Genomic DNA, 61202 nt, shown 5'->3' with positions numbered 1-61202 from the left:
AAGAAAGTAAACTGGTTCGTGTATCGAAGAGTGATGGAGGACCATCTAGAAGGGTCCCAGGGTTCATCTGTGTTGCTAATGCTTGCTGACTCTGAACTAGCAAAGGAAACAGGAGTGACTATATTCTCCTTTCATGTGGCTCCCACAGACTGACATCACCCTGAAAAATTAGCCCAGGCATAGCTCTTTGTTGTATTTACTAGCATAATTCCCATCCGTTTTTATAAAACCATTTTATGTGAATGTGTAGGGCTGGGTGTAAGTGGGGATGGAGGTTGTTAATGTGAGATTCTTATGTAACAGTGAATCCTACTATTCATTCAGCAAATATTTATCCAGTGCCTACCACTCTTAAGGCATTGTTAGCCATTATGGGGCATAAAATTTGCACATACATAAAGCTGTAGTTCAGAGTATGTTTCCTTAGCCACCTAGTAGGTGACCAGCATCAGTGGTAGCCTTGGAACCTCTGAAACCTTTTAAAGAGTTCCCAAGAGCCAATATAGAAGGAAACTTTTGGGACCAAGGACCTTGTCCACCACCCTCAGTTTTCAGATTGGGAAACTGAGGCTCACAGAGGTGAATTGTCTCGACCACAGGCAATAAGAAGAAAAACCAGGATCCCAACCAACATCCTCTGACTCTAAATCCACCACTCTTTCCCATATACTGTGGAGTTTGATAAACACTCAATTTTATAAATACAGAGCACTTCCTATATGCAAGGCACTGTATGGGATGCTGTAGATATAAAGATGAAACTGAAAACATTTTCAGCTTCTACTTCAATTTAGCCTAAAGGATTTAATTATGACACTTTTCTTTGTCTGCTGTTGACAAATTTGGTGGGCAGGGATGCTAACACCGACCATCATAGTCCAGCAGCCTTTGCTAGTCTGGGTTCATGTCCTGATAGGACTGACCTCTTTAGCATTTAGCCCACTTTCCTTTAGGCCCAGTGTAACCACCCATGCTGCAACCGTCTCTGGTTCCTTCCTCCTTTCTCTTCCTTTCCTTCAGGTGACTGGGCAGAATCAGTCCCTTTTGCTTCTTATGGAGTGGGTGGAAGAAGGTAGTGTTAGTGTAGTCACTGCAGCTTTTGGGCATCCCTACTGTCAACTCAATGGGACTGGCCTCTAACCTGTGGGTGGCCCAAGCTTAACAAAGCAGACTAATGACAGGAGAGTCAGGAATCAAACAGCAGTTTAATTTCAAAGTCAGGAAAATGGCTTGCAAGCAAGGACACATATGTCAGAGCCCTGCCCCTGGTGGGAGGCTCAAGGGAGTGTGGGGAGATCTCAATACTTATACCACAGTGAGCTGTAACCTTGACAATGAGGGGTAGCAGCAACAATGAGACAAATTTGATTCATAGTAGGGCTTTATGACCAGAAACAATTCTGGGATTTTGTTGTGGCTGAGATCATCCAGAGGATGGGCTCAAAAGATTGTTGTAATGTCAATCTCAGGACACAGCCTGCTGGGCCTTAGCTCTGGAAAACAGGATGTTCTCTAATATTATGACACTACCCTAGGGTTAGGTCTTTCACAAGCTCATGAACTTTCTTGTGATCTTGTACCTGCTGCATGGAGGTTGGTGGGAGAGGGACACTGAGTACTCTAAGTATCAGAATTCTCTGGCATTAATTCATGAAGGATTTTACTTTGTTAGGGATTCTATCTAGAATAGTTTGAAATTATGACATAATTTGTTTGCTTTTGTGGCATCTCCTTCCTCTTCCGTGTTTTGTGTTTGAAAAAAAAATGAAAGTGAGTGAAGATAATTAAAAAATTTTATTTTATTTTGTTTTTTAGGATTTAACACCATTCACCAAGATAATTGGAACTACCTGAGGAAGTTAGGCCATAGCATGGGAGGTAATAAGAACTACAGTGAAATTCTGAATGTCTAGAGAAATGAACATAGAAACTTCTGGGAATAAAGTAGGCACATTTGGACTCACCACTAATTCTCTGGAAAAAGGTTGCTCTTCACTGGTTGCTGCATTCCTTATGTTGTTGCATTTGGATTTTCAGTTATTTGTGAGCCATCTTAGGTACAGTCTGGACTTTATCTGTCTCCTCTCTACCTTGGAAAGTGTCCATACAATTGAAAACTCCAAGGAAATCACCAAGGACCAGACTCATTTTTGCAGATATCATACTAGGGAAAGCAGAGAAATAATATTGTTTACAATAGCAATTAAGAGTTCTTTATTATTATTGTGAGAAAAATCTATTATCAACAATAATATTCCTAGATATTAATTTGGGTCATAATAAGATCATAGATCTGAAGCTGGAAGGGATGTTAGAGGCCATTAAATTGAGTCGTAGGATGGTTCAGTGACTTGCCCAATGTCACACAGGTAGTAAGCCTCAGAGATGGGATTGAAATCAGGTCCTTTGATTCTAGAGACAGTGTGCTTTCTCACCAAGCCCAACCACTTTACAAACAGTACAAAATTGATTGTATGCTCATATAGGGGCAGCTAGGTGGTGAAGTGTATAGAGTTTGGGGCCTGGAATCAGGAAGACTCATCTTTCTGAGTTCAAATCTGGCCTCAGACACTTACTAGCTATAGGACCATTTGCAAGTCACTTCATCCTGTTTTCCTCAGTTTCCTCATCTATAAAATCAGCTGGAGAAGGAAATGGCAAACTCATCCACTATCTGCCAAGAAAACCCCAAATGGGTCATGAAGGGTCAGACATGACTGAAAAAATGACTGAATGACAACAAATACTCATATAACTGAAACTGGAATAATTTATAAAGTTTTCTCCATCAAATAAAAAGCTACTTCCTAAGAAATATTTAAAGAAACTGTGATTTTATTGATGTGAATTCCTCTTCTACTAATACAAATTGGAACTACCTCTGTGCTGTAGTACATGGTTTCATGAGTTGCTACAACAAAAACCAAACCAAACCAAACCAAACCAAAACCGAGGTCATCTAGTGGCCGGTTTTCTGATGACAAATCTTTCTGTGTCTAGCCAGGCTTATCCACATTTTCTTTTCTTTTTTGGTGAGGTGATTGGGGTTAAGTGACTTGCCCAGAGTCACACAGCTAATGAGTGTTATGTGTCTGAGGCCCCATTTGAAGGTCCTCTTGACCCCAGGGTCAGTGCTCTATCCACTGTGCCACCTAGCTGCCCCTTATCCACATTTTTCGGGACCTGCCAGACCTTGGATTTGACTGGTATAGTTTTGAGAACCCAAGGTTCTGTTCACATCACCACAAGTCCTTGGAGCAGGTCCTAAGTAGAAGACTTCACAACTAAGAAATGGTAGTTATTTTGTTGACAGGTAACCAGGGCTAGAGAAAGATTAAGAAATGTACAGTAACTTACTGTTTTAACAGCACTGCAAAGTATGCCATTTTAGGAGTTATCAGATAAACCTGATCCTCCAGAATAGCATTCACAATTTTATCAACTATGTATTCGGGTTCCAGGACAGGTAATATGGCTGGATACCTGGAAACAAAGTAAAACCCAAAAACCGCAGTCTCAGTCTCAATGGTTATTTCAGACATGCTAATAACACATACTGCTTTAGATAGTGATGCACATTAAAAGAAGAGGAAAGTGGGGGCCAACTTACTTCCACCAGTGTCGGTCTCATGACTGCATGCCTCACTTTCTTATAATACATTTCCTACCTTGGTTTATGGTTTCTGATTATGAAGCTGCTGAGGTCAGTGGAAGAAACATTCCCTGTTGGTTGTGTTGCATTTTCTTGCATGCCCAGCAAACAGTCTCAATAAATAATCCTTTCTCAAAGCATAAAAGTCATGTTCCAGAGAGAAAGGTCTCTCTGGGGACCCATGTTAAGCATGACTTCATTTCACATCATGCATTCACATAGCACTGGGAGTATTGAGAAGAACTAAGATGGTAATGAAATGAGTTCAATCAAATCAGGAGAACTTGAACCCTGGTGAGATTGTAAACAAAGTGCTACTAAAGTACCAAAGCAAAGTCTCTTGTTTTCCTGCTTATGCTTCCCTATTACTTGTCTACTTTCTATAACCGCTTGTATTATCTCTTAGCATCTAATTCTCTATCATGTCATCAATATTTCAAATATCCTGATTTCCTCAAGCTGAGAGAGAGAGAGAGAGAGAGAGAGAGAGAGAGAAGAGAGAGAGAGAGAGAGAGAGAGAGAGTGTGTTGATGAACCTCTGGAAACTTAGTAAGATTGGTATTTGGACAGTAGAAATTAAGCATGTCATTTCTTGAAGCCTCTCAGCTTGGTTCAAAATATTTCTTTTTTTAAAAATTGAAAAATTTATTCATTGAAACTGAACAAACTCCTGGATAAGTGAGAAACTTAATGAAAAACCTTGTTCCCCTGTACATTTCTTGCTTCTCTAGGTTTTTAGGATTATCTGTCTCTTCTTTCTAGAAATTCTTTTCCAGGTGCCTTTAGGGTTGTGTGTGTGTATGTATGTGTGTGTATGTGTGTGTGTGTGTGTGTGTGTGTGTGTGTGTGTGTGTTCCTAAATTTACTGAAGCCACCATTCTTCCTTTCATTCCATGTCTTTACGCCTTTGTAGGCTGTACTCCTGACTTTCTGGATTTTCTCTATCACACCACACATAGCTTTGATCCTGGAAGTTTGCACACACCTCTAGACTTTTCACACTGAATTTACTTATTGCTCCTGTAACTTCTCCCTGAGATTGGCTGATTCCTCCCAGAATCTCTATTTTAAGGGGGTTGCTTTAGTCATCATGCCTCTTCAGGCTGTAACCCTGGCTTTTAGATTTTCTCTACCGTGCTCTTGTGGGTACCTCTTCATTCCTCTCTCTTCCTCTATTTTCCCCCTTCCCACCCCAGCTTGTCAACTTCCTTTTTGATATGCTGAATTACCCCATTAGAATGTAAGCTCCTGAAGGCAGAAATTGTCTTTCTGTTTTTGTACATATTCCCAGTGCTCAACATGGTGGCTGGTATTTAGTAAGTGCTTAATAAATACTTGTTTATTTGATTTGACTTGTAAAGAGCTTCACTCCACCTCCCCCAAAGCATTATACAAATATAGTTGTTATAATTATATCTTCTCCTGTTGGTTGGGGAGATAGAGAAAAAAGAGCAGAATCAAAGAATCTCAGCGTATGAAAGGTCCTCGTTTCAAGGTTCTGTCTCTGAAGGACATTACTGATAGATAATGAGATTGAATTAACTTCTCCTCAGTCTCACTCAGATCCTACCTAACTTTACAAGGAATTTAATCTAAGGTGGGGAAGCCCATTGTGCTCTACACAGGTATAGTGGGGATAAATTCTTTGATTAGATTGCCCAAAGCTGGGCAATTCAGAAGTAAATGACTTAATCAAAGTTATGTTCCCCAGCCCTTCATAAGAATAGGCCCACATCTCATTGTAATATTTATTCTCTCATTAATTGTTAACCAATCAGAGTTGATTGTCATCCTCAGAAACATTCACTCTTCCAAGGGCATGTAAACCATGAGTCTACCTCCATGGTCTTTGGCATTTGAATGTCACTGACCCTTTTATTAATAAAATGCTAGGGGGCAGTTAGGTGGTACACTGGATAGAACACTGGTCCTGGAGTCAGTAGGGCCCAAGTTCAAATTTAGTCTTAGACACTTACCAGCTGTGTGACCCTGGGCAAGTCACTTAACCCCAATTGCCTCAAAAAAAAAAGAAACCAAAACAAAAAATATAAAATGCTAGCATTACTATAAAATAATTACACAAAACTATGTCTTTTGAACTTTTTAAATGTCACTGTACAGTACCCTCTTCCCTACATTCTGTGATTCAGCCAAGCTGGCCATCTCTTTCTTCCTTACCCAGGATTCTCTAGATCCCATCTCTGTACTTTTTCATTGGCCATCTCAGAACTAGAATGCATTTCTCCTCATCTCTACTTCATACAATCCCTTTCTTTCTTCAGGATGAAACTTAAGCACCATCTTTTTTTTTCTTTTTTTTTTTTAGGCAATTGGGGTTAAGTGACTTGCCCAGGGTCACACAGCTAGTAAGCATCAAGTGTTTGGTATGAGGCCGGATTTGAACTCAGGTCCCCCTGACTTCAGGGCCGATGTTCTATCCACTGAGCCACCTAGCTGCCCCAAGCACCATCTTCAACATGAAGATGTAATACTTCTTCATCTAGAACTGTCTAGTATCTCTCTACATCTAGTACCTACCTATATCTACTACTAGTTATTTTAGTATTCTCTTTCCCAAGCTCCTTTGTATTTATTTGTAATTACTCTCTTTCTATTTATTCTGTCTATACTTATATGTGTATTCCTCTCACCTCACCCCCTTAGAATGTAATTTTTTTTAAAGTAGGGGAAAAAAAGAGAATTGTCAAACATGTTGTATGTTTTGAGGTCAGTTCCGTGCGTTTTGTGCTATCGAGTCAAATTTGTTTATAGAAAACAAAAATTAATAAAGGAGGACCTTATATTCTAAAAAAAGTTAGGGAATACTTACTTTTTTTATATTTATATCCTTAGGTCCTAGCACAGTGTCTGACACACAGCAGGCATTTAATGAATGCTTACTGATTACTTGATTTGCTATCAATTCCTCTGCTATTGCTCTCTTAATACAGCCTAAAACTACATTAGTTTTTTAAGCTGGCATGACCTATTTTGTTAACTCAAATTGAGTGTGTGATCTCCTAAAGCCTTCAAACCTTTTTGCTTTGAAGATCTGATATCTAACCATGCCTCTCCTGTGTTTTTCTCGTGTAGTCAAATTTTGAACTCAAGTATAGTACTTTACATTTATAGCTATTAAACTTCATATTAAATTTGGTCCAATCCTCAAGAGCTCTGCTGGATCCTCTGTCAAGCATTGTTAACGATCCTTCCTAACTTTGTATCATTTGCAAGTTTGATAGTGCAAGCCATTGAAACCTGACTGGCCGTTCCCTAAACATAACGTTCCATTTCCTTCCTTTGTGCTTTTGGATGAGTGGTTCCTCATGTCTTAGAATGTACTTTCTTCTCACCTTGACCTCTATTTTCCTTCCAAGCACAGGTCAGATGCCGCCTTCTGCATTTGGCCTTACCTGTTCCTCTTGAGATTTCTCTGTATTGTCTCATCAAAACATTGTATTTACTTATGGACATGTTGTATCCTTCAGTATAATAATGCAACTATAACCACCCTGGAGGGGAGGAGGTGCTTTGTTTTGGCTTATGTATCCCAAGTGGCACAGTGGATAGAGTGCTGGGTTTGGAATCAGGAAAACCTAAGTTTAAATCTGACCTCAGATGCTTACTAGCTGTGTGAACCTGAGCGTGTCAGTTAACCCTGTTACCTCAGTTTCCTCATCTGTAAAATAAGCTGGAAAAGGAAATAACAAACCAATGTAGTATCTTTGTGAAGAAATCTCCCCCCTACTCCCCCTGCAAAAAAAAAAAAGGTCACCAAGAGTTGGACACAACTGAAAACAACTGAACTAAAAATACCAAGCACCTTGCCCAGTGTCTTACACAGGTAGGTATTTAAAAAAAATATTGGTTTACTATGATTGAATTGAATTGAGAAGATTGTTAAATAGCACCTGCTGTGTCCATTTTATCACCATTAAATAGATCCTTTGTTGACCTCAGGATTCTGGGTTCTTTCTTGCAACTTCCCTGCCACTAAGCATGTTCCTGCTATTGATGAATGGCTCTTGGGACTTTTTGTTGTCATTCACAGAGATACCTGCTACCCTCCAAGTAGATCCCAAGTCTTTATTTATAGCCCTGCCCTTTGCTTTAGGCTCCAGGCACCAATTTCCAACTGCTTGTTGGATACACATGGACATCTGATTGATGTCTCAAACTCAACATGTCCAAAATGGTCACCTAGATGCTTAAAACTTTGGAGTCACCCTTGATTTCTCCCTCTTTCTCACTCATCATAGCCAATTAGTTGCTAAGCCATGCCATTTCAATCTTTGCAGTCTCCGTCATTGTTCCTTTCCACTCTGCCACTCATTGCCCTAGTTCATTTCTCAACTAGTTTATTGCCATAACTGGCTAGCTGGTCACTCTGCTGCCTTTCTTTAAGCACGAATATAGGTATTGCAGTACTGGATTCAGGGTCAGGAAGACCTGACTTTAAATCCTGCCTCAAACACATGGTTGTTTGGTCCTGGACAAGTCACTTAACCTCTCTCAGTCTTAGTTTCCTTATCTGTAAAATTGGGATAATAGCATCTACCTCATAGCTTTGTTATGAGGATCAACTGATCCTCATACAAAATGCTTTATGACACTTAAAACATAAATAAGAATTATTAAATTATTATTTATTAGTATTAATTTTGTGTAGTTTAGATAGTTTGTCTTTTGCATAGTTGTCATTTGTATAGTTGTCCTTTTTCCAATAGAATGTAAGCTACTCCAGAACAAGAACTATTTCATTTTTTCTTTCCCTTTCAATAAATCCTTGTTGACTTATTGATTGGTCCTATTTCTTAGACTGTAAAGTTCTTGAATGAAAGGGGCTATGTCTTGTTTCTCAACCTAGTGTCTTTGGCTGACAGCTCCATGATATTCCAGGCTTTTGACAGTAAAGTGTTTTGGGCTAGAGGAATTCAAATCAGGTTTTACAGGGTGGCCACTTGGTGAAGAGCTTTAGAGGATGGTGGATTTACTATAAAGGAGTGAGAGAAATATTTACTGGGGGAGATGTCAGGAGATGACAGGTGATAGCAGGTCTTGGCCGTTGAGTTTTCTCTCTCTGAATAGTTCTTTATCATAGCAGAGGTCTTCTCAGTATGATTTCAATCTGGCTTCTCCCTCATGAGCCTCTCCTTGCCCTTATCCTCACCCCCGTACAGTGTAGAACAGCTGTGATACATTTAAAATCTAAGATTACTTCTCTGATTACCTGAATTGCATCACCTGATCTTGTTCCCAATGACAGCCCCTGACGTAGAGGAGTCATTGAGCAACCTACACTTGTTATTGCAATATTTGTCATTACCCTGTGTGTCTCCATGTGCACTTAAGTATCATAAAAAACATTCATTTTCTTCAGTTGGGCAAAGCTTTTCAGAGATGAATTTTGCTTTTAATGCCCAAGTATTTAAATGTTCCATTTGGAATTTTAGATCCCAGGTAATGTTTTAGCCATAAAATTCAGGGCATATTAAAAAAAAGTCATTAGATTATTAGCACAATATGATTGGGAATTTCCCAACCTTCCACTTATTTTTATTAATATTGCCTCACTGACACCTGCATCTAAGTCTTACTCTGATGGCTTATCTTGTCATCCAACTGACTCAGTCCTCAAATGCTGTTCTGGCAGAGGGCTATTTCTGACAGGTCCTTGAAAGATAGAAAGGCTTTTGGTGTTAGAATGTAGATGATAGAATGTAGATCAATTGTCTAAGGAGGAACTGGGTTCAAATTACGGTAATGCCCCCTAGTGTCTATGTCACTTTGGGCAAAGTCATTTAAACTCCCTGGTCCTCAGTTTTCTCTCTTATAAAACGAGTGGGTTGGACTGTATAACCCTTAAGGTCCCTTCTAGTTCTCGGTCTATGATCCTATGATTAATTCTGAGGTGACTGAGCCTGGTAAAGTGCATCTGCAGGAGGTCAGCGAATAGATGACATTTTCTCCCCAAGTTGTAATTCATGAAGGATAAGACATGGAGGGGTTGTAATCTGTAATAATGGAAGGAATGTCCACTCTGATGAAATCATGGATACCTGAAGTATTAAAAGGAGTCTAGATGACTGTTTTTCCTCAAGAATCCTAGATCTGGAAGAAACCTTAGAGATCATTTGGTCTAACACTTTTACAATTGAAGAAACTGAGGTCTATAGAGGTGAAGTGACTTGTCTAGGTGCACTCAGCTAATTAGTGGAAGACTAGGGGCTCTAATTTAGGCTGTCTATTCATCCAGTGTCCTTTGGAACTTCCCTCAGCCATAGTAGTATCTGGAATATGCAAAGATTCTTACAAAAATAAAATCATTCTCTTACTTGGTTGAACAACCTTTAAACATTCCAGTTTTGATGAAATATGGGCAGACAATGGTGGTTTTAATTCCATGTTTCTTTAGTTTTCTCAATTCCAAATGATGCAAATTTACTTGCACAATAATCTGAAATATAGAAGAGATGACAACAATATTATTAATAGAACTCAAAGATTATCTTAGGTAGCAGATCTTCTTTAAGCCTATGACATAATAACCTTGGAGTTAAGAATTACAGAATGTCATAGATGGGAGGAGCCTCAAAGATCCTCTTGTACAAGCTGGTTACACAGTTTGTATCCCCTCTACAATAACACTAACAAGGGCTATCAAATCTCTTTTTGAAGATTTCCTGGAATTGAAATCTACTACCTCCAGAAGTATCATTATTCTAGTTTCAGATCTAACTGTTTGAAAGTTTTCTTTTATATCAAGCTGAAAGCTGCCTCTCAGTGACTTTCACCCATTGCTCCACAAAGACACCCAATTCAAGAAAACTCCAACAAACTCCTCTTAATAAGATGTTCCATAGACATCTTAAACTCAACTGGAATCATCTTTCTCCCCAAACCCTCCCCTCTTCCTAACTTTGCTGTTACTATTGAGGCACCACTATTCCCCCAGTCACCTAGGCTCACAACTTAGATGTCATTCTTGACCCTTCACTTTTTCTTCTCTCTGTTCCTCTTCCCATATGTAATCCGTTGCCAATTTTTGTCAATTCTATCTTCATAACATCTGTCATGTATGCCTCCTTTTTTCCCTCTAATACTACCACTACTCTGGTCCAGGTCTTCCTCATTTCACTCCTGGACTATGTACAACAGCCTTCTGTTTGGTCTCCCTGCCTAGTCTCCCCCCACTCCAGTCATTTAGCTATCAAATTAATCTTCCAAGAGCATCAGTCTGATCATGTCACCATCCTATTCAATAACTATGGCCTCTAGAATGAAATATAAAAAAAATCTCTTTTTTTGCTTTTAAAACCCATCATAACCTAGCCTTTTTCTACCTTTCCAGTTATTTTATACTTTACTTCTCCATTCCCTGCCATGTATTCTGTAATTCAGTGACACTGGCCTCCGTGGTGCTTTTCAAACAAGATACTCCTGATCTCTTGACTCTGGGCATTTTCATTGACTGTCCTCCATGCCTAGAATTCTTTCCCTCTTTATCCCCATCTCCTGTACTCCTTGGCTTCCTTCAAAGCCTAAAATCTTACCTTCTACAAGAAACCTTTCCCAATCACCCCTTCTTTCTGTTCATTATCTCCAATTTATCCTGTATCTTGTTTGCACATAGTTGTTTACATGTTGTCTTCTCCATTAGACTGTGAGCCTCATGGGAGTAAGGACTGTTTTTTGCCTTTCTTTGTATCCCTGGCACATAGTAGGTGCTTAATAAATGTTTGTTAATGAGTCTTCCAGATTATAGCTTATTTAAAGGTATCTAACATGTCCCCTTTAAGTCCTCCTCTTCTCCAGGATACATATCCCCAGTTTTTTCTACCATTCTTCATAGAGTATGCTCTCCTATCATTTGCCACCATGATCATTCTCTTCTGGATATTCTTCCATTCTCATATTGAGTTTCTGGTCCACTAAGCTTCCCAGATCTTTTTTCATGTAAACTATGGTCAAGCCATGCTTTCTCTTTCTTGTGCTTGCCATCAAATCTCCTATATATTGTCATATACTTGTCATACAAGTCCTATACTTGTCAATGACTAGATGTCACTAATTTTTGAACCCAAGTATAGAACTTTACATTTATCCCTATTAAATTCAACCTTACAGCAGTTAATTACTGTGGCCTATAGATATATTTTTATATACTAATTTTGTTTCCCAATATCTTAACTTTGTACCACCTACAAATTTGATATGGATGTTATTGATGCCATAATTTAATTCACTGATAAAAACGTTATACAGGAAAACATTGTGCTAGATTCCTAGGGCACTCTACTAGAGACTTCATTCCAGTGTGACATCAAGCCCTTAATGACTACTTTTTTTCCCCTGTTATTTGGCTATCATTTGGTCATTCCACCAGTCTTTGAAATTTTAATTTATGAACAATCAGTTCCACAAGCATTTGAGTTTTAAATTTTTCTCCCCCTCCTTTCCCTCCTCCCTCCCCAAGATAGTGTGCAGTCTAATGTAGGCTATGCATACACATTTGTATTATGCATACTTTCACATGAGTGATGTTGTAAGGAAGAATTAGAACCAATAGGAGGAACCACAAGAAAGAGAAAACAAAACAAAACAGAAGAAAAATAACAAATAGTATGTTCTGATCTGCAGTCAAACTCCATAGTTCTTATAAACTTGATTTTTTTTTGAGGCAATCAGGGTTAAATGACTTGCCCAAGGTCACACAGGTAGTAAGTATCTGAAGGCTGGATTTGAACTCAGACCCTCCTGACTGTACATTTCTCCAGTTTTTGATAGTTTTAGCTGTATTGTTATCTTGCCTGTATCTCTCCAGTTTATTTTCAGATATCATAGATATTTTTTCAAATGCCTTGTCAAAAATAAACTATATCTATGAAATGCCTCTGATTAGACATCAATATTATACTATTTTCACAAAAGGAAATTTAGTTTAATTCAAGGTACTGTATTAGCTACTGGAAGTACACAGGAAAAAAATAATGAAACTGCTCTTGCCCTGAAGGAGTTTATATTCTACTGGATAATGTTAGTCTGATATACCCTATACTTGATGAAGCTAACTCTTGGAGATCATCATTTCTCTTTCCAAATGTTCAGTCCTTTAACAATGTATAGATAAGTCTTTCCAGAACTTGTGCTCCACTGACTTGCCTTTTAAAACCTCAAAGCCCTCTCCATACTATGATGAGGCTTTGGAGCAGGACATCAACAGATATTTCATTATTTATATTCAATAATTATTGTTACAAAAAGGTTAAAATAGCAGTTGATGGGATTGAATAATACTAGGTTTACACACACATGTAGGTTTATATTATCCAAATTTCCACTCAATTCAGGGTTCTCATGTAAAATATCCTTGACAAGTGGCACTCAACCTTGACCTAAATTAATTCTTTTAATTCTTACCACTAATATTGAAACATTATATTGATGGTGCTTTAGGTAGGATAGATGAAATAAAGGATGCTTCTTTAAGACCAAAATTTGACTTGGCAACCTTAAGCTTGCCCCTATTCTGAGCCTTCTTCCCTAACTCATACCACAGTGCTTCTTACCTTTTATATTCCCCCAAAAGTACCATTAGTCCATCTTAGAATAGAACACACTTTAAATTTATTAAAAAAAATAAAGCAGTCTTTGTACCCTAGAATTTATAATATTGAAGAAATATTAAAAACCAAACAACCAAATATTTACCTAAAGTTTGAACACAATTTTTTTATAAAACCAAGCATGTAAGTTAATCTTTCTTTTTAAGCAACCCCATGTTAACATTGACAAGAGACAGAGAGGACTTAGTTTATATTGAATATAGACTAATTCAAATTCATTAAGGAGATTTTCTCATAAATTTAGGCAGGATGTATACTGCAGGGTTCATTTCACCCGGGACCAGGTCAAGCAATATAAAATACTCACCTCCTAGTCCATTCACGCCAACTAGTCCAGCTGCACTTGAAATACAGACCAGGTGACCATGGTTGCCAGCTATCATGGCAGGAAGGAAAGCTTTGTAAGTCTAAGAGACATAAATGGACAACCCAAACATTTTATGAATTCATTCCACTAATGTTATTGAATTCCTACTGTGTGCTAAGATCTATGCTAGGCACTATGGCAGATACAAAGAAATATAAGATATGGACCCTGCCTTCAAAAAGCTTTCAGTCTAGTCAAATGTTCATTAAATAAGTGCAAATTAATAATAAAAATGAAGTTTTTACTAATTGAATCAATGGAACATTTTAGATTTGTAATTTTAGTATAGAATGTGACCATTAATTTTCTAATCTGCTAAAATCTTTGGACTTCAGATATTCTTGTGACAATTTAATATCCCTCCCCCCTCCCCAAATCTGAACAAAAACAAAGACACCATGAAAATAGATAGCTAAATGGGCAAAATGAGGGAAAACACTTTTGAGGAAGGTAACTTTCATTGAGAAAAAAATGACTCTTTGCAATTTGGTCAAGTGAGTTGGAATAATTGGAAAATATTTCAGCTATTTTAATAGAATTCATTCATTAATTCATTGAAAATCATAGTGATACCTTTCCATCTTTGCGAATGGAGTATTTATTCTTTGTTTTCACTATTTCTATTACCTACAAAAGGGCATTATGAGTATAACATACACACACATATATCATATATGTATGTGTATATACACTTCCTCTTTTGTGTTGTCATAGACTTTCTGACTAGCATTTATGTCCCTGTCATTCAGATATTTTCAGATACATCTCTCAGATGACTTTTTTTTATACAATATCTGTTATAAATGCAATCCATATTTTTAGCCAGTCTAAAAAGTCATGACTTAATTAGAGTGAGTTGGGAAAGGGGATCATATTTGGGACCAGACCAAAAGAGCTTTGTAGTAAGAAGATGAAATAAAGTAAGTCTACAGGAACCAGATGAAACTGAATAAGGATGAGGCCAAACCAGATCACTAATAATTGGTCTGTCAATCCAACTGTATTTCTATTAGATTTTTCATAAGTGAATGGATATAAACAGATATTTAGAGAAATGCAATTAACTATATAATCATTACATTTAAAAAGAAAATAGTTTACCTATATATGAGCAAAGGTGTTGATAAGAAAAGACTTTTCCACATGGTCATCTGAAGGCTCAAGGAATGGTTTTCCTGTTACAAGTCCAGCATTGTGAGGATGGTAACATTACTAACTTCTTTTTTAACCTGAATAGGAGAAAACCCCCAAATAACTTATATAACCTGTGATCTTTGAATTTTATTGTTCCCAGGCTTTGTCATCTTGCTACACAGTTGCCATATATATCAGGATTAATATGCAGAACTCATAATCTCTCTCCCCCAAGACTCCCTTCTACTAAACTCCCCAATATACCATGCCTTTGAGCCATCCCTCCAATTCATAGCTGTAGGGCAGAAGTCCTAAGGTTTGGCTACCCCTAGGTTCAAGGTACTTTTTACCTTTCATAGATAGCCAGTAAACAAAATTAATACATACCAAAGGTGTTAACTGAGATGATGTTTTGAAAGCAATAGGAACCAAACAATTTCAGTGTAATCCTGAGTCGCATTCTCTCCCAACTTACCGTAGTATCAGGTGAGAGAAGGAACTCACATTGAGTATGTTATCTAGACTATCATAGGTTTTGTGACTGGTGTCTGGCTCCCTGTCTGACTTTTCCATCATGCCTCTGAACCAGGCACCTTCTTTTCTGCCCTGCTCCCATCTTTTGTCAGGGACTATATTTCTTTTTTATATTTCTGTCCCTAATGCAAAGCATAGAACCTGGCTTAGTAGGTGCTTAATAAATAGTTTAGGTGCTTAATAGATAGTTTAGGTGCTTAATAGTTGAGTAAAACAAAGAATAAATAGTAAGTTTTTAACAAGTGCTTATTGACTGACTGACTTAATCAGCTACATGAAGGGCAATGAATTAATCAGGGGTCTCTTGATCAACTCTCCTTCCCCCTGATACATCTATTTCTATTGAAAGTATTACAGGTCTTCCAGTCTCCCAGATTTGTAATTTTAATGTTATCCCAATTCCTTATTCTTCTTCACCCCCATATGTCTAAACAATTGGTAAGACTTGCTATGTCTATCTACACAGATATTCTGTCACATATTATTTCTTCCCCCTATTCACACAGCTGCCACCTTAGTTCATGTCCACCTGGACTATTGCAATGACTTATTTTTTTTAAAATGTATCACTTTATTTCCAAATCATAACATATAGTGTGCACTTAATGAATGTATGTTGAAATAAATAAGATTGAATTACCCATACGTACAGTAGGTGAGAATGTCACCGTCTAACTAGCACAATAACTTCATAATTTGTCTGCTAGCCTCATGCCCCTTGTCACTTCAATCCATCCTCCACAGAGCTGCCAAAGTGAGTTATTTTAATGCAGGTCAGGGCCAACCCTACTTGCCTACACAATAAAATCCATTAACTCTTTATTTTCTGTATGATCCAATATGAACTCACTTGTCAGCTTTTTAAAAGTCTTTATAATCTGGCCCTAACCTATCTTTTCAAATGCAATATACATTATTCATCTTCTTTCATAAACTGGCATCTTCTCTCTTTCTCATACATGATAATCCGTATCCTATTTTGTTGTTTTTCAGTCATTTTTTGGTCATATCCTACTCTTTGTGACTCCATTTTGGGGTTTTCTTGGCAAAGATACTAGGGTGGTTTGCCATTTCCTTCTCTAGCTCATTTTTACAGGTGACAAAACTGAAGCAAACAGGGTTAGGTGACTTGTCCAGGGTTCTACAGCTAGTAAGTATCTAAGGCTAGATTTGTACTCAGATCCTCCTGACTCTAGGACTGGCATTCTATCCATTGTGCCACCTAGCTGCCCTGGGTAGGGACTATTTTTTTTTTCTTTTTCTTTGAATTCTCAGTGCTTAGCACAGTTCTTGGCAGGTAATGAGAGCTTAATAAATGCTTATTGATTTATTGATTCCCTCCACTTGCTAGTGCCCTTGCTTCCTAAATACCTTGTATTTACTTTATACTTTTTTTCTATATATATTACTTAGTGTGTACACACATATTTGTTATTTTCCTCAAAAGAATGTAAGCTCCTTGAGAGCAGGGATTACTTCTTTTTTTGGTCTTTGTGTCTCCAGCCCCTAATTGATTCCTGGCACAAGTGCTAATTAACTAGTTCAATCAGAAAATGAAGATTTCGTTGTCTATCTAAGATGTAACAGTTTAGCGATTTGTAATCATACTTAGAAATAATATATTATGTATTAAGATATACTATCTCTTATATATCTGTGCAATAAGCTATGTGGCATAGTGGATAGAGTATGAGGCTTGGAGTCAGGAAAACTCATTTTTCCATGTTCAAATTTGGCCTCTAACACTTAACTAGCTATGTGACTTTGGGCAAGTCACTTAACCCTGTTTGGATCAGTTTCTTCATCTCTAAAATGAGCTGGAGAAGAAAATGACAAACTATTCCAGTGTCTTTGTTAACAAAACCCCAAATGGGGTCATAAAAAGTTGGACCTGGTTGATAAATGCCTGTACAACAAATTAAGAAGATCTGGGTTCAAGTCTTGCCTCTGACACCTAGCTAATGTCTATGTGATTTTGGCAGGCCACTTATCTTCTCAGCATTCTAGGAAACTCTAGGATTAAAAATTTCAGAGCATGGACAGATCTGCATTGATAAGTCATTTTCCTCATTGGAAGTTCCCTATACTAGTGAAATCACAAGTCTAATAAAACACACACACACACACAACCAATTTTATATAACTAAATTGTTAGTAAACAAAGCAAAAATGTCCTACTTGTGTTTTCTTAGGAAATTAACTAGCATGATAGATTTTTTTTCTCTCACAAAATGACACATCCAACATTTATTTGTCACTTTCTCCTTCAATCATTTTAGCTAATCTATAGGTGTGAAATGATATTCAAGGTTATTTTAATTTGCATTTCTTTAATCAATAATGATTTAGAACATATCTTCACATGACTATAAATTGTTTTGATATCTTCATTGGAAAACTGCTTGTTCATATCCTTTGCCCACTTATCAATTGGACAATGACTTGTATTCTTACAGATTTGACAAAGTTCATTATATATTTGAGTTATGAGATCTTTAACTGAAAAAATGTCTACAAATCCCCCCCCCAATTTTTTTTTTGCTTTCCTTCTGGTATTGGCTACATTTGTTTTGTTTGTACAAAACCTTTTAACTTCAATGTAATGGAAATTACCTATTTTACACTTCACTTTGCTTTCTATCTCTTGCGTATTCATGAATTGTTCACCTATCCTTACTATTATTGTTCATCATTAAGGCCCTCAGAGGCATTGCTAAAGGCTATTACCAGACAGGCAATCCTTTCTTTCTATCAGGAACCCTGTCACTGTCTGATGCTGATCATCTGCCTCTTTTGGTCTCAGGTTATAGAACTCTATTGTCCTAAAATATTCACACCAAATCTATTGTTTTGTCAGGTCAATCTGCTGTTAAGCTCTTAGAATATCAGAGCAGGAAGGAACCTTGGAGGTTATCTGGTCTTGGAGTTCTTATCTTGGGGTCAGTGTACTTTTTTATTTTACTTTTTAAAAATATTTTGATGACTACTTCAATATGATAGGTTTTAATTGTGGTCCTATGCATTTTATTTTATCCACTTAAAACCATTATTCTGAAAAGACCATAGTATTCACCAACCTGCCAAAAGGGTCTGTGACATATAAAAGGTTAAGAACCCCTACCATTCTATCTGCTGATGTTTTCCCATAGTAAATCTTACCTAATATATAGCTCTCTATTTATGGGACAGCATAACTACAACTTGTGACTCATGGGAAAAATAAAATGAAAAGAAGCAGCTTGTTATATGAGATATCATAGGGATTACTTAGAGAGATTATTCCAGCTGCCTGTCAAGGAAGAAGGCCTGGAATTTAAGGACAATACAGTTTTATAGGGTTGCACAGCCAAGATATAAAAGTTGCCATACTGACACAAAATTATTGTTATGGATAAAAATACTTTGTGGGGGGGTGACTTTGGATTAGATGACATCTAAATGTCCCTTCTAATGACCTATGACTGTGCTACTTTATAAATGTTAAGAGTTAGACTTAGTTGAGAATAAAAGCAAACCTGAAACTTGGTTGACTGTAGGGTTTCTTTATTGTAGCTTGGTAAGTGACCAGAAGTTTCTTCAGGTATATTAGCCCATAATTTGTGCATATATCCATTCAGAATACCACTTCTTCCTGTTTAGTAGCTCCTGATTATCTCAAGGATATTAAATAATGCCTTCTTTGCCAGCATTAAAGTACTACACAAGCATTAACATGGTTATTATTGGGCAGCTAGGTGGCACAGTGGATAGAGCACTGGGCCATGTAATTAGGATGACCTGAGCTCAAATCCGGACTCAGACACTTACTAACTATGTGACCCAAGGTAAGTCACTTAACCTTTGCCTCAGTTCCTCCTCTGTAATATGAACTGGAGAAGGAAATGGTAAACTGCTCCAGTACCTTTGCCAAGAAAACTCCAAATGAGGTCATGAAGAGTTGGACATAACTGAAAATGACTGAACCACACATGGTTATTATTGTTACTGATATTTTGGAACCATATAGGAAAATCTCAATGAGGGAGTTTTCTATACCAATGTAGATTAGCATCTGCCCTGTAATTTATAACCAGAGAGTTACCTGGAGCACTAAGAGGTTAAGTGACTTGCACATGGTCACACAGTCTGAATGTGTTAAAAATGGGATTTGAACCAAGGTCTTCCTTCTGCTAGGCTCAGCTTGCTAACTCCTATATCACTCTAATTCTTATATTGTTATTGTTATTATGGAGATGTCAATGGTTTCTTTGATTTTTGATCGAGATATCTTTGAGTTCCAGGTTCATTGTGACTTGAAGGAATTTGAGGTAAGGAAGAAAGAAGGTAGATAAAAATGATGAGTGATTTGATTTTGGAAAAGTGATAGATTTTAGGTTGTCTACCAGAGGTTTACCTGTGGGGTAGGGGGCCAAGAAGAAAAGACATTAGGAGATATAGTGTTAGGTACTAACATTTGTATTTTTTGTCAGGTTGCCTTCAACCGGGTTTAGCCTGTCTGCTGAGATGATTTCACCAGGGTGTGGCCACTGAGTATGCTACAGCTTCTTAGAGCTTCTTGGAGTTAGAGTTGCATGCAAGATGGACACCAAAGGTGGAGGAGCAGCCCTGAAAAGAGCTTAGCAAGCCCTCACACCAGAGATACTAGTCCTTTCCAAACACCCCAACCCCAAGTAATAGGGGCACAAATGTCGCAGCAGAAAGAGAAGCGTGGTATTTTGGGCTGCATTAAGAGAAGCAAAGCATTAGGAGATTATAGTCCTGCTATAGGAAGCCCTTGCTAAACCATGTCTATATTATGGTGTTTGGTTCTAGAGGCTACATTTTAGGAGAGACCATAAGCTGGAGAATGTTTAGAGAAGGGTAGCTAGGGATGGTCCATGTTATGTGAAGATCAGTTGAATAAAAAAAGGATATTTAGCCTACAGAACAGAAGAATTATTGAGGAAGGAATATCAAATGGGAAGAGAGATTAGAATTGTGTTTAAAGAATATGTGTTGTAAAGGACAGAAGCAGGAATGATAGGTGTAAGCTGAAAAAAAAAAAGAAAAAGAATATAAAGAACTTTACAACAATTAGAATTTCACCAAAGTAGAATCTTTCCTTTTACTTGAAGTATCCAAATAAAGCTTGAATGACCACTTTTGGGGTATGCCATGAAGGGAATTCTTTTTTTTTTTCCCTTAGCAATGGGTTGGATAAGATGGCTGCTGAGGTCTCCTCTGACTCTGAGATTCTGAAATTTTATGATTTTCTGAATTGGGAATTTATTTCACTTAAAAGCATTTTTTTAAATAAAGAAAAGCATCCTTTTATGGCAGCAAACTTGCTATACACATTCTTCATTAAGCTGGAAGCAGTGCCCTGACATCTTCTCTTAGGATGCCCTCCTGAAGCTCAAAGCTGTGGCTTAATGTAATAACACTGGTAGAAGGCTTCTACCAACACTGAGGCATCCAGATTGTTACCATGTTTTCTTCTTTGGATATATAGCCCCAAGTACTGTCTACTAGGTGTATTGGGTACATAGTCCCAGGTTCCATCTACTAGGTGCTGAAGGGAGCACTTTTGCCTCTGTGACTCTAGGCTCTCTTGGCTTATATATTCCTCTTGCCCATCTGTAGTTAGAGCATATGGAGTGTGGTGGAGGGTGGAGAGGGTGAGAATTAAGTAGATATATTTCTTATTTCAGGGTGAGTCTGTTGCAACAAAGAATAATGGAAAAATATAGTAGATTCTTAGTGAGGTAGGCCATGGTAGTTCACAGTCCACAGGCATATTACCTGATTGAGAATCATTATACATTTGTAAATGTATCTATCATTCATCTGGAAGATTAATATTCATTATTTAATCTTTTGGTTTTCTGGTTTTGGGTGACCCAATCTTCTACTTGTGGGTACTTGCCAGGGATACAACTTAACCTAGCTTGTCATTTATATATAGCTTTGGCTGACCAGATAATGATCTGCCCTGGGCAGCGTTCAACTCATTTCATTAGGTATCTGCCACTGGGAGTCATTGTGCAAGAGGACAGTGATAAGAAAGAACTGGGATTTGAGATCATAGTTTGTGTAAAGGATTATATTTGGGGGCAAGGGGTTGAGTACATTTAGTAATTGTTGCACATTGACAAGTAAGAGCAGGTCAGAAACCTGGACCCACAGATTAAGACATGCTGAAGGCATTTGGAGTAGAAAAAGTTTAAGAAGTTCTAAAGGAAGCATAGTGATCATGCAATACAATGATCAGCTGAAGGATGTTAAACCTAGAGAAGAAAAGATTTAAGGGAAGAAGTGACAGATATCTTCAAATGTTTGAAATGCTGTGATGTGGAACAGGGTTTAAATTTGTTTTGCTTGGTCCCAAAGGGAAAAATAGGAGCAGTGGGTGGAGATTGCAAAGTGTCAGATTTTGAAGGAAATGTTAAAAAAGTAGAATAAGCTGCTTCAGGAGGTCATGGGTTCTTCATCAGTGGAAATCTTTATATAGAAACTGGATGACTTATATGAGCTGAGGCAAAGTGAGGCAAGTAGAACCAGGAGAACAATTTATGCAATAACAACAACACAATAAAGACAAACTACTTTGAAAGTTTTAAGAACTATGACTGTTCTTGATTCCAGAGGACTGATGATGAGACAGGCTATCCATTACAGAGAACTGAAGGATTTAGGGTGCAGAATGAGAAATAGATATTTTTGTATATAAACATTAGGGGAATTTGTTTTGCATATGATTGTGTATATGCATGTATATGTGTGTGTGTGTGTGTGTGTGTGTGTGTGTGTGTGTAACATATATACATATATATTTGTTAGAAGAAATTTGTTTTTAATTTAATTTTTTTTTCCAGTGGGGTAGGGGAATGAAGGGAGAAAAATAGAATTTTGTTAATTAAAAAATAGAGAGGTGAGGAACACTACAGATGTGAAATGTTGCATGCCTTTTCAGATGAAGCTGTTATATTATATTTGGAAGACTAGGTGGCACAGAAGAATCAAGACCTGGACCTGGAATCAAGAAGAAAGACCTGAGTTTAAATCCAACTTCAGGCACTTACTAGCTATATGATCCTGGGTAAGTCAATTCACCCTGTTTGCCTTAGTTTCCTCATCTGTAAAATGAGTTGGAGAAAGAAATAGCAAACCACTTCAGCATCTTTGCCAAGAAAAACCCCAAAACAGGTCACAAAGAGTCAGATATGACTGAAAATGACTAAACAATAAACAATTGTTCTACTTTGTTGTAAGAGACCTATCACAAAGTGGGAGTAATCTGTAAATGTATGTAATGTAAAAACAAAACATATCTTTAAAATTAAAAATGCTCTCCATGCCCTTTCCCCCCCAAAACCAGATAATCTATTTAAGGATTCTGTGGAAGAGAATTTTGTTCAAATATTTATTGGACTAGAATCAGAGGTAGGAAACCTGTGGCCTCAAGGCCACATGTGGCCTTCTAGATCTTTGGGTGTGGCTTTTTGACTGAGTTCGAGTTTTACAGAACAAATCTTTTTATTAAGAGGATTTGTTCTGTGAAGTTTGGATTCAGTCAATGGGTTGCACTTGAGGACTTAGAGGGCTACATGTGGTCTCGAGGCCACAGGTTCCCCATGCCTGGGTCACTAGATGGATTTTTGGAGCCCCTTATAACTGTGACATACAGTATCTCCAAAAATAGAACATTTTTGGTCATTTGGCACTCTCTTAGGAATGTAATGAGATCTTCATTCCTAAAGACATTTAAGTGCAAGTTTGATAAAAGTTGGTATATTGTGTTTCAGTGAGTTGATGGACTTGATGACCTCTGGGGTCTCTATCAATTCTGAATCTATGATTCTGTGAAAGAGTAATGCTGCTTTTGATGAGATAATTTAAAAAAAATCTATTTACAAATAAATATTTACTTCATTTACTTCAAGGGGCTATAACAAATCTAATCACTCTTCTACATTATAGCTTTTCAAATACTTGAAGATAGATATCATGCCTCCTTAAGTCTTTTTTCCCTCCATCTCTAGTTCCTTAAACTGACCCTCATATGGCATAATTTTAAGGCCCTTCATCATCCTGGTCACACTCCTCCAGATGGTTTCTTGTTGATTCCTCGTATGTGGCATCCTGAAGGGAACTGAATATGCCAGGCAGAGTTCAACAGGATTATCACCTTCTTTCTTCATTAGTTTAGGCCAGAAACAAAAGTATAGTCATCAGTGCTAGAACTAGAGAACTTGTCCCCCATCTGTTACCTTCCATATTCTCTGTCTGTATCTTGCATATACCTGTTTTTGTACATATTGTTTTCCCCATTAGAATGTAAGCTCCTGGATTTGTATTCTAAGTGCTTAGCTGAGGGCTTGGTATAGAGCAAATGTTTAATGAATGCTTGTTGCCAGTTTGCCTGCTGGGAGAATAGTATCTTTAACCTTAGACAATACTTTTGAGAGTCAGCAATATGGATGGTGCTTTCAGAGAAGATAGTGAATGTAAGACTTTGAAGAATAGAGGTAGATCACAGGGAGGAGTTGTGGTGTAGAGGAAAGAGCAGTCTTCAGGGAGTCAGAAGTTCCCTGGACTCCAGTTTGGGCTCTGCCATTAACTGCCTTTGTTGCCATGGACAAGTCACTCTATCTCATTGGGTCTCACTTTCCTCATCTGTTTGATAAAAGGGTTGGCTTACCTCATCTCCACAAACCCTTCTAGTTCAAAAATCTATGATTCTAAATGGAAGTGGAGTCAATGTCACTCCAGCCATCGCTGGATTGGACAGAGAAGGATTATGGTAGTTACTCAGTGTATCTGTATTCCAGCCATAAATGGAGCACAGATGACTGATGACCTTTGTGAATGTTGATACTTATATGTTGCCCCAGAGCATAGGGAACAGTGTCCTGTGATGAAATCTCATGTGACATAATTTCTGGGACAAAGTAACTTATTATATCTGCCTAGATACAAATCAGTTCAGAAAAAGATTAAAATAAGAGATATCAGATTACTAAATGGTAAATGATGGCAGAAATAAGAAGTACTTTAGACAAAAAATGCATCAGACTGGAGAGTTAGAACTGGAAATGACCTTAGAGATTCTCTAACATGGAGATTTTTAGGCTTGTGTGTGTGTGTGTGTGTGTGTGTGTGTGTGTGTGTATGTGTCATGAAGTCCTTTGGCCTTGAGATCCTTTCTCAGAATAATGTTTTTAAATGCATAAAACAAAAACACATAGGATTATAAAGAAAGGTTAGTGAAGGAAAGGTTATAAAAAGGTGAAAATACAGATTTTTTTTCCCATCCAAGTTCTGGACCCCCTGAAATCTATCTACCCCTTGGTAGACCCCAAGTTAAGAACTTCTGCTCTAGTACTCCATTATTTTACAGTTGAGTAAACTGGAGGGTCAGCAAGAAAGGTCCATCTCACTCAAGTAAAAAGGGAGCACATTCCAGGACAGAAAGTGTCCCAGCAAGCCAGCAGCAAGCCCCATCTCAGGAAACGAGTGGGAGATCCTGAGCCCCAGGGTGTTGGAGCAGGCAAACATCAACACTTTAGCAAAGCCAGAGAAACCAGCAGATCCTATCTCCAAGAACCACTATGTCCTTTGGTACAGCCCTGGGGGTCAGGCATCCTGCCATGGCTGGACCTCCTAGTGCTTTAGCATTGTCCCAGACAGGCATTTTATGGAACCTGGACCTCCATGTGCTTCAGTGCAGCTCCAGGCACATAGGTGTCTTCCAGGGGCCAGTGTAGGCTCTCTCCTTGCCCCCCCCAGCCACTCCCCAATGGGAAATGCAGAAATAGCTTACTGGGACTCAGTACATGTCAGAAACCACCAGTAGAATCCTAGCTCAGCACCAGGTAAGCTGCCAGAGCCCTACTGCCTCCAGCAGCATCAGGCAAACCCTACCCCATCCCTATAGCACAGCCCCATGGGCCTCAGGGCAACATCAGCATAGCACCAGGTAAACAGTCAGAACTTGCAGCCACTGGCACAAGAAACTGGAGAAAGTACCCCTTCCACCCTGGGAGTAGAGCTCAAATTTAAAAGAACAGAAAAAGGCCAAAAAAAAGGGAAGGGGAGGATGAGCAGAAAACAACAACAAAAAAAGAATCTGACCATAGAAAATTATTGTGGTGACAGGAAGACCAAGACACAAATTCAGAAGAGGACAACATTGTCAAAATATCCATGGGCAAAACCTCAAAGAAAAATGGGAAGTCATCTCAAGCCCAGAAAGAACTCATGAAAAAGCTGAAAAGGAACTCTAAAATCATATAAGAGAGGTAGAAGAAAAATGGGGAAAAGAAATGAGAGTGATGCAAGAGAATTATGAAAAACAAAAAGAATCAACAGCTTAGAAAACTGCTCAAAAAAGTAGAATTGGCCAGATGGAAAAGGAAATACAAAAATCCACTGAAGAAAACAACTCCTTAAAGAGCATAATCAGCCAAATGGAAAAGAAAGTACAAAAGCAAATTGAGGGAAACAGCATCTTAAAAGTTAGAATTGGACAAGTGGAAGCTAATTACTCTATGAGACACCATGAATCAATCAAACTAATTCCAAAGAATGAAAAAATGGAAGAAAATGTAAAATGCCTCATAGGAAAAACAATGGACCAGGAAGATAGATACAGGAGAGACAACATTAGAATCATTCACCTACCTGAAAGCCATGATCAAAAAGAGGACCTGGACAGCATCTTTCAAGAAATTATCAAGGAAAACTGCCCTGATGTCCTGCATCCAGAGGGCAGAATAGGCACCAAAAGAATCTGCTGATCACTCAGGAAAGAGATCCTAACGTAAAAACTCCAAGGAACATTATAGCCAAATTTCAGAACTATCAGGTCAAGGAAAAATTACTGGAAGTGACCAGAAAGAAACAATTCAAATATTGGGGAGGAACAATCAGGGTCACACAAGACTTGACATCTGCAACATTAAAGGATTAGAGGTCATAGAACATGGTATTCCAGAGCATAAAGGAACTAGGACTGCAACCAAGAATCACTTACCTGGCAAAATGAAGCACAATACATCAAGGGAAAAAATGGTCATTCAACAAAATAAGATTCAAGCCTTCATAAGGAAAAGACCAGAACTAAGTTAAAAATTTGACCTCCAATATTAAGACTCAAGAGAAGCATAAACAGGTAAAAAGGGAAAAGAAAACAGAAGGGATTCAATAGAGCTAAACTGTTTACATCCCTACACGGGAAAATGATATTTGTAATTCTTAAAAAATGCATCACTAACAGTACAGATAGAAGGAATAAACATAGACAAAAGGTATGGGTATAAGGTGTATTAGAAGGAATGACATAAAAATAAGAGATGAGAAAAAGGGGTAAAATGGGTGCAGAAGGAAGGGAGGGAAAGAATGGGGTAAATTATCCCACATGAAGAGGTGAGAAAGACCTATTACAGTGGAAGGGAAGGTGAATGGTGGAGAGGGGGGCAATGGGCATTGCTAGAACCTTGCTGTCATCATTATTTGCTCAGAGAAGGAATAATATACATAATTAGATGAATATAGAACTCCATCTTACCTGACTCATGAAGGAAAATGCTATCCACATCCAGATAAAGAACTGATGGAGTCTGAATGCAGATCAAAGCATATTTTTTTTCTATTTACTTTATTCTTTCTTGTGTTTTATTTTCTACTTTTGATCTGTTTCTTCTTCCATAACCATGATGAATATAGAAATATATTTTACATGATAGCATATGTACAAACTATATTAAACTACCTACCATTTTCAGAAGAGGAGAAGGGAGGGAGGGAGAAAAATTTGGAACTCAAAGTCTTGTAAAAATAAGTGCTAAAAATTTTCTTGATTTGTAATTGTGGGAAAGAATAAAATGCTATTTAAAGCAATAAAAAATTTCCTTTTTCTTGAGTTGCCTTCACAAAGATATATCCTTTGTGTTTTGAGGAATTTGGAATCAGAGAACACAGTCATAGATTTTTTTGATTCTTTTCAGTGGTTCTGGAGCACCTATCTTATGGGTTAGTAGGATGGCTCAGAGCCCTGGGAGCATTGAATCTTCAGGTTACTTCTTCCTCTGAGAAAGCACAGCTTTAAAATGAGACCTACAAAAATGAGTATATCTACTAGCCCCATAATGCCTTCTTTTCTCCTATGACACTGCCACCACTCTGGTGAAAGCCCTAATCATCTTTTTTTTTAATTTTAATTAAAAAAAATTTTTTTCCATATGCTTTTGAGTTGAAAATTTTTTCTCCCTTTTTCTCCCCTCCACCCTCCCCAAGACGGCGCACAATCTGACATAGGCTTTACATTTACATACCCATTAAACATATTTTCACATTAGTGAAGTTGTAAGTAAAAATTAAAACCAATAGGAGGAACCATCAGAAAGATGAAACAAAACTCAACAGAAGATAAAAATAAGTGAGAGTGATTCCACTTCCATAGTTCTTTCTTTGGATGTGGACAGCATTTTCCATCCCGAGGCCTCTGGAGATAACTTAGATCCTCGTAATGCTGAGAAGGGTTCAGTTTAACTTTCTTAGTCATTGTATAACGTGGCTGCTATTGTGTACAAAGTCCTCTTGGTTCTGCTCACTTCAGTCAGCATCAGACCATATAAGAGTTCCCAGGTTTTTCTGAAGTCAGCATGTTCATCATTTCTTATAGCACAATAGTATTCCATTACATTCATATACCACAACTTGCTCAGCCATTCCCCAGGTGATGGGCATCCTCTCAATTTCCAATTCTTTGCCACCACAAAAAGAGCTGCTATGTATATTTTTGTACATGTGGGTCCTTTTCCCATTTGTTTGATCTCTTTTAGCCCTTATTGATCAAAGGGTATGCACATTTTTGTAGGATGGTTCCAAATTGTTCTCCAAAATGGTTGGATCATTTCACAACTCCACCAACAATGTATTAGCGTTCCAATTTTCCCACATTCTCTCCAACATTTATCATTTTCCTGTTTTGTCACGTTGGCCAATCTGATAGGTATGATGTGGTACCTCAGAGTTGTTTTGATTTGCATTTCTCTAATCAATAACAATTTAGAGCATTTTTTCATATGAGTATAGATGGCTTTAATTTCTTCATCTGAGAACTGTCTGTTCATATCCTTTGACCATTTATCAATTGGTGAATGGCTTGTGTTCTTATAAATTTGTCTTAATTCTCTATATATTTTAGAAATGAGGCCTTTATCAGAGAGACTGGTTGTAAAAATTCTTTCCCAATTTTCTACCTTCCTTCTAATCTTAGTTGCATTGGCTTTGTTTGTGCAAAAACTTTTCAATTTAATGTAATCAAAATGATCCATTTTGCTTTTCATAATGTTCTCTATTTCCTGTTTGGTTATGAATTCTTCTGTTCTCCATAGAAGCCCTCATCATCTTATACCTTGATTATTATAACAGCTGCTGGTGGGTCTGCCTGCCTCATGCTTCTCCCCACTCCATTCCGTCCTCCATTCAGCCACCAAAGTGATTTTCCTACAGTGTGAGTTTGATCATATAATACCCTCCCAGCAATAAACTCCAGTGCCACCCTTTTACTTCCAAGATCTAATACAAAAATGCTCTGTTTGGCATCAGAGGCCTTTCCAATCTAGTCCCCTCCTATATTTTCAGTATTCTTACACCTTACTCCTCCATACATACTCTTTGATCAAATGACACTGACCTCCTGGCTGTTCCATGAACAAGACCATTTTGTTCTATCTCTCTGCTCTGGACATTCTCTTTGGCTTTCCCCCATGCCTGGAATGCTCTACCTCCTCTTTTCTGACTATTGATCTCCTTGTCTTCCATTAAGTCCCAACTAATATCCTGACTTCTACAGGTAACCTTCTCCAACTACTCTTAGTTCCAGTGCCTTCCCTCTCTTAATTAGTTCCTATTTATCCTGTCTATGGCTTGCTTTGTATGTAATTGTTTTAATATTGTCTCTCCCATTATATTGTAAGCTTCTTAAGGGAGGGAACTGTCTTTATTTGCCTCTTTTTTTATCCTCAGCACTTAACACAGTGCCTGGCATGTACTTAATAAATGTTTATTGACTAACTGAAATATAAATGTGTTTTCCAGAGGCTAAAATCTTAATTTATAAACAACTAAAAAAAATAAAATGTATGATATGCAAGAGTGCATGCCTACACATGTGATTGCAGCAAAAGACATGAAATCTACAAAGTTGCAGAACAGGTAAGACCTATTGTACCTCTTGCCCGATAAATTACAGCATCTGATTATCTGATTGTACTGCTTGGAGAGGAAAAGAGGAAGAGTTGTCAAAAATCCTCTAGGCTTTTTTCAGGCTGGGGAAAATCTGGGCTAACCCCTTGGATATTATTGGGATTTTTATGAGTTTTTAAAAATAAAAGTATTTTAAAATATTTTAACATTCTTTTTTTTAAAAAAATTTGAGTTCCAAATTCTCCTCTTTCCTCCTATTCCTCTTCCACTCATTGAGAAGGCAAGCAACATAATATCAATTATAGCATGTGAAATTATGCAAAACACTTCCATATTAGTCATGTCAAAAAAACAAATAAAATAAAAAGCAAAAACTTGGGAAAAATGTATGATTCAATCTGCACTTAGAGTTCAATCAGATCTCTCTCTGGAAGTGGTTAGTGTTGTTCACAAGAACAATCCCCAAAATCCGAAAGCAGTTCTAAAAAGAAATTTATTAGGTTATTTGGTAAAGGAGAGAACTCCCTCCTCCAGATTCTGGAAGGATCTAGTCAAAGGTTTCAGTAGGCAAGTCCCACACAAATCATCTGACAAAGGTATCACATGTGAGTCATACATAAATTACATGAATGTTTTGAATGGATTCAGGACTTGAGGGAAACCAATATTACTTGTAGCCATCTCCAGCATTTCTAGAGAATACTGGGGTCAGGATAACATTCTGGGTGCAAACAATCTAAAGTTAGATTTAAATGGTATGATAATGAATGAGTTTTCAAAAAAATATGATAAATAATAATAAAGCCTTCAGCCATTTACTTAACTATGACCCTGAACAAGTCACCTCACTTTGTGAAACTTTATTTTCTTATCTGTGGGGGTCCAAACCAAGCCAATCAATCCTTTGTGTCCAAAGCACTGTCCTAAGTTCAGGTGATACAAAGACATAATAAAAAGAAAAAGTTCCCATCCTCAAGGAACTTAGGTTCTACTGGAGAAAGCAACATAAACTCAGATAAATATATGATAGTTTGAGAAAAGAGGCCTAAGAACTAGGGGATCAATAAAGGTTTCCTGTAAGAGGTAATGTTAGGATTTGTTAAATACCTACTATATGGCAAATACTAGGTCCAGGGGGTACAGAGACAAAAAAACCCCTCTTCAAGGGCCTTGAATATAAAGGTTGAGAAATTTGAATTTTAGCCTTTAGACTGCGGATCCACTTTGTATTTTGTTTGTTTTGTTTCTTTTGTGTTTGGCTAGGCAATGGGCTTAAATGACCTGCCCAGGGTCACACAGCCAGTAAGTGTGAGGCCAGATTTGAACTCAGGTGCTCCTGAATCCAGAGCCGGTGCTCTATCCACTGCGCCACCTAGCTGCCCCCTCCTCTTAGTATTTTGGAGCAGGAAAGCAACCGGGAATAGCAAAAAAAATAGTGGCAGAAATGGGCAAGATATAAAATGAGTCCTAGGTATATTCACTAGGTACCATGAATTAATTCCTTCATTTCCTTCAAGACTTAACTTCTTTGCCACTTATTGTGTGAAGTCTTTCCTGATTCCTCCAGCTACTAATACCCCTAGTCCCTTCCACATTACCATATATTTATTTTGTATATACTTACACAGATATGTGTGGTCTCCCCAAATAGTCTGTAAGCACCTAGACTGTGGTGTATGCCAGGGGCGGGGAACCTGGGACCTCCAGGTCACATGTGGCCTAAATTAGAGAGTCTACTGGAAACAGACAACGATTCCTCTGGGACAAATGTATGGCAATATAATCTCTGAACAAAATAAACAATATAGATCAGGATGGAGTAATGTTGACAGTTGGTTCAATGAGGAGGAAAAACACTTAGAATCATAGTGGATCTCCTGAATATGAATTGGTACTATTGGGCTCTTTAAAAAGCAATTAATATTTTGTGTTGTAATATTCTGCTTGGGGAAGAACTTATCAGAATGTTGTGACCAAGCTCACTTTGTGCTCTTTAAAATAAAATTTTCAGAGAAACTCTCAACAGTCTGGAGATGAAAAAAATGATTAAAAGATATACAACTTGTGTTATGAAGAAAGATAAGTAGGGTTTTTCCTAGATGCAGAAAGGATAAAGGGTGATGGTAACTATATTCAAGTGTATGAATGATTATTATGAAGCAGATTAGTTTTCCATCTCTATATAGGACTGAAGAAGAAAAATATACTTAAATCATATTGAATGAAAGCAGTCATACATGAGGAAGGAACTTTTTGCTTGCAATATAGATTCACCCTGGGAAAGGCTGTCTAAGAGGCTGTAGAGTCTTCTTCCTAAGAGATCTTTAAAAACAGAAAATACACATAGGCTCTGATTATCTTGAAGGTAGAAGGCTTGATTAGATAATTTCTTGAGTGTTTTGCAAGCTCTGTGAGAATTAAGACGGAAGAGGTTTTGTCTTTGAAAGAATGAGCATTGGTGACCTAAGACAGAAAGAATTAAGTCATGTTGGATTCACTTGGAATTTTTGTCTTCAGATGAAAACTTTATGATACAATAGATGCTTAACATATTACATGTGTTTCTATCTATCTATCTATCTATCTATCTATCTATCTATCTATCTATCTATCTATCTATCATCTATCTATCTATCTATCTATCTATCTATCTATCTATCTATCTATCTGTCTGTCTTTCTATCTATCTGTTATCTATACTTATTAGTGAGGATTCCAGGCTTCATTTCAGGGAGACTGATCTAATCTAAGGCTACCAGATACCATTTTTATGGAATATACTCCTGTCAAAAGTCTTTATGCACTTTAGTTTGCTATGACAACCATTAATTGACTATGGAACAGTGTTTGGAAGCTGATTGGATTAGTAATTAAGCATATGGATTAGTGGTTTACATCTAGTTTTATGAGATTGTTTATTCTGAAAAGAATTTTACTCTTTTTTAACCCTTACATGCTACATTTTCTCCATCTCTTTTGGTGTTTTACCATCATATTGTGAATTTTTAAAAACTTTTTCAAAGCAGGGTTTTTTAATTAAAGCTGTCAGCTCACTATCTGCTTCACTGGATTTCTTTTCTACAAACAGCACATGCTTGTACAATTTCCAAAGATATAATGAAGGCTGTGTTCTACGGCCATTGAAAGAATTTGTTATTTGATATGTGGTTTATTAATGCTGGATGCTGCAATGTTTTAATCTTTTCTTGTTATTGTGTTTACTATTGTAAATAGATATATTTTTTTTTATTATTTTCATTTCTAATTATATCCTTTCCTTTTTCCCTACCCAGAGAATCATTCATTATAACAAAATCATTATTATAACAACAACAAAAAAACAACTGGGAGAAAAAAAGCCATTCAGCAAAACTAATGAATCCATTAACCAAGATATGCAAATCCCCACATCTATAGTCCTTTATCTCTACAAAGGTAGGCACAATTTTTTTCATCTTGTCCTTGGGGCCAAACCTAGTCATTATAATTATATAGTCTTCAGTTTCTTTTTGTTGTTAATATTGTTATCCCAACAAGCATTTATTAAGCCAATATTAAGTGACACTTGACACTGTGCTAAGTGCTAGGGGTACCAAAAAGGGCGAAGACATGGACACTGTTTTCAAAGAGCTAACATTTGAATGGGGGAGACAAGATGCAAACAACTATGTGTATATCACATATAAACAGAGTTAATGGAAGGTAATCTCAGAGAGTAAGGCATTAGCAGCTGAGGTGGTTCCCCAACTTTTCCTGGTTGGACAGGCCTCCTGCAGAAGGTGGGATTGAAGCTGAGATTTGAAGAAGGCCAAGGATATGAGGGTTCAGAAGTGAGGAGGCAGAATATTCCAGGCAGGGGAGACAGCCAGTGAAAAGGCATAGAACTGAGAGATTGAGTATGGCATGCATGAAACAACAAGAAGGCCAGAGTAGTTGGTTCAAAGATTCATGGAAGGAAGCAACATGTAAAAAGACTAGACGCTTTCAGAAAAAAATTTGGCAAAGAATAGGAGTAGAGGGGTTAGAGAGTGAGAATTTTTTGTTTGTTTCTTTGTTTTTAAGGATGGGTGTTTTGGGAGGCAGTGGAGGAAGAGTCAATAAAGAGCTGTAACTGCCTATAATAATCAAAGAATCAGTACAGAACTATAATACATTCCTCATGCTAAATTCTATGACTAATATTGCTCCTGGCTGAAAGCAAGTAAACAAGTAAGAGAGGTGTAGTACAAACTTGGACTGAGAACACCTTGGTTGAAGCTCATAAGTCCCTTTATTAGCCGGCGTGACCCTACACAAGTCATTTAACCTATTTGAGCCATAGTTTCCTCATCTATAAAACTTGAATATTATTTGCATGAACTACTTCATAGTTACTGTAAAAAAGAAGGCCCTTTTATAAGCACTGTATGTTATTTTTACTATGAGACAAATATGCTAGGACCCATAGATACAAATAAATATTCTTCCCTTAAAAGGAATCATTATTGGAAGATGGGCCTACATTGGCACTGATGCTACTGTCATTCTAAGTATTCATGGAGCTCCTACTCTGGATATTCCCCATTGTGATAAATCTTGGTGGATTTCAATTTTGGAAAAAGCCAAAAGTTTTTGGAGACTGTATTAGTGAATACAGTGAGTGATTAAACTGAGTAATTTTTTTTGAGTGCTGATAAAAATTATATGGCATTTGTGAGTTTGCAAAATACCATATGAAATATATATACACAAACACACACATATATATGTATATACATGTGTGTATATATGTATATATACACACACATATATATGTATATATATATACACACACACATATTTTCCCTCATTTGTGAAGTATGACAGGTACTATTCTATCCAAGTTTACAGATGGAGAGGGGAACAATCTCTACTCCTCACTAAGTTTGATCCCTCTATTGGAGTTCCTTGATCCCATTCCTTACTGCTCTCTCCAGGACTTCATCAGTTTATTTCTCTCTTCCATTCATCCTTAATATTGCCCTCTGTGCTAGCTCTTCCGTATATGCCTTAAAATTTGCTCTGGTCTCCACAGTTTTTTTTTTTAAAAAAAGCATTTCCTTGACTCTTCTATCCCCATCTAACTACTGCCATATTTTCCTCCATACCCTTTATGGAATTGTGTATTGCCAAGAGTAATGGATTTGGAATAAGAAAGCTAGGGCTTTAGTCCCAGCATGGCTACTTACTACCTGTGTCATTTTGACTTTAATGAAAATTAAGTCAAGAAGGATCTGAGCCTCAGAGGAAAGAGAAGTGAGATAAGGTGATCAGATTTAATTCACAGAGCTTTGCTGATAATTGAATTGCCAAATTCCTGCTTGAGAATAAACCGTTTCCATTTGGACTTAGTAGGAAAGTGCTAATTGCAAATCAAGGCAAGTGAACATCATATTACAATAAAAGGTGATAAATTTGCCATATATAAAGTAAGCCCTTCTCAGAAACTCCCAGAAAATGAGTACCACCACATAGTAAATAGATGTGGTAATCAATTAGTTTTAGCAATTAACCACTTCTCTACTAGTGTTGTTGTTTGTCCTTCCTACATTCTCCAAGGGGACCAATGCTATCAGCAGGGAGGTGTCTTGACTTGCAAGTGAATTGCATTTAAGTGAGACAGAGATGTGCAAAGTCATGAGCCTTACTCTCTTCTCCAGAGTCATTCAGAGTCCAGTGGCAAGACATAGGTCAGGACAACTGGTGATGGCCCCAGATACAGTAGACCTTGGCCTTTTTATGCTCAGGTCTTTCCCAGGTCTCAGTTTGTCTGAGGCAACACCTATTCAGTAGTTAAAGGCTAAGTTGCTGCAGTTTGTGCTTTTTTTTCTGAAAGAGGACCGTGACATCAGGGGGGTGATGCCATGATGTGCAAGTAAATCGGAGTTCACAACCTCTGTGAGTAAAGGATAGAAAAGAATTGAAGCAAAAGATGGCCTAGTTTGCCATCTCAAAAGAATTGATCTGGAAGAAGATCCATTTCTAGCTAGAATAGAAACAATTGCTATTTATACTCACTCTGAGCCATCAAAACCCAAATAATGAGCAATGGCTGGGACCTATTATTGACTAATCAGTGAGAGCCAGAGTGATTCGGGTTTAAAGGCATAATCAAGTAGCTCCATTTGAGTCCCAACGGGTTTCATCAAAGCCTGGTTTTTCAGAGATATATTTCAAGAAATTATAAATGAAAATTGCATGAGACAAAAGAGTTAATTGTCCCAGTTTAAAAAAAATGATAGAATAAGTAAATAGGGAAGAAAAAAGAATCTAGCCTCCAAAGTCATCAACAAGATCTTAAAAGACCTAAGTATCTTGCTGCCAACAGGTATGGAAGAAAAGGGGAATTTTGCACTGACTTGCAGAGAATGTGCTGTATTTTTGTTTCTGTCAATACTAAGGAACAGTTATGTATGTATAAAGTACAATGAGATTTCTGTCCTTGAGGAGAAAGTTAAGAACTACAGGCAACTATCTTTATTCCTCATGTCATCAGGGTGAATGAAAACTTCCTTAAAAGATTGAAAAAATAGTTCAAGGAAGGAAGAAAAGCTGAAGAGATGTGGCAATCCTAACCCATGTCAGGAGGCTGTAGGGTAGAAGAATGTAATGTAGAAAATAGAAAGATTGAACACTCAAGCTAAGGAATAAGTATGAGGGTCTTTCCTTAGAGGAAAGGGATAGACCATCTCCAGAACACAAGTTTTTGACCTGAGATTCATAAATCCCTTAGAGGTCTGTGCATAGATTTCGGGAGGTCCAAGACTTGGAGGGGAAAAATAACATCTGTATTTTCACTAACCTCTAACTGAAATTTGGAGTTTTCCTTCAATTGTGAATTAAAAACAAGCCCAAACATTATTTTGAGAAGTGATCACTCAATTTCACTATCCTGCCAAAGAGTTCATGACAAAAAAAAAGGTTAAGAGAACCTGCTTCCTATAGGTTCCATTTGGACAGAAGTTATTCATTAATTCATTCTGCTCACTTCACTTTCCATCAGTTCATACAGATCTTCCCAGGTTTTCTGAAACCACCTCCTTCATTATTTCTTGCAGCACAATAATGTTTCATAATATTCATCTGTCATAACTTGTTCAGACATTCCCCAAAGGGAAGAGAACAGAATGAGGAAGATAATTTACACAATAAGAGCAATATTGTAATTAACTGTGAAAGATTTAATTACTCTGATTAATACACTAATCTACTCCAAGTCTAAAGGACTCATGGTAAAAAATGCCATCCATTTGGTGAAGTATCAGTTTTATTACTATTAGTTTAGAGTACAAATGGAAGCACATTTTTTTTCTTTTTCATTCTTTCTCTCTTGTTTTTAGGGCATGTTTCATAGTCATCTCAAACTCAATGATCAAAAACAAGCTCATTACCCTTCTTCCTAAATCCTCTGTTTCTGATGAGGGTACCACAATTCCTCCATCACCTAGGTTCTCAACCTAGCCATCTTCAATTCTACAATCTCCTTCTTGCTAGTGGGGAAAGGGGTGAAGGATGTTCAGTCAGTCAAGCAGCAGGTCACTTAACCTCTGTCTATTTCAGTTTCCTTGACTGTAAAATGGTACTAACAATAGCACCTGCCTCACAGAATTGTTGTGAGGATCAAATGATTAGTATTTGTAATGTGCTTAGCACAGTCCCTGGCACATAGCAGGCACTTAATAAATGCTTGTTGCCTTAAATATGGAGGAGGGGCATGAAGGAAATTGTAGAGTTGAGGATGGTTAGGTTGAGAATCTAGGTGATGGAAGAATTCCCCACATTAAGATGAAGATATCTAGCCAATATTTGGGACTGGAACTAAGGAGAGAAATGAAAGGTAAGTATGCAAATTTTGGAATCATATGTACATGGATAAAATCCTTGACTGTATAGGAGTTAATGAGATCACCAATGGAAAATATATACAACAGAGGCTACATTCCTTGCTTTCACAGACTTTCTCTACAATACCCTAAAAATCTCTCTACCCTGGAAGGTCACTCCAACCCTGGACTTTACACATTGGAAATACCTGCTACCCCTATGGTGCCTCTCTCTGATTGGCTGGCTCCTCCTAGATCCTCCATTTTAAGGAAGATATCTAGGCTACCCATTCCTCTCCTGACTTTCATCCTGGACTTCCTCTACAATGTCCTCACCCAAAACCTTAACCCCACCCCTTTCCAGCTTCCTTTTATGTATTGTCTTCCTCCACTAAAATGTAAATTTCTTGAGGGTAGGCACTGTGCTAGAGTATACTGGTAAATGTTTAACACCTGGCTCTACTACCCATATATTAGGAGCAATGCATTTTAAAATTTAATTTGCATTACTAACATTTCCCCCACCATTTTCTTTATAAATAAAACAAGCCCTGACTTGTAGCACTCACCAGTTTCTTAGGTATAAAATGGTCATGCTGAACATTTAACAATCAGCCCTTTTGAGCCAATATGAGCTGGCTTCAGCATATTCCTAGGATTGTCTCTCTGTCAGACACATAATAAGCACTTAATAAATGCTTGTTGATTTGACCTAGCGCAGTTCCCTTTCATATACCCACATAAGAGGGCAGGGCACAGATAAAACATGTCCAAAGAAGACAGAGAAAAAGTGATCTAATAGATAGGAAGGAGAACTATAACATGTTAGCATTAAGAAAATCCAAGAAGGAGGGTGTATGCAAGAGGAAGAAGTGGCCAATAGTGTCAAACACTTCAAAAGGTCAGGAAGGATAAAGACTGAGAAAAGACTCCTTCATTTAGCAATAAAGAGGTCATTAATGGCTTTGTAGAGAGCATTTTCAATTGATTGATGGGGACAAAAATCAGATATCAAGGAATTGAGAATTAAGTGGAATCTAAAAAGGAGAAGGCAATAAGTATATATAGTTTTTTCCTAGAGGTTTTACTGTGACAGGGAGGAGAGACATAGGAAGACAGCTTGATGGATAGGAAGACCAAATGAAGATGTTTTGAGGATAGGGGAATACTTGTATGTGGTGGGAAAGCATCCAGTTTATTAGGAGGGACTGAAAATTAGGGAGTAAGGGGGAATGAGTGAAAGGGCAAGCTCCTGGAAATGGGAAGGGATGGCATCAAGGGCACAGAGAGAGGGGCTGGCACTGGCAAGGTGAAAATCCACCTCAACCCCTGAGCCTGGAGAAAATCTAGAGAGGATTTGGGATAATATTGAGAGGATAATTGAAATATGGAATAGGGGAGGAGAGGGAACTCCTAACTACAGTTTTAAATTTTTCCAGCAAAGTATGAAGTGAAATCCTCTGTTGGAAATGAGGTGTAGGTGGCTTAAGGAAAGTTTTGGAAATGATCAATCAAAGATGAGTAAGAAGATTGGCATCAAGCAATGATAGCCCAGTTGAGACTGGATGTTATCATTTTGTAGTAGAACTAGTCAGCATGGCTGTGTCACATCCTTAAGTGGCTATTTAGCAGCACTTAGGGAGAGGATGAGAGACAGATAATAAAAGTAATCCAGGGATGGGGTCTAGAAAGGCATGAATGACAGGGTAATGGAATAAGGGATTGAGAAGAGTATAAGGGGTTGAGGATAATAGAAGGTTGAACTATAGAGTTGACATTTGGGATGGAAGAAAGTAAAGCTATAGCAGTGATAATTGCTTGGAAGAGTCCAAAGTGGGGTAGGAGTAAGAGCAACTGGAAATTGTGGTGGGGGAGGGGGAAGAATGGATTTAGGAGACAGTGAGGCTAATTACTAACTACATGAATTTTGGGAGCTCTTGTAACCTCTAAAAGCTTCAATTTACTTATCTTTAAAATGAGGTACTTTCTGTACCTACCTTTTAGGGTTTTTGTTAGTATCAAATGAGACAATATATCAAAAGTGCTTTGCAACAATGGAAATATAGGCTATTATCTTTCATCATATTATGAAGTCTCAAGTTATGTGTGACTTACGATGTAATCCTGGTGGCTTAACTAGCATTTTTTTTTGTCTGAAGATATGTGACCCAAAGTGCTATTGACTTTTTATTCGTAAATGTTAATGCAGCTCATTATTACAAAAGAAAAGCAGGTGTTTTTTTTAGCTCAGATAGAATGCTTTATTTAAGATTAGTTACATTGTGTTTTCTCCTATTAGCATAAATCCCTTTCATAAAATAATAAAACACAGCACTTTGATTTTAAAAGAGGACATTTGAAATTAAATCACTTTGTAGCTACCACAGTAGGAAAGTTACTAAATTTTTCTCTTTTCTTTTGGACTTAAAACATCAAAGAAGATAATTTCTATATACACAGAATACAAAAAGAAGAATCATACTATTTGCTTAAAAAAGTATATATAATAAATTCTAAATGTTACTTTCAAAACTGTCCTGGTTGTCTGTGCTTCCTTCTGAACTTTCTTTCTCTTTTCTTTTGTGCATTAACATTTTTTTAGTGGTGCTCTTTTTGTTTTACTTCACTGTGTAACATATTACTTGTCATCTTCAAATTTTAGCCTGCAATGCTGAAATAAAGAAAATATAGATCAGCAAAAAACTTCCTAAATGGAACATAAAAAAGTTTGAGATTTTTATGATTAAAGGGGTGGCCATAGTTAAAGACTTTGAGAGTTTTAAGAGTGCTCAGAAGAGGTAACTTTTCTTTGGGGTTAGCTTTTTATTAGCTCTACTTAGAGCCCAAAGTGATCTAGCTAAAGATGAAACAGTATGTTTTTCCAGCACAACATATAGGTAGTATTTAATTAAAGGCTAATTATTCAGTAGTTGATTTATTGTGTCTTTTGTTTTTCTTTTTGGTCACTCACCTTTGACCTTGTACTTTTAGCAGAGGGAGAAAAAGAGAAGGGAAGAATTGATGAGGCTTATTTTTGCTGTTTGCTGGTAACTGTGGTAAACTTTAAGTAGTAGTTTTGTGCAAGGTACTGTTCTAGCCCCAAAGAAGATTCAAATATTAAGTCATAGTTGCATGATATGTTTACAAAAATTTAGGATGTATTACGGCATAAAACCTTCTCTTAACCAGAGCAGAAAAGAAGAAATATTAAACATGATCTTTCCTGATCACATTGCAATAAAATTGTATTAAATAAAATGCCACTGTGAAAAAGTGTTAAAAATTAACTGGATGCTAAATAAATTACTCATAAAGAATTGGTGAGTCAAAGAAAAGTCACAGAAGCAATAGAAAATTTCATTAATGATAATGACAATAATGAGGCAACATGCCAAATTTTTGGGATATGGCCAAATCAGTACTGAGGAAAATCTATATTTTTAAACACTTTCATTGATCCCCTCAAAAAGTATAGTAGAGATCAGCAAGTTTGATGTGTGATTAAAAAACCTAGAAAATAAATTAAAAATTAAACAACAAAATATAAATCCTAAAAATCAAGGAAGAAATGAACAAACTTAAAGCCAAATCAAAAACTATTGAATTAAAAACTATAACAAGGATTTTTTTTTTTTTGGCTAGGCAGTGGGGCTAAGTGACTTGCCCAGGGTCACACAGCTAATAAGTGTTATGTGTCTGAAGCCGGATTTGAACTCAGGTCCTCCCAAATTCAGGGCCAGTGCTCTATCCTCTGTGCCACCTAGCTGCCTCAGAGTTGTTTTTTAAAGAATGAAATAACGAAGACAAATCATTAGCTAATGTCATTAAAAAGAAGAAAACTAAACTGACAGCATCACAAATGAAAAATGAGAATTCACATCAAACAAAAAAGTACAGGATATAAATTAGAAACTATTTTTCCAAGTTATGGGCCAACAAATTAAATGAAATAAATGAATATATGCAAAATATAAAATGTCCAGATTAATGGAATAAAAATTAGGAACCTAGTCTCAGAAAAGGAAATTAAACAATCTGTAAATTAACTCCTAAAGGGGAAAACAACCTAGGATCAATTCCCAAACTCATTATCTTTTCCCTAAAACTCTTTCCCCCCCAACTTCCCTATTATCGTAGAGGGCAGTATCGTTCTCCTGGTCCTTCAGGTTCATAACCTAGATGTCATCCTCAACTCCTCAATATCTCTCATCCCCCACATCCAATCTGTTGCCAAAGGTGATAGATTTCACCTTTACAACATCTATTATGTATGACCCCCTTCTCTCCTCTGACATTGCTGCCTTTCTGGTGAAGCCCTAGTTGCCTCTTGTTTTCTGTTATGTTAGTTAATCTGATAGGTATGAGGTGGTACCTCAGAGTTGTATTAATGTGCACTTCTCCAATCAATAAGGATTTAGAGCATCTTTTAATATGAAAATAGGCAGCTTTGATTTCTTTTTCTGAAAACTGCTTATTTAAGTCTTTTGACCATTTATCAATTGGGGAATTACATATTCTTATAAATTTGACTCAGTTCTCTATATATTTGAGAAATGAGAAATTTGATGTAATTTCCCCCCCCAATTCCCTACTTTTCTTCTAATCTTGACTGAATTAGTTTTATTTGTGCAAACCCTTTTTAATTTAATATAATCAAAACTATCTATTTTACATTCCTCTATTTCTTGTTTGGTCTTAAATTTTTCCCTTATCCATAGATTTGACAGGTAAAGTATTGCATGCTTCTCTAATTTGCTTATTATATTACCTTTTATTTCCAAACCATGTACCCATTTTGACCTTATGTTGGTATATGATGTGAGATGTTGGTATATACTTAGTTTCTGCCAATTTGCCCTCCACTTTTCCTAGCAAGTTTTGTCAAATAGTGAATTTATACCCCAAAAGCATGGATCTTTGGGTTTATCAAACACTGGATAACTATGGTGATTTGCTATTGTATATTCCGTACCTAATCTATTCCACTGATCTACCACTCTATTTCTTAGCCAGTAATAGATTGTTTTGATGATTACTTTTTTGTAATACATTTTGAGATCTAGTATTGCTAATACAACTTCCTTCACGTTTTAAAAAATTGATTCACATGATATTCTTGACCTTTTGTTCTTCCAAATGAATTTTGCCATTTTTTCTAGATCTATAAAATAATTTTTGATAGTTTGATTGGTATGGCACTGAATACAAAAATTAATTTAGGTAGAATTGTCATTTTTATTATTTTGGCACAACCTATGCATGAGTAATTAGTATTTCCCAAGCTGTTTGGATTTGACTTTATTTGTGTAAAAAGTGTTTTGCAATTGTGTTCACCCAGTTCCTGGGTTTGTCTTGGTGGACAAATATTTTATATTGTCTGCAGTTATTTTAAATGGAATTTCTCTATCTCTTTCTGCTGGACTTTGTTGGTAATGTAAAGAAATGCTGATGATTTATGTGGGTTTTTTTATATCCTGCCACATTGCTAAAGCTGTTAATTATTTCAAAAGTTTTTTAGTTGATTCTCTAGGATTCTCTAAGTATACCATCATATTTTCTGCAAAGAGTGATAGGTTTATTTTGTCTGAACAAAACATTTGACAAGGTTTATCGTAATATCCTTCTGGACAAGCTGGAGAAATGTGGGCTCCAAGATAGTATAATTTCATGAATTGGAACAGATAGAATGACCAAATTACAAAAGCAATCATTATGCTTTAAATATAAACCTGAAGGGGAGGCTGTAGTGGAGAGTTATGGTTCCTTGTCTGTTCAAACTGTTATCAATTACTTAGACCAGGGGTTCTTGACTTTTTTTGTGTTATAGACCCCTTAATCTGTCAAGCGAAGCTCATGAACCCCTTCTTAGAATAATGTTTTAAATGGATAAAATGAAATATGTAGTATTGCAAAGGGAGCAAAGTGTATTGGAATATAGTTACAAGAATATATTTTTTTAAACAATTGAATTGACTCTGTGGCCATGATCCTGTGGCTTAGAAAAAAAGTCATAGATGGCAAGTTTTTCAAATTTGTGGATTATCCAAACTGAAAGGGATAGCTAACACATCAAATGGCAGAAGTGAGATCTAAAATGTACTTGGCAGATTAGAACAATGGGCCAAATATAATAAGATCAAATTTATTCCTTTTTATTTCAAATTTAACTCTTAGTTTGGGAAAATCAATTGCACAAGTGAGGATGGGGGAGCCTATGAAAAAGCCCTCAGGGTTTTAGTGGCTTGCAAACTTCATTTTCATCAATATGGTGATAAAGGTAAAAAAACACCCCAAAACAAACAAACAAAAAACAGAACAACAAACTAATATGATCTTGAGTTGCATTAGACTCATGTAATCAAAAAGAAATGAGTTTATAGTCTTACTATTCCCTTTCCTGCTTAGTCCACATTTGTTGTATTTTGTTGAATTCTGGACACTACATTTTAGGAAGGGCATTAAAAAGTTGAAGTACTCCAGAAGAAAATAACCTGTACAGTGGATAAGTAGACAAACCTTTTCCATAGGAGGACTTTGTGAATGCACTGGGGCTATTCATCCTAGAGAAGATAAAACATTTTTATTCTTTTTTTTTGGTTGGGAGACATAGCATTATAAAAATTTAACATTGTAAATCAGTCCCATTTTCTAAACTTCAGGTTCCTTATCAGTAAATGAGGAAATCTTGGACATGACTTAATGATCAAGTTTCCACAGCTGGTTAGTGGCAGGGACTGTGACTAGAATCTTAATCTTCTGACTCCTTATCTAATAATCTTTCAGCTCCACCATGCTGCCTTTCTATGATAACTGCTTCTGTGTGCTTGAAGGGCTATCACATGGAAGCACTGTTAGGATAAATTATTGGCTTAGAGAAGTTTCTGGGAAGATAGCAGAGTAGGTCAGATTTCCCCCACAAACAAGACAAAACAGTGCCTCAGGGTGGATGTAAAAAGAAACACGAGTTGGGGCAGAACAGTGGTCTTCCTGGGACAATCAGAGAATATCTGAAGAAAATTCCTAGGACTGAGGTTTGGTCCCTGTGAAGTGCAAACACCTTCAGGCTAGTTCCACTGAAACAGCAAGTAGTGAGCTCTGGGCCTAGCTGGTTGAGGGGTAGCCTTGGCCCTAGTCACAAGAATTTTCACCTCTGGACAGTGTGGGCAGTTGGGAATCTGAGCAGTGGAAGATTGAGGGAATCTCAGCTGATAAGGGACACCAGGACTAGTTGTGCTACCTAGATTCAGTCCTGGGTAAGATGTAACCAGCACACACCCAATGAGTACAGAAGCAATGGGGCAGGGACTCCATTGGCTGTGGACACTTACAGGAGGGTAGAGTTCTTGGTTTGGGTTCCAGTCCAGAGGGGAGAACTGAGGGAGGATCTGAGGTCAGAGGCACCATCCTCCATACCCCAGGACTGGAGGTGATTACGATGATAAGCTGCTATAAATAAAAAAAAATGAGCAAGCAAAGGAGAAAAAGCCTAATTATAGAAAGCTACTATGGGAATAGAGAAGACTGAGGTATCTCTTCAGAGGAGGAAACTGGAATAAAAAAAAAGCCTCTCTTACCCCAAAGAGTAACATCAAATGGTCACCTGCCTCAGAAGAATTCATAGAAGAATTTAAAAAAGACTTTAAAAATAAAATGAAGATATTAGGAAAAATAAAAAAACAGAACAATCCAAGAAAATCAAAATTATGAAAAGAAAATCAACCAAGTGGAAAAGGAGGTTCAGAATTTTAAGGAAGAAAATGACTCCTTAAAAATTAGAATTGGACAAGGAGAAGCCAGCAAAGTAATAAGAGACCAAGAAATAATAAAACAAAATATAAAGAATGAAAAAATAGAATAGAATGTGAAACATTTCATAAGAAAAACAACTGATGTAGAAAACAGATCAAGAAGAAAAAAACATAAGAATAATCAGACTACCTGAAAGCTATAATAAAAATAAATAAAAAACTTGATACAATAATGCAAGAAATATTTAAAGAAAATTGTGCTGAATCATTAGAACAAGAGGGGAATGTAGAAATAGAAAAAAAAATCCATTGATCACCACCTGAAAGAGATCCTATGAAGAAAACCTACAGAAATATCATGGTCCAATTCTTAAAGGAGAAAATATTACAAGCAACAAGAAAAAAAAAACAATTCAAATATGGTGGAGCCACAATTAGATTCACACAAGATCTAACAGCAGCTACACTGAAAGATCACAGGTCTTGGAACACTACATATCGAAGAGCAAAAGAACTGGGGTTGTGGCCAAAAAAATCAAGCCAGCAAAGTTAAGCAAAATCCTGAATGAAAAAAAAGGATATTCAATGAATTGCCAGACTTTCCAGATTTTGTTGCAAAAAGACCTGAAATCAATAGAAAATTTGACATACAAAATCCAAGAGAAATATAAAGTAAACATCAAAGACCAATTAAAAGGGACTCAATAAGGGCAGATTGTTTACTTTTTATATGAGGAAATATAAAATGTATGTCTGAGATTATTATTAGTAATTTGGTAGCTAAAAAGAAAGATTGGGGTAGACTTGAGTATGATGTGATTCTAAAAAGTAAAATCATTTAGGAAAAAGTAAAAAGAGTAATCATACAAATGAAGTGTGAGAGGAAGAACTGACACAGAGGAATTAGATGGGGAAGGAGGGCTGATAGTTCTGGAACCCTATTCTCATTGGGAATGGGTTAAAGAGGGAACAATACATATATGTCTAGATATAAAAGTCTTTTAAATTCAGAAAGAAATAAAAGGATAAGGGGACAGAGATGGGGAGAGGACAAGGGAAGGATTTTTAGTGGGAACCCTACTCACACCACATCTGGGTTAAAAAGAGAAAAATATATACATTTAGAAAGCAATAAAAGTTTTCTAGATTTATAAAGAAATGAGTGTGAGGAAATAGGCTAAGGGTGGTATAGAGGGGTGTCTAGATTAACAGGAATGGGATAAAAAGAGAATAACATATATATTTGGAAGGCTATGAAAGTCTGCTAAATTCAGATAGAAACAAGAGGTGAGGGGAAAGGGTGGGGGGAGAGAGAATAAGGGAGAGATCTTTGGAGGGGGAGGAGGTTAAGTAATAGAAGGGCAAGTTAGTTGGTAGAAGTAAAATTGAGGAGTCAGGAGGGATAGGAAATGAGATACATAGAAATATAAAATAAAATCAGGAGTAGAATTAATTAGGGAAAAAAAGCAGAGGTAGCAATCATGATCTCAGACAAAGTTAAAGCTAAAATATATTTAATCAAAAGAGAAAAATGGGGAAACTGCACTATATGTCAGCCATATTAATCATATTGTTTTAGACTATTTAATATAACCAAGTAGTATAAGGTTGGACTATTGCTGTGGTGTAGGAAATGATAAGTTGGTAGACTTAGAAAAATATGGAAAGACTTGGACTTATGAAGGAAGATATTATTCACCCTCAGAGAAACAGAAGACAAACAAATATAGTATGGTCTTACACAGATACATATGAATGTATATGTTTATATATGAGTACGATTATAAATATCTAAGTACATGTATGTGTATGAAAGTATATGTATGAGGGTGTATATTTATGTGTATATATGTATATATATGTATGCATGTTTGTGTGTGTATGTGTGTGTGTGTGTGTGTGTGTGTGTGTGTGTGTGTGTGTATTCCTGCTAAATTGTAACCTTCTTGGTGGAGTGAGGGGAGGAAGGAGGAAAAAAAGAACAAAGTAAAAAGTACACAGCAGAGAATAAAAGACAACTTATAAAGAAGTAAAGAAAAGTCAGAGAGCTCTGAACACAACATGTAGTATCACAAGACTTTCTTGAGATGGAAATTTATTGCTGTCACAATTTATTGCTCTCACATTCTGCTGAGCACATGACAATGCTTTTTCTTCCTTTTCTTATTTTGTATTTAAGTTTTAGTATCTAAGTTGATAGTGTCTCTTTTTCTTTTCTTATTGTGTATTTAAGTTTTAGTATTTGTTTAAAACAAATAAATAAAAATGATTAAAAAATAAATAAATTGTTGGCTTAGATCTAGAGAACAGAACTAGGGGCAATTGGTGGGATTTGAATAGAAGAAAATCTCAGCTTGGTTTTAGGAGAAAAAAATTTCCCAATATTGGAGCAGTACAAAAGGGAAATGACTGTCTCCAGAAAAAAGTAAGGTGTTCATAATTGGAGGGCTTCATATAGAGGCTGAGTGACTTTTTATTGAGGATACTATGGATACATATGCCTATGATTTATTTCTATCCCAGTCGCCCTATCATGCATCCCTTCACAAATCTAAGAAATATGTCTGACAAAAGAATTATCTCGATAGGATAAACAATATTCTAGAACAGCAGCACTTGAACCTACATCAGAGAACCCAAAACCCCCTGTGCTTCCTTTACACCATGTTCTAGTAAGGTCAGCTAAACAAGCTATCGGGCCCATACCCTGAAAATGTCAGTATATACCTCTCCCATACTAATGTCTCCATATGTACTCTTAATATTTCATATTTCAACCTGCTCTGGTGCAGGTTGAAATAAATGGCCCCATAAGCTCCTTCCAGCTCTGAAATTCTGTGATTCCAAAGTATTAATTCTGAATGGGGAAGTGAGTTAGGCAGCTGCCTATGACACCAAAAAATGTGGAATTTGGGGTGATATGTAATGGAGAACAGAGCATTAAAAGAGCACTGCACCTTGGTTTAGGATTTTGACCTAAAATTTTAAATCTCATCTCTAACACTTAACTAGGTGCATGAGCATGGTCAAATCACTTAACCCCACTGAGCCTCAGTTTCCTCATTTATAAAAAAGGATGACAATACCTACAACACTTTAACTTACAGGCATGTTGTGAAGATTAAATGAGATGAAAACCTTAAAGTGCCATAGAAATGCCAGTCATTATTATGTATATTACTCTATTTTTTTTACAGGGAGGTAGTCTAATAATGGATAGAAGGCTGGCCTCTGTGTTAGGAAGATCTGGATTTAGGTCCTGCTTTTGGCACATACTGGTTCTGTGACCCTGGACAAATCACATAAATTATCAGTATTCCAGGCAACTCTCCAAGAAGGTAAGTCCTGGATTAACAGATAAAATCAAACATTTCAATCATCCAAACTCCTCAGGGGAAAACAAAACCTAAAATCCCTCTTTTTAAAAATCCATGTATGTTAATGATAGGAAATTTTCTGGGGGGCGTGTATTTATTTTGTAATAAGTCAAATTGTAAGTCTTACAGTGAAGGCTCAAACCCGTCAGTAGCCACAAAGGAAATGTACTTTCCAAACTTTTCAAGGGCACATATATGTCTTTCTCCAGATCTGTATATAATAGTTGGTTCTTGTAGAGATGTATAGACACCTGTGTTCAGCACTGAAGCTTTACTTAACAAGATCATTTATGAGTCAGAGACCATGTCTTCTGCCCTTTTTTAAAACCTTCTACTTCATGAATATTTAATTGTTTATTGATTAAGCACCAATTGCTATCAATATGAACGTAAAAATACCTGGGTTTTTGAAAGCAGGGTAGATGGAAGGGCAGTGTAGTGTTTGGGAGACAACATTGGATTGGGTGCAGACCTATGTTCTGAATTGCCACTAGTGAACTGTATAATCTTAGATGAATCACTTAACCTTTCTGAGCTCCCATTTCTTCATCTGTACAATGTGAAAGATATGCTAAATGACCTTGATATGCTAGATAACCTAAATAACCCAAATAACCTCCCTTCTAGTCTTAACAGTATGCTTTAGAGACAAAATATTAACAGCTGATTTTAAATGTAGAAAGTGCAAGTTCTTGGTATGTGCAAAGTCAGACCTGGAGTTGGTAGGGCTTTGGGTTCTTTTAATACAACTCATTTGCAGAAATGAGAGCAACAATAGGATCATTTTCATTTCCATATTTTTTTTTTACTGATCAGAAGAGTTAATTGTAGCAAATTAAATGGAAAATTTTTCTTTTCTTTTTTTCCTCCCAGCACCTCCCCTCGCCCCCCAGCTCCCTGGAGAGATGTAGGCTAGTCGTCTGAGGTTGCCCCAGAGCTGATCTGTTTACTCCTTTGGAGTGTGGTTTTCACTGTAGGATAATGAAAACTGCAGGGTGGTTGAACATTATGTGGAAAACAGACACTTTCAAGCACATTATGCAGTTGGCATGAGGAATTTATTCTATCTATGTACAAGTAAGCATTTGTAGATATTTTTGTTTAAAGTAAAGAACAGAGGAATAGAAACAGTATTAGCATGAAAACTACCAGAGTGGCTTAAATTGGACTAGAATAGAAGTTGCAGACCTTCAAAAGAACACAGAAACTTAACAGAATGAAGGGCATATTGTTAACTAGGACAGTAAAAAACTGTACAGTGCAAGCAACACCTTACAATAAAATATGATGAATGAGGCAGTCTTTCCAAAGGAAAGCTAGGCAGGGCATTTGGGGACTGATGGAATAAAGTATTAAAATCTCATAAATCCTCCATATCTCTTCTCCATTTCTGGAATTTCTTTGGAATAACTTTCTCCTTCTTCATCTGAAGGCAAGGAATCAGCGAAGCGCTTAAGAAATCCACCATACCTTTTCTGGTAGTCCAGCCACCATTCAGGCCTTCCGACTCTTCTCATAAATCCCCCATATCTTTTCTGTAGCTCTTTTGCTTCATCTTCCAGCTCTGGACTTCTCTTGTAGCTTCTCATGAAGCCCCCATACCTCTTGCTCACTTCTTCCTCATTCTCATTACCTTCTCGGTAATGTCCTGCCTCAGAGTTGTCCCCTGTTCCTAGCAGCTCTTTCAGCAACAGGTCTGACGAATTGACCAATGCATCATCATCTGAATCTTTCTTCATGAAACCTCCATATCGTTTGGCAAGGACCTCTCCTCCATTCATCTCATCTTCTGGCTCCACTCGATAAAGCTCATCCATTTTCTTCATGAATCCTCCATACCTTTTCATGAAGCCTCCATACTTTTTGGCTAGAAGATGACTCTCATCTTGTTTGCTTTCTCCTTGGTTGTTGGCACTTTCCTGAGAAAGATCCATCTTGGTCAGTTGAAGAAGCTCCTTACAGGTGTCCCAGGCTTTGGCAGATGGCAATTTCCCTTCACATTCTAGTGTGCAAGCCTGTGAAAAATGATTAATCTGATGGTAAGATATTATTGTGGCTTTGCTGCATCTTTTATTCACACCAGCTCTAATTCTTAGAAAGGTTAATTAGATCAGCTTGAAATATTTGTGTTTATTAATATTAATTCTTGTTGCTAGAGAATGTTCACATAATAAAGTAATCTCCATTTTCTCACTACAAATCTTCATTACCCTGGATGGATATTTAAGGATAGGGATAGAGGTGGGACCCATAATTTCATTGACATAGGCAATTCTTTGTCAGTGAAGATAGACATTTTCTTTGTAATGTGTGGCCTTTGAGAGTTGTCTAGTGCACTAAGGGGTTAAGTGACTAGGGCTATAATGTCATTATATGTCAGAGGTAGGACTTAAAATCAGATGTTCTTTGAACTACCAGTTTCTTTTATAAGCAGTTAGCAAGTTCAAATATTACGGAATTACAATAAATAATTACTATAGTATAATTGATATTTAAAAGTTTGAATTTTAAATTAAAATTATTTGCACCTACATGGGAGTGATTATATTGACTTGGGTTGACTCTCTTGATGACCCAAACTTAGTATATGGTAGCAATTCAACTTCACCAATGTGACTGAAACCAAGACTTAATTAGGGAAATGTTATAATAAAATGCATTTAGCGTAAAAAATTAATTCTTTGAATTAGAACACTTGTTTGCAACACACACACACACACACACATACATGTAATTTTATTGTAGCTAGCTCCCAATACTCCTGTTCCTCTTCATTTTACCTTTGTATTATAGACAACAAGAATTCAAAAGCAGTTGTGTGAAAAGTCTTAAAATTCAAAACTAAGCTTGATAATGCTGTAGGGTGGCATGTTAAATTGAAGTACAATTTTTTCATTTTAGTCTTATCTACTTTATTTTATCATTTTTGTTCTGAAATTTTGGCTCTGAGGTCTGACATAATTAAAATATTATAAATATTCAAACTTGAAGGCCATTCCTTTCATAAACACTTAGTCACTGCAAAATTGAAAGTCTTTTTCAATGGATATCATGTTATTCAATAAAAAGAAATGAATCTGCATACCACTCTTCTCTTTATTCATTATACAGTAATTAACCAAGGTAAGATTTAGGATGAATTACTCCTAATGATACTATTAAGATTCTCCTCTACTCAACAGGAGAATCTATTCTGCTCTAAATGTGTAAATGCTTCAAAGAAAGCATCTCAGTTGATGTGTTTTTGGTATAGTTCCAAGTCACCAATGTTAAGGCTATGTAGGCTTAAATAAAGAAATTATTTCTGTTTTCTTTTCTACTATTATGAATATATTCCTATAAATTGAATGCCTTCCTTACCTTTGTGGGGGCATTTTCCATTTACTGATCAATTATCAAGAGTGAGGGTTCAAAAAATATTTGCTGCATTAGAATCTTAGAAGAACACAGGATCATTGAGTTGGCACTAGAAGGGAGCCCAAAGGACATCTAGTCTAACTCCTTATTTTGCAAATTAGGAAACTGAGGCCTAGGGAATGAAAGTGACTTGCCGGCACACATAGTAAGTATCAGAATTATAATTTGAACTTCCATCTTCCTAGTCAAGAGCTAATACTCTTTACACAGTACCATGCTGTCTCCAAAGTACATAATCCTGAGATTGAGCTCCATGAATTGAATTGATTTGCACTGAAGAGGGATTAGGAGTCAGAGAACCCGGATTAATACCTTGGTTTTGATTTTGTGGAAGTAAATTCTCTCTGGGTCATAGTTTCCTCATCTGCAAAATGAGGAAGTTGAGGAAGCTGGCCTCCAAGTTCTGTTCTGGCCCTAAATGTTACATTTATATTCTAAATTTTTATAAATTGCTTGGAGAAAAAACAGGTTAGAAAGAGGAAAGTGATGTAGTTAGTAAAAAATTATTTAAATATACACAGAATATTTTGTTGCATTTATAAACATCTTTCTCAAAATACATATATATGTTATAGCTAGGAAAAGGTTATACATTTTAAAAATAATTATCAAAGTTAATTACTGTTAAAATATGAAGTTGTAACTTCATATATATAAGTATATAACCTAAAATATGAAGTTATAACTCATATAACCTTTTTCTTCTAGACTTAAAAAAAGTATGTCCCCTTAGATCCCTGCTTTTTCTCATAGAAAACATGTCACTGTAGGGATGATGACATTCTTTCTTTGTTAACTACCTTGCAACCTCTACCAATTTCTTAAGGATTTTTCCACAAATGTGTGGTATAGGTTAGGCAATTAAATTTCCACAATGCTTTCTCATGGTAGCTTATCTCTCTACCAATGCAATTCTAGTGATATTTACTAAATTAGGATAACTCTAATTCTGACTTAAACCCATTATTAGTTAGCCATTCAAAATGCCTTCTTAAGAGACTATTTTAGTTCCTTGAGAAGCCCATCTCTGTTAAAGAGCTCATAGTTAAGGGTTCTGACCAATATCTGGGCAAAAATGTTATCAGCTTATTCAAAGTACTTAGGAAAATTTGGGAAAATGCTGCTTCTTTTAAAGTAGTCCCTGAAAGATAGAGAGTAGAATGGAGAAAAGATTATAACAACAAATGATGCTAAGATTTGGGGGGTAATTTAGCTCTTCCACAGGAGAAAATTAAAAGAGTAATAGTATGTTGGGAATTGGATGAGGGGAAAGATTAAAGAAGAAAAATAATTGAACAAACAATGCCAGTCTTTCAAGTCACTTTAAATACAATGAACAGAGTATTCTAATCTTCATCTTAATTTTAGCTCATTAAGCAAGAAAATTAGAAATTGCATTATCATTTAGCCAACACATGTGAGGACAGGGATAACACATGCTATGCCTCAGTATTAACATGTGCAAATTGTTCCAATGTACAAATGTGAAAGTTGGGTGCCAGAGTATGATTAAAGATGGGAGAATTGTATCATTAGAAACATAGGGTACATTTCTGTAGAGTTAGTGACTGACTCCTCTTTTCCCTTGTTTGTAGTTCTCCACATGGGTCTATTCTATACTTAGTTTCTAGACACAGTCAACCTAAAGATTAAAAGAGAATGAAGAAGGAAGGATGAAGGACACAATGTTATTTTGTTATCATCATACAAAGCTCCATTATATAGTTTCATCTACTCATTCTTTTATCATTTAACAATCTACGTGCCAAGAACTCAGCTAGACAATGGGAGAAATGTGAAGACAAATAAGACATGGTCTAGTTTAGAGAATACATTACATATATAAATATTCAATAATATGTAAACATTTTTATAATAATTCCATATCTGCATACAGCAGGTGAAGTAGAACTAGATTATTTTGCCCAAGAAAGGCTGCCTTTAATCTTAAATATATTAAGTATGTTAAATAAATATGTTAAGATTTTTGTTCATTGCAAATACCAAAGTATACTTGAGGGGGAATCTCTACTCCCCCCCCCCATGGAAATTAAAACTTAACCATTGCCTTAGGAAGAAGATTAGAAAAATATATATTTTCAAAAATTCCAAGTACTCCACACAGAAAATGTCTCAAAATAAATTTCCCAGGGATCTGATTTTTGTTTTGAGCCATTTGTTCTGGATTGGTCTTTCTCCACCCACCTGCACCTTGCCTCTCTTACTGTTTTCCAATACTATCTTCAACTACTTCCCAATACCTTCTGTAGAGTGGGAAAATTCCAGTCTAGTAATTCTTACAGGATGAAAAAAAATTCCCATTTCTTTCTTGCATTCTCTCATTTCTTCTTTTCTACTCTACCAACTTCTTGTCCTTCTTCCTTCCCCTCCATTTCTCCTTTCAGCAAAGGCTGATACTGTTAAGACTTTCAGTGAAATTCAGACTGATCCAGAAGGTATCTTTAAAGTCATCTAAGCAAACAGTGTTATTTTACAAATGAGGAAAATGAAGCCCAGAGAGAAATGACATGCCAAAGCTACACAATAAGTAGCAGAACTGAAATCTGAACCCTAGTTAGTCTCAAAATCTAGTGCTCTTTCTACTACAACTAAATTGTCCACAAAACAATACCACTACTCATCCTTTAGTTGAAAGTAGTTGGCTCTAACATTAGTGTCTAGTGGAATGAAGTGGTGAGGTATATAGGGAGCAAGGAGTTGGCATTGTGGGACAATGCTCATGGGACAGCAGTGAGTCTGCTGCTCTCCGAGGTCCTGAAAAAACTGCCTGGGGATCTTTTTTCTTTTTTTAAAGTGGATTAACTCAGCCGATCCATATACCCAATTGTTAACACCCCCCCCCACGGATTAAAAAAAAAAGTCCAACATAATAGTCCTCACCAACCGCCTACTCCCCTTCCACCTCCCCCTTTTCCCAAAACCAAAATTCTGAGCCATATTTCCTGCGGGACACAGAGTAAGTTTAGCTTTGGAGTCAGATTTGCTCTCCAGTTCCTTCAGGTGTAACAAAGACAGTCTAGATTGTGGTGACGGAGAGGTGCCCCACTACTTATGCCGTATTTAAGTAAAACAGAAATAAAATGTAATAACAAGGATTCCGCACTTCTTTCTCTTCCTACCCCTATGCGTGCTCACCAATGGATTGATGTCTGCATGCTGTCCCAGACGGTAGGTGCAAGAGGTGCAGTCCTTGCTGCATTCCGCCCTGATAGTCAGGAAGAGGCCAGGGCTGAGAGCCAGAAGCAAACTGCAGAGCTTCAGGAACAGCGCCATGGGCTGAAAAGAGAGAGTGGGATGCATAGCTCAGCCACTGTCTGACCATCTTTTGCTAACGCAAAGGAAAAACCGCTTTTCTTCTCTGATCCACGAATTTATTCTCAGGCTACTCGCATTCCCTATTTCCTGAAAGGCACACACATAGGAGCAGCGAGATCTCAGATTCCAACTAGTAATAAGCATTTACCTTTTCTTAAGTACTCTGTCTCTCCGGACAAGCCTCAGGGCAAAGGGAAGGGGCTTCTGTCTTTACTTGCCTTGCGCTGTCTAACTAGGGAGTGAAAGCATAACAGTTGGATCTTTTTTGAAACCACCAAGATAGACTGGGTTTTGTCCTTTCTTTTAGGCGAGGTCCTAAGAAACCTTACCTTCCTGGGGGGCAGATTTCTCCCCTTTAGAACGCTGTGGACGCTGAGAGCTCTCCAAAGTATGAAATGGAGTGGCCAGGCTCAATACCAAGGAAGACTAAGCACACCAGCAGAAGATATAATACAAGTTCACTCGCCAAAGGGAAAATAGAGGAGGAAAATTAAGAAAAAATAAATAAAAGAAAAAAAAAAGAACAGCAAATAGATCCCCCATATCCACCAAGAAAATCCAATATTTTAGCAAAGTTTACTTACATAGATGCTTCCTTGGATCGAATGTGGGCTGGCTGAAGTGCTTTGGTTTGCTCACCAAGTATTTATAGCGGAGCAGGGCAATTTGCGTTCCAGGAGAATCTCTAGAAGGAAGAAGGTGGGGGAGGGGGAGGGGAGTGGAGGGGAGAAGGGGAGAACAACAGAAAAAAAGCAATAGCCTGCAGTTCCACCTATCAGTGCTCCTGGCAAAGCTTACTGGCAAACAAACTCTGTTAGAAAGTAAGGAGTTATCGGTAGAACTATGATGTCGTTACTTACCGACTTCAGTTGGTAAGTGAAGTGGATGGACGTGAAGGGCTGGGAGCTCTCCACCTGAGTCAGTGTGCTGGGAAGTGGATGGAATCACTTTATAATTACTAAAAAAAAAAAAAGGAAAAACTCAAGCGTCCCCCAATCACCTACAGTCTCCAGCTGACGCAGGACCTACGAAATCCCACCTCGGACGCACTTGCTATCTTATTAACTATCATCACTAAGAAGGAGCTGAGCCAGACAGTGTGGGATTGGATAGGATTCATTCTCTATTCTTTCCAGTAGGATTGGGAGGCTGGGGTGGGCTTGTTATTCACACGTGGTAATTTGCTGGATATTTCCTACACATTAACCCTAGGCCCTTTGGGAAAATTTCCTCTCAAAACATGTTTATGGGGGGGGGAGTGGCAGAGGGGGTGGCTCAGGCATTTTCCCATCAATCATCTGAAGGTTTCAAAGTTCGATTAATGGCAGATGGCCGTGAAATGGAGAAGAATTTCATCAGGGGAGTTCCTTAGGTTTCTTGGAAATGGTATGTGTAAACAGCAGGGCCACATCAGACTTGTCTCCTCTCTTCCTAAAACATTTTCTCAGGGTCATAGTTTCAAAGAACACTGAGGACATTCATACCAATCCTGAGTTACTTCCCATTAATAGACCAGGGCAGGATATTTCTCCCAAAGTTAAAGCTTCTCTTAGCAGAAAGCAAATCCTAACAGTCTCCATTGATAAACCCCAAAACAGGTGGTCTGAAGTTGGTACGCAATCATGTTGCAGAGCTGACTTGTGAGTAATTGTATGGCAAATGCTTGTAACCTCAGTGGGGGTCCAAGAAAAGCATCATAAAGTCAGGGATCTCATATCCACACTCTCCTTGCAGATATAACAGGTTTAATTCTGTGGGGAGAGAGAGAACGAGTGATCTAAAGAGGAACTATGTCCTGGAAGGTTTGGAAGGGGAAAATCCATCACTTTTTCACTTTACTTTAATAGCAACAAGAAATTCTCAAAGTCCTGGAAAAGCCCTGTTAAAGAAATCATAATATTTGAGCAGAAGGGACAAAGCATGTGAAAGACTTTGGTGCCAGTTAAGTTCGACTCATACCTTAGGTGTACTTATTGTTTCTGCTATTTTTGCCACTACTATCATGCAGAAGGGATCTAGACCGACAAGAAGAGGGGAAGAAGGCAGGTAAATGATGAAGGCTCTTTATCTGAAGCTCCTCTGTTGGGCTCCGGAAATTCGAGCTCTTTGGACGGCCAGTTGTAACTCTGCATCTTCTAATTTTGGTCACTAGAGGGCAGCGCGCTTCTGCGCAGGTTCCAAAGAGCCAGGTGGCTTGGCCTTGCTAGCTAGCCAGGGAGAGGATGCTGGTCAGGGACTGCGGCTGCAGGCCTGGGGAGTCTGAGCAGAAGAATACAGGTCAAATACTAACTACCTTCACCATCTTGTTGTCTACCAGGATTCAACTAAAGGCAGAGCTTCTTGCTGGCATTGGAGAACTAGGGGAAAGCATAGATATTATCTTTTAGCAGTCTCCTTAGTCTTCTGTATTTCATGCAAGAAAAAGGCATGATTCCAGTGGGACTTTTTATGCCCTTTATAGATGCAAATTATCATATTGTCCCCAGCTACTATACTCTCCCTGCCCGTGCAAGCCGGAAAGTGGAAACAAATGCTTTCTTTAAACCAGTTGTTTTTCACCTCAATTGTTTTTGCCAAGAAGTGGTGTAGAAAGAATATACTATAGAATTACAGTACACATGTCTTTATCTGAGCACTTAACTTATTCATGGTCAGGGAGTAATAATAACTGGGATGTGAAAATGAGGGGGATGATCTTATTTACTAAGTTATTTCTTAGTAACAGTGTACACGAAAGCAATAATATCCTAAATTGCTCACTAGAGACCAAAAGGAATCAGAGAAGCATGAAATCATAGAAGTTTTTAACTGGAAGGGAACATAGAGACCACCTACTTATAGAAGGAGAAAATCACAGAATATTAGAATTGGAAGGGACTGTGGAATTCATCTAATCCAACCGTCTGATTTTTACAGATTAGGAAACTGAGGTCCAGAAAGATTTATCTTATATATGTATGTATGTATGTATGTATGTATGTATGTATGTATGTATGTATATGTATGTATATACACACACACATATATAGTATGTATATATATACACATATATATACACATACATATATATATACATACACATACACCCCCTGACATACATATCCTCACCCCCCCCACACCCACACCCATACACACACACATATACATATGTATAGTTTGTTCATAGCTGTTTGCATGTCATCTTCCACCCTTTGATCGTGAGCTCCTTGAGTGCAAAGATTTTTTTCCCTTTCTTTGTATCCTCATTGTTTGGAACAGTGCCTGACACATAATAAGCACTTAATACACTCTTGTTTCCTTTACTCACCCCTTTTGGAAAGCTTTATAGGAACCATAGGCTCATGTTTTAGAGTTAGAATAAACCCTAACAACCATCAAGTCCAAACCTACCTTCTTTTTATTGATAAGGAAACTGAAGCTGAGAGAGATTAAGTAATTTGCCTAGGCTCCCACAACTACTAAATGTCTGCAGGAGGATCTGAACTCATGTTTTCCTCACTCCAAGCCTAGTGTTCTATTTACTTGGCTATTGACTTGGCTCTAAGGGGGGGAGGAGGGAAGAAAAAAAGAGAGGAAGAAAGGCAAGGAGAGAGGAGGGAGTGAGAGAGAGTATAGAAGCAACTATTTTTGTGCCCATTATGATAACCACCACTTAGCCTTCCCATGGAAATAAAGTTTACTGAAGTTCAGAGACTAAATGTCCCTTATTACTTTTTCTCTGAATGGGGGCTGAAGTTATGGAAACTAATGATTTAATGGTGCAGCAAGGCATTTCCTAATTCCTTTCGTGTAGTTTCCTCAGATCTTTAGTTTTATTCTGGGATTAGAGTCTTGACTCTATCAGACCTAACAGGAGATCTAAACTCATTTGCACCAATCTATCTAATAAAAAAAAATACTACTCATGCTCAGAAAGGGTGAGGGACTTCACTGTTACTTTATCTTTACCTCTGAAATTCAGGAACCTTTAGAAGTCACTCCATGTCCCAACTGAATAACCAGCTGGAGTTTTCCCTCAGACTCTTGAGTTCAAAAAGTTTTTGGGAAAGAATGTTGTAATTGTCTTCCATGTTTCATGGGTTTAGATAATGGCTTAAATACACTGAAATCTCCCTGACTTGCATCCATTCTCCTTTCTCCACTTCCCTTTATAAAATTTAGGAGCTAGAAAGTTGCTGCTATGTCTATAGTAGAGATAAGGCAATGCAAAAATACTGTGACTTTTTTGCATGAAAAGTACCCTGCCATTAGAGGCAGCTTATGGCACAATGAATAAAGCACTGGGCCTGAAGCCAGGAAGACTTCAGCTCAAATCCAGCCTCAGACACTTACTAGCTATGTGATCATGGACAAGTCAGTTAACCTCTATCTTCCTCAGTTTCCTCAAATGTAAAATGAGGATAATAACAGTACAGACCTCACAGTGTTGTGAGGATTGAATGAAGTAATATTTCTGAAAGCATTTAGCTCAGACTTATGATGCCATAGGCTGTATAAATGACAGTAGTTTTTTCAAGGCTGGATTTTGTTAGGTGTGAAATATTACTGTTATAAAAGTGACGATGAATTAATAGTGTTAAGTAAATAACTTTCAACCAAGTTTATGGATAAACATACAGAGAGGCCCGTATAAAGCATATGCTATTGAAATATATGGTTGGATCAGTGTGTGTGTGTGTGTGTGTGTGTGGTGGGTTAAAAGGAGAGAAAAGGTTGCATAAATTATATACAAAATATGCATATCATATGTGTACATAATATACATTCTATTAGCCATGTGATAGGTTTAAATTCTAAGGGATGATTATACATGGAAATTTTACCTTTCAAAAATCCAGAGAACTGACCAGACATTTGGTCATTTAGAGAAACAACTAGTAGTGAAAGCAGTCTGAAAATTTCCTTCAATATTAAAAAAAATCACAATATGATAAAAGGTCAAATTAATTAAATATTTAAAACATAGTGGTTTTACATTGCCAACTTTGAGGAATCTGGTGGCAGGGAATTTCTTAGCCTGGGCTCCTAGAATGTTGAGGGAGAATATCATTCACCTGCTAGATCTGATGACTGAGGGTCAAATAACACGCGTATCCAAACTGCAAAGCAAAGGATTTGTTAATATACTAAGGAAGATTGTTTGCTGATAGCACCTTCCACTTTCTAGGGAACAGATTTTTTTTTATAACCTTTTAGGATCATATGGAATCAGCCAATCAGCAACATTCTGAGTCAATTTGAATTAGATGAATGAAACATCTCATAGGAGAGGAGAGTAGAAAAAGGGAGAATAAGCCAATGGAAAAAGTGGATTTTATGAGAGACTGCATGTTACACAGCTGGCAGGATTTGTTATTATAATGAGAAAATACTCTCTCTTCAAGGGCAGGAAAAAAGAGGTGACTGAATACTTTCATAATTGTAAAATATGTTCATTTGATTTAAGAAAGTAGGGTTGAAGTAACCATTTAGATAAAACTGCAGATGTCTGCTATCCAACAACAATGTGCAATTTTTATGGCAGTGGATGAGACCATCTGCTTTACTGTGTTCTTATGTCATTTGTTGTTTTTATTTCTCCTTCATCGGTATAAATGGAAGAGTACTAAGCCAAGTCAGGACACCTCACTTATAGCCTCAGCTCTCCTCATTATCTGTGAGACCTTTTTAGATTTATCGTCTGTAAAAGGAGGACAATAATACCTCATAGGGTGAGGATCGATGATCAGAATTGAAATGGGTTTTTTAATTGTAAAGCAGTATATTGAGGTGAGTTATAGTTACAACCTGCAGATCTACATAACACTAGAACACATTTTACAGTTTATAAATCATTTCCTAAGAACCCTGGGTAGATAGTGTCTCATCTCTAGTTTTAAGGAAACTGACGTTCAGAGACATAAAAATGATGTAATTACTCTCACATGCATTGGGCAGTGGAAGAGCTTGGGCTCAGGAACATCAACTCAGTTGGAAG

At 37.1% G+C, this 61202-nt stretch overlaps 1 protein-coding gene and 1 pseudogene across 5 annotated transcripts; both read right to left on the bottom strand.

Annotated features, from left to right (window-relative positions):
* Nucleotides 1–2037: 2037 nt before the first annotated feature.
* LOC110221393 (short-chain dehydrogenase/reductase family 16C member 6-like) lies at nucleotides 2038–15352 on the bottom strand (annotated as a pseudogene).
* A 34156-nt stretch (nucleotides 15353–49508) lies between these two features.
* On the bottom strand, nucleotides 49509–56194 carry PENK (proenkephalin). Of its 5 annotated transcripts, XM_021005966.2 has the most exons (6): nucleotides 56086–56194; nucleotides 55810–55910; nucleotides 55555–55651; nucleotides 55374–55457; nucleotides 55046–55186; nucleotides 49509–50487 (listed from the first exon to the last, which is right to left on the bottom strand). In XM_021005966.2, the coding sequence occupies exons 5-6, from the start codon at nucleotides 55181–55183 to the stop codon at nucleotides 49825–49827; spliced, it is 801 nt and encodes a 266-aa protein (XP_020861625.1). In that variant the 5' UTR covers nucleotides 55184–55186; nucleotides 55374–55457; nucleotides 55555–55651; nucleotides 55810–55910; nucleotides 56086–56194; the 3' UTR covers nucleotides 49509–49824. The 5 variants fall into 5 exon arrangements, with proteins under 5 accessions (XP_020861625.1, XP_020861627.1, XP_020861624.1 ...); XM_021005968.2 differs by lacking the exon at nucleotides 55374–55457 and having other exon boundaries at nucleotides 55555–55686; XM_021005965.2 differs by lacking the exon at nucleotides 55374–55457.
* Nucleotides 56195–61202: the final 5008 nt, after the last annotated feature.

Source organism: Phascolarctos cinereus, unplaced genomic scaffold (genome assembly GCF_003287225.1).
Source record: "Phascolarctos cinereus isolate Bilbo 61053 unplaced genomic scaffold, phaCin_HiC Scaffold_4;HRSCAF=312, whole genome shotgun sequence".
NCBI lineage: Eukaryota > Metazoa > Chordata > Mammalia > Diprotodontia > Phascolarctidae > Phascolarctos > Phascolarctos cinereus.
The sequence above is the reverse complement of the archived record's forward strand: the minus strand, read 5'-3'. Positions and strand labels throughout refer to the sequence as shown.

Bases quoted from the DNA above. Each gene is read 5' to 3' on its own strand.
- PENK (XM_021005968.2), bottom strand. From the start codon at position 55,183: ATGGCGCTGTTCCTGAAGCTCTGCAGTTTGCTTCTGGCTCTCAGCCCT. The intron at 50,488-55,045 runs GTGAGCACGCAT...CATTTTTCACAG, and splicing joins ATGCAGACATCAATCCATTG to GCTTGCACACTAGAATGTGA.